At 43.5% G+C, this 71883-nt stretch overlaps 1 protein-coding gene and 2 long non-coding RNA genes across 5 annotated transcripts in view; 1 reads left to right on the top strand and 2 right to left on the bottom strand.

Moving 5' to 3' along the window:
- LOC308589196 overlaps positions 1 to 7522 on the bottom strand; it is a 15833-nt gene extending 8311 nt beyond the window's left edge. For both annotated transcript variants that reach the window (XR_014009150.1, XR_014009151.1), the window contains exon 1: positions 6810 to 7522. This is a non-coding gene — a long non-coding RNA (uncharacterized lncRNA). The remainder of the gene's footprint in view (positions 1 to 6809) is intronic.
- A 20446-nt stretch (positions 7523 to 27968) lies between these two features.
- On the bottom strand, positions 27969 to 33962 carry LOC308588683. Its single transcript, XR_014008870.1, has 3 exons — positions 29679 to 33962; positions 28770 to 29006; positions 27969 to 28401 (listed from the first exon to the last, which is right to left on the bottom strand). It is a non-coding gene; the product is annotated as an uncharacterized lncRNA (long non-coding RNA).
- A 485-nt stretch (positions 33963 to 34447) lies between these two features.
- SIK1 (salt inducible kinase 1) lies at positions 34448 to 49247 on the top strand. Of its 2 annotated transcripts, none has more exons than XM_081197171.1 (14): positions 34448 to 34587; positions 35296 to 35526; positions 36458 to 36574; positions 38770 to 38833; positions 39262 to 39423; positions 39800 to 39924; positions 40050 to 40173; positions 40818 to 41041; positions 41589 to 41738; positions 42292 to 42414; positions 42727 to 42949; positions 44428 to 44703; positions 45109 to 45358; positions 46291 to 49247. In XM_081197171.1, the coding sequence occupies exons 2-14, from the start codon at positions 35374 to 35376 to the stop codon at positions 46694 to 46696; spliced, it is 2397 nt and encodes a 798-aa protein (XP_081053297.1). In that variant the 5' UTR covers positions 34448 to 34587; positions 35296 to 35373; the 3' UTR covers positions 46697 to 49247. The 2 variants fall into 2 exon arrangements, with proteins under 2 accessions (XP_081053297.1, XP_081053298.1); XM_081197172.1 differs by lacking the exon at positions 34448 to 34587 and adding an exon at positions 34689 to 34814.
- The last annotated feature ends 22636 nt before the right edge of the window (positions 49248 to 71883 follow it).

Genomic DNA, 71883 nt, shown 5'->3' on the forward strand with positions numbered 1-71883 from the left:
GAGGCTCATTTATTATACTGCGGGTGTGCTGACTCATGCAATTTAACTAAATGCAAGAAACTCAACATGTAACATGTGTATTACTTGGTGGAAAGCCCTTTACTTTTTATTTTATTTTAAAAACTCTATTTTTAAAAACCTAATTAAAAACTAAAAGGCCTCAAATTGCTTCAGGGCCCAGATCCAAGTCAAACTGGGACCTTTCTGAAGCACTGGATTGGGCCTCAAATCTGATGAGGGCAGGGCACGTGCACAGCACCAGTTTTAACCTTACAACCCTCAACTGCTTAAAAATAAAAGCAAGTGCATGAGGAGCACCAGTAGCACATCTCCTGCATAATGTGCAGTTTGGTCCTCCAACCTCACTAGAATCATTTTGGCTTCTGGCATTACAGTTTTCACACGTGGGAATGCTGGAGCACAGGAACTCAAGAGATGTTCCTGAGTTTAGTACCTGAGTACCTGAGTTTCTGTGTTTAGTAATAGTAAGCTAGATTACATTTGTTGATCTTTAACATCTGAATCCTTAGAAGGCAAATAAACAGGGAAGGAAGTTCTTAAGAGTCTTTCGTTGTTTATCTTTGTCACTTCCGAAAATAACCACATCTTGAGCAAAGACGTGCCTCGCTGGTCATTTCACTCATTGATCAGAAAAGCAACAGACACAAATGGGCCCATGAAAAAATTGATTATGTCTTGCTACTCCAAATGATTCCATCAAAAAATGACATGAAATAATATATTTCTATAAGAGATAATGATGACACCACGATCTTACATGTTCTTTAAAGCTGTGATATCACCACAGGCAGCAGAGAACCTGACATCTTGCACTGCACCTCACAAGGAATCTGAGGCACTCAGCTAGGGATGGAGTGGGTTGTGGAATTCAGAGTTTATCCTTTGCAAACAGGTGCAGAAAGGGTGTGTCGCAGCGGGGGCTGACATCCAGCTACAGTTACAGGCCAAACACTGACATATTACACCAGTTTAAATTTGGAGGGATTCTTTCCTGCCAATTGGGTCCTTCTGGATTTACAGCACTAATTACAGCAAAGGTCCAGTAATAGAATGTTCACCTGGTTACAGTAGAAAATCTAGGTTCAATTTTTTTACTGAGTTTTGGACTTACCCAATAGAAAGCTGCAATTTACAAAGTCAGGTCATTGATTCAGCTAGTTCAATATTGTCCACACTGACTGGCAGCAGTTCTCCATGGTGTAGTGGTCAGAATGCCAGACTAGGACCTGGGAGACCTGGGTTCAAATCCCCACTCAGCCACAAAACTCACTTGCTGACCTTGGGTCAGACTCTACATTTCAGCCTGGCCTACCACAAAATGAAAGAGGGTTGTTTGGATAAAAAGGATAAAAGTCAAATACTGTAAACTGAAGAAATAAGCTTGTGCCCATAGACTCCCATAATTCATAGACACATGCATATGTACCAGGCATACAAGCCATGGATGCAAAACACTGACTTCATATTCATAGTGCCCAGGTAATCAGCTGTCCCTTTCTGAGTTGGAAAAATCTCATCTCTAGGGTCTCTTTTGCTCACCTTACCTGCAGATAATTTGGTCAAACTTTTCTATAGGCAGCTCAACATTTGCGTATCTTTTCTGAGAAAGGATGCCAGAATTTTACATAGCATTCAAAGTATGGGCTGCACATACCATTTGTTTATGCAGGATCTTTAACATATTATTTTTACTAGAAATCTTAGTCCCTCTTCCAGATCATCAGTCTTGTCTCTTTTCCTCCCTTCCTGCTTGTAGGCCCTGGGTGTGGTTTCACTGAGCTCTCCCTTTCCCCAGGAGATATTCATTCAGTTCCAGTCTTTCCTGAGCTCAACCTGTTGCTTATCTACCCCATTTCTTCAGCCATCCCAGCTCTGGACTTGCTGCCTCTAACTCGCCTGCCTCTCTTTGGAGCATCCTTCCCATTTTGCTTCCCCATCCTCTTTGTGCTGTGAGCCCCTGGGGCTCCTCCAAACCATAGATCCTCTCACTTTCCTTACTTAGGCACATGTAAAGGGCACCAGCATTGGAGAAACACAACCACTGCAAGCAGGGTGCTTGTGCTCTCCAGCCCTCTCAGTCCTCTTGCAGATTCAAATGGCTTCAATCCAACAGCTCAACTGGTTAAAACATTGATATAAACAATGATAAAAGCTAGGGTTTATTAAAACAAAGCCATCAGAGAAGCAGATCTTTTATGGAAAGTAGCATGAGAAGAGCATCTGTTCTTGTTCCTGGGTAGACACAGTGAAGACATCAGAAGCAGGTTCTATCATCATCATCTAATTTATATCCCACCTTTTTCAATGACAGCAACTCAACAGGCAGTTCCCAAAAGCCTACTGAAACAAGAAAGTCTTCATTGCTGGCATGATGGCTCATGGTAGGGGTGGGGGAGGGAAACAGAGTCTCTGAGGAAGGAGTCGGGAATCTTTTTCATTCCCAGCTGGGCAGCCTGACAGGGGCCACATACAAGTGGTGGGTAGAGTCTGAAGCAAAAGTGGGCTGGGCAACTAAGAAAAAATTTACCTTTGTACATTAGCTTGGTTTCTACATGCAATCACCTGCCCCTCTCTTTTCTCCAGCCAGCATGATCACAGATTAAGGACATATTCCAGTCAGGCAAAAAGCACTCACGTACTCTCCAACAGTGCTTTTTCCCCCTGGGGGGACGCATACCCCTAAACATTTTGTGAATCTAAGTTTGGCCTCATTGAGGGGCATTATTTCAATATGAGTAGGAAAATGAGAGTACCCCTAAACTTTTTTTTTATAAAAAAAGCACTGCTCTCCAACATTCCTCAGCTGAAAATCGGGACGCTTGTTGCGCCATCTCACAAGTCACCTGGCTTGTGTGGGAGAGCAGTACCAAAAGATGCATGCTGCTGTGACAGTCAGCTGCTCGTCTCCCCTGCCAAAGCTCATACCTGGCAGCTGCTCACTCCCTTCCTCTGCCCACATTGCACCTCAGGCCGCTATTACAGCGGAGCTGGTGGCTTGGGCAGGAGCAGAGAGGGGTTGGCAAGAGCGTCGTGCATGTCCACCACGTCTGCTCCAGTGGGGAACTGCCTCCCCTGCACACTAGGGTTCCGCTTTATGAGGGTTCTGCTTCAAGTGCAAGCACTGGCTCATTGTCCTCCCCAAGCTTGGAAGCGGCGGTGCTGGAGGGGGGAAATGGGATATTCTGGGAGCAAATCATAAGCCAGGATGGCTTCTGTAATTCCAGGAATGTCCTGGGAAAACGGACACTTGAAGGGTATGCACACAAGGATGATGTGAAGCAGGAGCAGTAAGGGTCATGGCCTTGGGAGGGTGTGGCCAGGACCAGATAGGGAGACCCAGAGGGCTGCATTTGGCCCCTGAGCCTGAGGTTCCCCACCTCTGCTCTGTCCCAAAACATGGAGGCCTTTAAAGGTAAACACCAATACCGCGAGTCATGTTTTGACTAGCCCCCCCCCCGTTTTGTTTAATTTAATAGCTAAATATGCTCCCTCTGTGACATTCATGACTTGAAGATGCTTGTTCAGTGGCTTTTGAAGGATGGCAGCAATTGACTAGCCATACCTGTTTGGGTGGGGGCTGTAATAAACAGTTTTGCAACTGGAATGTAACCAGCAACGAACATGCAAAGTTTTGCGGTTTGGTTGTGGGTGTGGGAGGAGAGAGGGACATGTTGTTTGCTTTGGGGTTAATTGGTGCTACTTTCGCTTCGTTGCATTTGCTTCCCTGGGTCCCCAGTTTCAGCTTGTATATTTGCAAATAAGAAAAAAACACCAACAACACATACAGTCAATGGCTCGCACTCTGCCCTTCAAAGGAAACAGATATAAGAACATAAGAAGAGCCAGCTGGGACAAGCCAATGCCCCATCTAGTCCAGCGTCCTGTCCTCACAGTGGCCAACCAGAAGCTTGTGGGACATCCACAAACAGGACCTGAACACAAGAGAACTCTCCCCTCCTGCAGTTTCCAGCAACTGGTTTTTAGAAGTATATCAAGGAGGCAGAGCGTGGCTTCTATCATGGCTAGTAGCCACTGATATACTTGCTGAACTCTACATCCCATTGTACCTGGGAATAATTGGAGTTGGAGTTTCATGAGGACCGCAAGTAAGAATGAGGTAGAAACTGGATGCCCTATGCATTTAAAGGTGAACCTACCTAATTCACACCACCCGAAACAATACGTAAGCCGAAACACATCTGCACCTCAACATTCACACTTCTCTGAATTTTGCAATGCAAAATAACATTTAAAAAGGTGTCCTGTTAGGGACAATTGTGTTGCGAAACTGTCTTAGGCAAAATGACATACTAAAAGGGGTATAGCAGGAGAAACTCACACACTGAAAATCTGATCAATTTAAAAAACAGAATCACAAAGTGATGTGGAAATGTGGAAAACTGAATTTAAGATTGGAAAAACGAGAAGCTGAAACTGCTGGGGCGACTGTAGAGTGAGATACAATATGAATCAAGAGGAAGATCTTAGTGCTTTGATTTTCCACTAACATCCGTGTGGTACAATATCATCAACTCCCCCACACCACGCAGGAAAAGCCTCAGTCCCAAGGAAAGGAAAATTGAATTAAAAGGGAGGCCTTGTAAAAGTCCAACAGTTCAGCTAGCCGTGTGCGTATTCACACACTGCACACCAAATAATGTTGTGCGCTGATTCAAAAACACATCTTTGGTGGTGTATATCTTTCAGAGATTCGGTGTACAATATTTAAGAGGATAAAGGGTGTACTGAGCGAAAGTTCTGACCTTTCAGCAACCTGTTTGGGACCAACAAAGATTCAATTTAGCCATGTATGGTATAAACACCAAGGGGAACGCAAGCAGCAAAATTAGAAAGGAATCTAATCAATAGCCCCAAAGATAAATGCCACTTTAGGCAGCCTTAATCTAAACTGTTGACAGAAGCCTATTCACAGCCAAACGATGAATTCTAAGTGCAGCCCCCCTTCTGGGTGGGATAAGGTGGCACAGCCAAGCCAAAATAATCAGTGTTTTATCTGTCTCCCTCACATTTAACTTCCACTCTCCTAGTCCTCTGGGAGGGCTCATGCTGGAAGCATTAAGAGCAGACTATGCCAAGTACTCCACTAACACATTTTGGAATCAAAGGTTTTACTGGAATCTATTGATTCCAGCAGACTTGTATAAGCCTGTGATATTTTTAGTGAGAAGTCATGCACTTTGCAAATCACTAAAAAAAGTAAAAAAGTTCGGCTATGTGCAAATTGTCACAAGTAGCAAACAAGCTACAGCAGCAGTTCTGGTCACTCTTCCTTGGAAGTAAGATCCACTGAACTTGGTGAGACTTTCTTCTGGGTAGATTTGCACAGGTTTACGCTGGAAAATTACTTCCATAGTTCTTATTAAGCTATTCACAGCAGGGAATTTTCAGGAATTGGAGGCAGCGCTTGCCAAATGAGACTACTGGGGAATGATTACGCTTTGCAGTGTTGCCTTGGAAGGGAAGAAAACAGGCAACAAGATGTGAAGGTTCTTGTTCAACTTTATTGTTTACTTCCTGTTTTGGAACGGAGGGCACCCGTGGACAGTGGCTGATGCTCGGAGCAGAGCCAGGTGAAATAAATGCTCCATTACAAAACCACAGAAACACTGACCAGCCTAGACCACAAAGCTGGACATTCTGAATATTCTGTGGATGCGACTTGTTCATGACCATATCTGAGAAACCAATTGGGGTGTGTGTGTGTGTGGATTGTGAAGACATTTGATTCAGTTAATATTTAAAGGTGAATTTACAAAACTTGCACTTTCTGAAATCATACGCAAATTGCAATGCAACCCTCTTTCACAATTCACACTTCTCTGAATTTGGAATGCAGTTTTCCAGCCTAGTATCATAGAATCATAGAGCTGTAGCGTTCATATGTACAAAAATGCATGGACTAAAGTAAAGTGTGCATATAAATGCACGTGTTTGTGAAAATAGCATAAAAATGAATTATATTAGGGGAAATTGCTTCGCAAAAATGTGTATATTGGGCAAAATTACATGCAAAAATGTGTATATTAAGAGAAATTAACACTTTAATGCTGATAAATTTTTCAAAGGCCTTAAAAAAATAATCAAGCAATCACAAACTGAACTGTGCTGAAGATTGGGAAAAGGAGAGGAAATGAAACTGACATATTCCCCCATCCCTAATGACAAGGGAGGGAATACACAAAGTGCATAAGTGAGAGAACTCCACTCCTGGCTTGAGCATGTTGATCTCAGGGCTGCTTCAAAATTTCCCACTTGAAATGTTTCTTTGCCACGTGGTAGGCAGGCTAACAGGGTATGGTTTGCAAGCAGCTATCTTGTCCATTGTTGTGCCAAGTGAGTGGGAAGTTTTCATATCAGCTGCTTTGATGCTGTGGTGCTGCCTTGGTGTCACGAGTGGACTGCTGATTTTGGCATGTGCTACCATATTGGGACGCGGGTGGCGCTGTGGGTTAAATCACAGAGCCTTGGACTTGCTGATTAGAAGGTTGGCGGTTCGAATCCCCGCGACAGGGTGAGCTCCCGTTGCTCAGTCCCTGCTCCTGCCAACCTAGCAGTTCGAAAGCACGTCAAAGTGCAAGTAGATAAATAGGTACCGCTCCAGCGGGAAGGCAAACAGCGTTTCCGTGCGCTGCTCTGGTTCGCTACAAGCGGCTTAGTCATGCTGGCCACATGACCCGGAAGCTCCCTCAGCCAGTAAAGCGAGATGAGCTCCGCAACCCCAGAGTCGGCCACGACTGGACCTAATGGTCAGGGGTCCCTTTACCTACCCTATTTGGTGGAGCCATGACCACATGGAAGATATTGCGATGATCTTTGCAGGTCTGCGCTCACATCGGAAGTAGTGGCTGGCAGGTGGGAGGAGAGATCTCTTCCATATGGCTATCCAGGCACTACTGCTGTAAAGTGAAAAGTGTGGAACAGGGAATGGACTCACTTTTGCGCCAGAATGTCAAAAGGAGCAAAAGGAGAGCACCATTCTAACCCTCAGTCTTCCAGAGAAAAGGACAGGCCTATATGTGTAGTGGCAGCAATCACTCAGACTTGCCCTGGGTGGGAAAGGAGCTGTGATATATACTCTTTCCACACCCATGGCCAGCTCACCAAATCACTCCACATGTCCTCGAGGCCTTCCTTCCTTATTAGATGAGGCTGCCACATGTTTACAGGTGAGGCTTTGCTATATTCAAGCTACCTGAGAGGTTCACATTACGATTTAAATGTCAACAAAAGGGAGCGGAGCAAAAATAGTTAATCCTTCATGCCTGAGCGCATGACTGCACCAGAGGAATGGGAACATCTGTCCCCTTGCTTTGAGAAACGAAGGTGCTTCAGATTCCGCAGTGAGGTCACTATGGCACAACTGCTCTATTTGTTTATGACAGTGTTCTGTCCCACACCCACATGGGACAGAAGCTCAATACGGCATTTGATGCATTTGATCAAAGGGGAAGTTGCTCAAACTCACTACCGGTTGCACAAGCTCCTCTTTGTTGTAGGTTCTGGGAATAGTCTTGGCATGGCTCTGACGGGTGGGATTGAGGAGCTATACACTTCAAGTTCTCCATTTTTGTCAGCTAGGGAGGCAAAAGAGCAGTTCCCTGGAAGGAAAGAGCTGGCTATTCAGTAACCCCTCAAGGCCAGATAAAAGGGCTGTGTGTGGACAGCTAAGGAAGGAAGGAGACCATCGCTGAAAGAAAAGAGAAATAGCTTTGTAAACAATCATAGGTCGAGTGGAGTGGGATTAATGGCTTCTTGAAAAGGTTGCTTGTTATAAGGTCTGTGTGTGTGGGGGGGGTCTGATAGCAAAGTTGGTATTTAGGGAGAGGTAGCAGGGAGTGGGAAGAGGGCTGGCCTGAGAAAAGGAAGAACAACAGAACTGGCACAGCAGCCACATTCTCATGTGAGTGCAGCATGTGGTCACTTTATTATTAAATCAATCCAGTGCTAATTATCTGCTTGGCATTTATCAAGGAGATGAAACATGCAGAGCTGCTGTGCCAGGAATTGTGCCTTCCCACTATCTAGGACACTGGCAGGCGAGGGAATCACACAGAAGTGTTTTCCTCCTTCCCTCTGAAGTTATCTGACACACCCTTTGTCAGACGTCAGCAAGCTCAGGAGTCAGCAAGAGGGCAGAGAAAGATCACCCAATGTGTGGCACGTAGGATGATTACCAGGAACGAGTGGCAGAGCCCAGCCCAGCGTTTATGGCTCCTCAAAAAGCATCAAACATTGTTAACAAGAATCGTTTTGCAGGGAAGAAAAGTTAGGCTGTCCCAGTAAAGCTTGGCATTTCTGTACAACAATAGTTTTTGAAAGGGAGTCTCCCTTGGGAAGCACTAAGACAGCTTTCCAAGGCCCCCTCCCATTGTGGTGTGCCGAGTGGCATAGCCCCTTTCGACTCAATCTCAGTGGAATTTGCTGCCAAGGAGTGTGGTGGAGGCTCCTTCTTTGGAGGTCTTTAAGCAGAGGCTTGACAACCATATGTCAGGAGTGCTCTGATGGTGTTTCCTGCTTGGCAGGGGGTTGGACTCGATGGCCCTTGTGGTCACTTCCAACTCTATGATTCTATGATTCATCTCTTCCTTATCAGTGTAGCAAAAGCATTTCTGAAGAGCTCATCCCTCTTTTGACTGACTGATAGGGCAGCCATGTATATCCATACCCTTTGAGATCCAAGATCTACAACTCCCACCAACCCTGATCATTGGCCATGCTGAATCCAACAACATCCAGAGGGGTCTCAGATTCTCCATCCCTGAGTTAGTGGTGCTAGGCCTCAGCTGTATTTTATATCAAAATAAAATACAATTCATTTGTGAGAGGTTCTGTCTGTTCTTACCAAAAGCCCAAGAACACTTCTGGGTGTATTATAGCAGAGCCAAGATGGGCAGTTAACTGGGAAGAGAGCCCGTCCCTCTGCTTCTTAACAAAGCTGTAGCTCCAGTGACCAGCTAGGAGCCAGTCATGAACAGTGGCATAGTGTGGGTTACCAGTGCCCGGGGCCACACAGAGGAGGTAGATACGAGGGAGGGAAATGGGTGGAATATGCATGCACATTCAACTGCCTAAAGGTGTCTGCATCACCCAGGAGATTGCAGGTGCAAAGATAAGAAGAGTCATTCTGTTGTCTGGAGAGGTTACTTCTTGTTTCGCATGGAGAAGCCAATGGAGCCCAGCAAACAGAAGCACGCTGTTGTGTTGAGGCAGCTCTGGGTGTTTGAAATTTTGTGCCCAAGGCAGCCACCCCTGTGGCCCTTCCCATGCTACGCTACTGGTCATAAGGGCTTTAGCATAGCTGCTTAGTTAAAAAAAGTTATGTGGGTAGAGAGGTGGAAGGAATGCTCTTTCTCCCACCTCACCCCTCAGCTTCCCTCTGTCCAGGGGCAAAGAGAAGAAGCCACCAAGATGGTGAGTCCAGTAGAATTCTTGCTCTCTGCCCCCTGAGTTAATGGGCCAGTTGTAGTGTTCTTATCAGTAGCCTGAAGCATTACCTGAAATCTCTCTCACAGTGACGCCTCTATGCCAACATTTGGAACTCCACTTCTATGCAGGGTGAATCATTGTTTTGATTTTCATCTGAGATGAGAATGTGATGTACTAACATGATTTCCTGTCCCAAATGTTTTGAATCCTGTCTGAATTGTCAGTTGGGATTCCACCAACTTGGGGGAGCAGGCAAAAACAAATACACAAATAGGTTACAATAAACATGGCCTGAGCAAAGTCTAGTGTTATTTTGAGTAATGGATGTCAGTAATCTGGAACACTGGGACCATGCCCTGTTTTTATTTTGAAATCCTGGCTAAAGCCACAACTCCCCTCACCCACCCATTCAGGAGCCTTACCTGCTAACATGCTCAGTGAATGGTAGTGCTTTGACTGAGGGAGGAAGCCGATATGATTTCTATTTTGAAATATATTAGAATGACAGGACAGATTGCATAGAAGGGAAGAAATGGATAGAGAAAGGAGGAGGTCCGTGGCAAGTGATTCATTTATGAAGTTATACTTAGCAATTCCTTATGCATTTCTAAACTTGACACTACAGTCTGTGGCAAAAAGAATTCTAATTCTATATTGCTCAACCTAATCCTTCTGTGAGATCAGAGGAGCTAAGCCAATTACAGTTGTGGCCTGTCTGCATACCCTACCTCACAGAACCAGATTCTGTTAGGCAATACATTGAAGACTGTGGGTGTTAAATAAGTGTAATAAGAGTCTCTTGCAAATGTTTTGAGTTTCCAAACAATTATCTGATGCTCTCAGTTCAGTGTCCACTACAGTTGTCATAGTGGCTTTGATCCATCCGTAGACTGCGATGGTGGTGAGACATCATTGTACCACCTCTCTGGCTTGTGAAGTGCTGCAAGGGTCTTTCTTATCTTCCATGCTTTTTAACATCTACATAGAAGAACCAGGTGTGGTCATGTAGAAGCTTAGCCTGAGGTGTCACTAGTACGTAAAACCACACACAGCACTCTCATTCTAGGCTGCTTCCATTGCATCCTCAATGTGCCACCCAGCAGAGTTTTTCTGGGTAATGAGGGGTCTGTTACAGTCTGGCCAGAAGAAGGTGGCAGAAGCAACGGCAGCTTGCTGTGACTTGTTTGCAAAGCATTTTGAGAATGCAGCAGATGGATCTCAGAATTTGTCAAGAGCACAGGCTAGTCCCGTTGTGTTGGATGAATTTCAGTTAGTAAGGCTTGAGGATGTGGACAAGGTGCTTGGATTGGTTAGTTAATGCTAAATACATCACTTTTGGTAAATGAGCCACCATAGACCATAGAGGGCTGTGGAAATTTGTGTCCTGGGACAAACGCCGGCTCCCTTGGCTAGTAAAGCAAGATGAGCGCCACAACCCGAGAGTCATCCGTGACTGGACCTAACGGTCAGGGGTACCTTTACCTTTACCCATGTACTATCTGAAACCCAAGGGGCACATTGGTTGCCAGATGTGAAATATGTTGGCATTATTTTCAGCTCTCCTAACCCACTACTATGTGTGTCTGGATTTACTATATCTCAGAAGCTGCAGCTGGTGTCTTCCAGACCATCGGTTGCAAATGGCAATTGGAGCACCTCACACTAATCAACTCCATTGTTTCCCTTGCTGCTTTTGGGTTCAGTATAAACTATGGCTATGTGTTTGTTTGTTTATTAAATCTATAGACCACCCTATGTTGTTGTTGTTTTTTAAAGGAATTCAGGGCAATCTACATAAAAGTTTAAAATTACAAACGCAACACAATCAACAATGCAATAGGATTAAGAGGAGTAAAACTACTCAGTCAGCTAAAATGACCATGATAGGTTTTTTGTCTGGGCAAAAAAACAAGTTGCCAGTGCCAGGCATACCTTCCTTGGGGGGGTATTCTGAAGTCAAGGACAGAAGGCTCTCTCTTTTGTTACATCCATGATGCACCTCCTCTAAAGATGGAACACCCCAATGAGCCCTGAACACCACCTTTAGAGCCCTGTTCTTTGGTTGGCAGGTAACAGAAAAGACAATTTCTTCCTGATTTTATGGAATTCCCACTTTGGGGAGATCTAACAGGCTCCCCCTTTTCATATGTTCACAATGGTTTTGAAAACATTTTCCTTTACAAGCTGACTGGCCTGATGGGAGTTGTAATCCAAAACATCTGGAGAGTGCCATTGAAGGCTGTTTTAACTACAGCAGTACCTCGGGTTAAGTACTTAATTTGTTCCGGAGGTCCGTTCTTAACCTGAAACTGTTCTTAACCTGAAGCACCACTTTAGCTAATGGGGCCTCCTGCTGCCACCACGCCGCCGGAGCACGATTTCTGTTCTCATCCTGAAGCAAAGTTCTTAACCTGAAGCACTATGTCTGGGTTAGCAGAGTCTGTAACCTGAAGCGTATGTAACCTGAAGCGTATGTAACCCGAGGTACCACAGTACTCTTGTGTTATTAACAGAGTTTTCATTGGTAGCTTGAAATCATCATTGATTTTTTTATTGTTTGGAATATTTATACCCCTACCAACTGGGAGACTTTCTCAAGGTGACTTACTAGGGAGGGAGAAAAGTATATATAAGGTCCCTCCAGTCCACAGATTTTCCAACTCCTAAATTTTAGGACAACAAGCAAATTACAGAGGAAAATAACTCCAGAGTGGAAATGGCTGCCAGATTAGTCAGTTGTTCGTTCTTTACCAAGACTTCTCCTTTTCCTGATGTTTCTTACAGCTTCTGGCTCCTGAAAGCAGATGCAAAAGGCTTTTCAGGGAGCACAAGCCTCCTCACATTTCTCATATTCCCCAATTGCCACTTTTAATGCAAAACTGGGGTCAAACAAAAGAAACTGTAATAAATGATTACATAAAATATAAGCATAAAAGGGGATTGCAAGAGCCCAATTCTTATTCTTGTCTAAATCTCTCTCAGCATGTCTCTGACTTCCCAGCTGGGCATGTGGTTCAGTTTTTTCTCAGTAATAAAGCTGAGCCATCTTCCAGAGTGTCTGACTGATTCCTGACTGTGAGGACAATCTTCTTGAGAGCTGAATCCCAAACACATTATAGGGCATCCTTTGAACTTGCAAGTGAGCAGTTGAGATTGGGGCTGCACCAAATGTTTTTACACAAGCATTTTCAGCACAGAAAGGGAGCTTCTGGAGGGTCTGCAAACATGTTCTTCAAAAGACCTCCAAAACTTTATCGATTCTGCACCTTCTCTCTCACCTTCACTGTCCCTTGCAGCAGTTGTCCACACTATTTCCTTCCCCTCAAGGGTGCCATCTTGAATATTTTTTTGGGGTGTGTGTGAGGTAAGACCCACCCTGCATAATTGATTATAAGACGTGGCGCATACCATTTGAATGGCAATGCCTGTGAAATTGACATGAAGGCATGTGACCCCCCACTATGTTTTTTTTTAAAAAAACAAATGCAGATTTGGGAGGAGGTAAGCATAATAAGAGGTACAGTACAAAGGGAGAGACTACTTAACCCTTTCCCCTCTGGACATGTGCTGCTCAATGAATGCCTCAACCCATTTCCCCCTTACAGGGCACAGCATATGAACCTCAAATCTCTTCGGACGGTCTCCCTCAGGAGGTGGTGGGTTCTCCTTCCTTGGAGGTTTTTAAGCAGAGGCTGGATGGCCATCTGTCATGGATGCTTTAGTTGAGATTTCTGCATTGCAGGGGTTGGACTAGATGACCACTGGGATTCCTTCCAACTCTACAATTCTATGATTCTATGGTTTATGGAATTGTGAGGGGGAAGTGGCGTACAATGGCATGCCAGACATATGTAGCTTCAGCCTGAGTCAGGACTTATGCTTTGGGCTCTAGATAGGACTGATCATTCCAGAGATAGCAGTTTTATGCCACAGCAGGACTTGATACTGGTTTTTCTGCCCAGCATAAGGCCAGCAAAGCCAGTGGAATCATGGAAGCTTTCTAGGAAAGAGAGGAAATTACCACTCCCAGCCAAGCAGTCCAGAGCCTACATGAGAATTGGGGAGAGGGATGTACTTCATTAATCTCTGGGCACAGTGTGTTCACCTTCGAATATCTTGTTCTGCACTTAGCAATCTGTACTTTGCGTATCTCATAAAAGTCCATTTATTTCTTACTTTTAAAAATCGAAATGTATGTTTGAGTCATTGTTGCATAAGTCTTTGGATTCATTTGACATTTGGATGAGATACAGCTTGATTTCACAGGTTTGGCTGAAGCTTTCAGAATGTGCGTAAAATCTTTGTGCATGGTAGGTGGCTGGCATTTGGATCATATAGCATGTTTGAATCCTAGCTGTGTACAAACAATAATTGTTTAAGCCTTGCAACACCTTAGCAAGGTAGCTTTTATTCTCCTGCGTAAACCTGAAGGCAGGAGATATTAAGCAACAGGCTTTGGGCCACATTCCAAATCAGAAAGCAGAAGTCGTGATCTTGGATTTTCTGCCCTAATCACTGCATTGCATCTCCTGTTTTCCCCATGAGGTGAACAAGGACTGTGAATATAGAAATGTAAACAAAACAAAATCCTATAGTACTTCAGCCATAGGATCTCAGCTGTGGAACTATGTCCTCAGTTTTCAAGGAAAACCCAACCTGCTGCGTTACTGTTTTCTGTTAAGGAAGCTGACGTTTGGGTGATGAATAGAGCCCTACTGAGCAAAGTGTGGTTTAATTTTTCTTGGGGGATTTGTAATTAGAGCCACCCACCAGCACTTTCCCATGCAAATTGTATTCTTGATTGATTCTTTAAGCAGAGCATTTGAGTTTGTGTTTCCTTAATAGCTGTAAGTTTATGAATAATTTGGCATAATATTGTGATCTCCGGAATGTCAAAGTAAATCTTTCACAGTGTCACTGAGATGGCGGGTGGGTGGGAAGTGCCTTCATTAAGGATCTTCAGCTGCTTTGTGGAGATCTCCTTTGAAGCCATGATCATTTGCTTATCCACCCAATGATATAATGGTTTTTGAAGGTGGGGAAGGTGGGCTTGCTTGCTCATAGGTCAGCATGGCATAAGTTCCTCTAAGTTCCAAGAGCTACCACCAGTGCTTTGCCATTTAATTAGCAAGATTGTCCAAATACATATTGTTCGCGCAGCTGCTGGCTGGAGTTGATGGGAGTTGTAGTCCAACAACTGCTTTGGACCCCAGCCAGCACATTCTGCCTCTCCCTCCCTGCATGCCCTGGGGCTGATGGGAGTTGTTGTTCAAAGCAGCTGGACAGCACCAGTTTGGCAAAGGCTGTCTTAGCAACACATCAACCCACATTGTTCTTCTCTATCATAATCATTCCCAGAGAGCCACTTGGCCCCTTTACAGCAGACCTCCTCCAGATCCCCCCCCCAAAGGAGGGCTTGCTTGCACTTTCACAAGACTAGTTAATGGCATGTTATCCACTGAAAAGTTCAACTTGTGGTGACTTCATGAGGAAATCACCAGGGCATGTTTGAAATGTTTGTGTGAATTGGCTCAGTTATGCTAAATGTGCAGTGAAAATCCTCTATGTGTAGTAACACAGAACTGCCAGACTCTAAGATTAATGTTTATTAGGACTGTGGACATGGGTCCAAGCAAAGGCTGACACAACCTAAATTAGCACTACTTGAGTTCTCTGTTAACCAATCTGCTCTCAAATGCTTGATCTACTGAAGTTGTTCTCATCACTCCTTCCCATTCCCTTCTGCTTACTTGCCCGTGATCCACAACCCAATCCCCTACTTGAGTACTTAGTCTGATGATACCTCTGTGTGCTGTCATATATTTGGATATTGTACAATGGTAGAAATGGCCACTATGCAGAATAAACAGTCATGGCAGCCCCCAGATAGAATTCATCTTTGTTTTTGCGCGTCTATGGAGCTGTAGTTTCTGTCTCTTCCTCACCTGCCTTTCCCCCTATTTCATTGCTGACGTAGACCTAGCCTTTTCATGCTTGCCAATTCTCCCCCAAGTATTTCCTGCTAGAAAAGATGTTCAGATTGGAAAACAGGGGCTGAGGCCAAATAGAAAGTAATGCCTTCAAGGCGAACTAAGGACAATCATTTCCCCAGCTTGTTGAGTCACATGTGCCATATGGAAACTACCTTGAGGATTTTGTGGAAGGAACTCTCTCCCCCCCCCGTCTTTGGCTGGTGTTTTCTAGAGATGTGGAGAGGGCATCTGTTGCTGTCATGAAACCAGGCCTGAAACCTGGAACAAACAACATTTGATATGGGGGAAATTCTAATCACATTGAGGGAGCATTAAATTGGGCTTTTCCCTCAGTGCCATTTGAGGAGTGGGGGACACCAGAAAAAAAAAATTCTGCACTGTATGTGTGTGGGGTGAGACACAGAATGGGCAAAATAAATTTCTCCCCTCCAGTGGTGCCTATGTATAGAATCCTAGGTTCCAGGAACCCATCACTGCAACTCTCCCCGTGTAAAAAGAGTGCATGGGAAAAGGATGCTGAACACTCCCTGCAGTGTGTTACTTTGGTCACATCTTTGCTTTCCATATGCTAGTAGGGAACAAGGAAATGTGGCTGGAGGAATAGACTGAGGGAAGGGAAGGCATGGGAAAGGGGGAAGATTCATCACCTGTAGGAGTGGACTTTGGTACTATGGTGACCTGAGCTATGGTGCCCCCCCATCAGCCTTCACATTGTGCCAGGCTTTGGGAAGGAGATGTAAGGGCTCTGGCAGGGTCCTAGAGCCACACTGAGATCTACAGGTAAAGGGCGGCATACTAATTTAACATATAGCAACAACAATGCCCTCCCAACTCCTTCCTAAAGCTGGGCAAGCACTAAGTAGGCTTTGGGAAAGATGCAGGAGGACTCTAGGACCCTGTCTGGGCCCTGACACCTTGCCCTTTTCTCTAGTCTGAAATGCTGCAACTTTTTCCCAATGGGAATACTTACCAGTATCACGTGTGTTCTCTGAATACTCTTTAGGTTCATTCAGTTCACTGGACTTCTGTTCATTTGGCATCATAACAGAGATCAACACCAGGACGGCAAGGTCCTAGGAAAGAAAGGAAGCTAGTTGCCACACAGAGGAAGGCTTTGAAGAAACAGGTCTTGTTTAGGGAAGCTAGTGTGGAACTTGGGGGGCCTTAAGAGCATAGTTAGATGAGCAAGCCGTGTATTGGGACAGCGTCACCTTTTCTACGAATGTATGCACTAACTCCGTGCTGGATGACGTGGTGCCTGGACAGGAAAGTTTTGAAAGGCATGGGAGGTGAAGGGAATAAGAACTTGCTTGTGGGCTTCCCATAGGCATCTGGCTGGTCACAGAAAAAACAACAAACCAGGATGCTGGACTAGAGGGGCTTTTTGCTCTGATCCACATAGCAGGGCATTTATTATGTTCTTGGGTGTGAACCACTGTTTACAGGGGCAGAGTGATCTTTCAGATTTTAGTGGTGCCTGTGCACGGCCCAAATTCAACTTGCTCCTCACTTCTTGCCTTCTGTTCTGCTCAATTCACTACATCCGAGTTGCAACACTCTGCAGAGCCCCCTCAGCTCAGCACCCAGTGCGGCAGAACCGGTTGCGCTGCCTGAAATCCACCTCTGCTGCTTATCAGGAACGAATGCATATGTCCATCCTCTTTTTGACAAGTTTCCTGTTGCTAGTTTCTTTGGAGAATGCTTAAAATGATATAGAGTGCTACATTATAAAACTCTGGTTATTATAACTATGAGAACACAAGGAGGAGAATATTTCCATGGGCACATGTGTCATTGGTGGTAAGCTGGCCAAGCCCGAACTTGTGGCCTGCTGGATCCCAAATGGAAACAAGTCCTGGGGTATGGTTCATTTACTCTGGAGGGCTTCTGAAGCCTGTCTGGATACAAGGCATGTGCTAGAGCCTCAGCTGCCGCAGCAGCAGAAGTGTCGATCAAGAATTTCAGGCACAGGGACTGAATGTCACCCTTCAGCCACCTCTCTCTGGGCCTCGGGACTCTTTCCAGGCCACACCCCTTCTCCCTACGTCACATCTCTCACTATGGGAGTAGCCAGGATGTTAGGGGGCAGGCTTTTGTTGGGGGGGCAGAACCTCAGTTTTGTACTGATTTTGGGGGGCAGCTGCCCCACTTGGCTATGCCCATGTCTCTCGCCAGCCCTGCCTTATGCCCTCCTTGAGTACTTTCACTTGACTAGGATGTGCCATTGAACTCTGGTTCTGCTTCTTGCTTCCCTGGACGGAAGGTAGAGAGGAGTGTGTGAGTCAATTGACATTTGTTGCTCCATTCACTTGGGCTTCCAGCACTGCCCACCGCTGTTGTGTGGCCCCAGGAAGTTTGAAGGAAATGGCGTGCCCTTGGCCTGGAAAAGATGGCCCACCATCCCTAATTAATTCGGAGGCTTCATTCTGCCATCCCGTCAGAGGGACCAGTGTCACACACACACCAGTTCCTTTCTGTGAGTGAAGGTGGCTCTGAGCATGTGCTGTTTCTGTATTAGCCACAGACCACGAGGTTCCCCTTTCAATCCCTGGGGTACTTGACAGGTTGTAAGGGAACAATCTGTGAACAGCTATGTTTCCCCACCTTCAGCTATGATCTTATGTGTCCCCGATTGACCTTGCTGCAGCATGACGACAAGGTCTGATATTGCTCTCATTTCCAGCAGTGCTTTAGAGTTGCTAGTAGCTAGTTCAGCATGCAGGGGCACAGCTGATTACCAATCCAGGAAGTTCTCGTCATACTGAGCCTGAACAGCTTGTTGCTGTACCATGCCTACGGTGAACGTACACTTCCTTCTTCCATAAATGGCCGCACATGCACTTTATTTCTAACTGGAAAGGGGCTGTTTGGGAAAGGGGAGAGTATAATAAATTAAATAGGGGGGAGATGTGTGGGAAAGAGACCTCTGTCAGTGGGTGTTGTTAACTATGCAGCTGTGTTGAAAATCAGATTCTGCACCACGCAGGTTTGAAAGATGGAATGCCAAAGTTGTTCATTCAGATTTGTAGCCTTCTCTCTCCCAGGGATTCAGGACAGAGATATACCCAGACTCCCAAAGAGCTCATACTTTTAATTCACACTGCATAGGGAAAGAATAGAGGAGACAGTATAGTAGGCAAGGGCAGTTCTGTATATAAATGGGGGAGGAAATGATGCTCTTACATGTAATAATAATGAACTGGTATAGGCATAACCCTGGTTACCAGCTTCTAAAATAGCCTGTTGCTTGGTTTTGTTGCTTCTACAGGCAATTCGCAATTTATGCGGGGGTTACGTTCCAAGGCACCGCACGTTTAAGTGAAATCATGTATATTTGAAACACCATTGAAAAAGCCTGCTAACACCCCCGCCCCACTGTGCCCTGACCCTTTTTAAGATGTTTTCAGGTCACTTCTGGGTTTGGCAGATTGCACACATGCTCAATCGCACACGTATTGGACACGCCTTAAACAGTTGCTGCCGGTATCTATACTTAAGGGCCTTCAACAAGTCTTGTGAGATCAAGCAATGCTATAATAAAATGAGGTCAGCTAGGAATAGATGGTCGAAATAATTCAGATCGTATATTATTAGCCTACAGCTGATACATGGACAGTAAAGCAGTACCCCACAATTATTATTATTTATTACAACTTCTCAAAAAAACAACCCATTTTTTAAAATGGACTCTTGCGGTATGGAGTTTCTGAGACAAATTGGGGAGGGGGGGACACAGTCATTAATGATGAAGGATTGAATTAGCTTCTCCCAGGCTTCAGCAGACTTGGTATCAAATTCAGGCAAAATGTTTCTTCCCCAGTGTGACTTCCCCCACCTCCTTCTCTTTGCCCTACTGTATGAACAAAGCAGGAAAGCAAAAAGCGAGAGATGTGCTTCTTTCCTGCCTCTTCACGCTCAAATTATAGGCAAAGAGGTAGGGAGCCCTTCATGAAATCCTCTCACCCCCATCACACCCCTCCTTTTGAAGCCTGTTAAAAACAGTAGCTTAGCGGCCAAAACAAAGAAATGGGGAGATGTTCCTCTTCTGCTTCCCCAGTAAGTCAAGTCCTGCCTTTTGTCAGGTTTTCCTAACAGCTTAAATTGTAACGCTGTGGCCTTCTGCTGAGGTGGCAAGGGGGAAATTTGTTATAGCCTCATGCTTAGCCAATTTGAGGCTTTCTTTCTTTCTTTCAGCAGAGTCTCCTGGGCTGGTGAGAGAATGGAGAAAAAGACAACTGTTGTAGCATTGCGGGTCCTCCCTCCTTTCCTTAAAGATCTTCATGTGCAAATACATTTTGTTTTTGCCTGAAATCAATTAAGTTGAAGCTTAGCGGTGTTCACTGAGCAGAAAATCTTACCCAGTGGGTGAGCAGTCCATCCTGCCACTCTCACCACAACTACTGCTAAGGAAACCCAGGCGCTCTAAATGTTCTTCTTCAAAGCCTGGGAATCAAGATGCTGCTGAACGGTTTTACAGGTGCCACATATTTATCTGAGGTTAACAACAAAGATGCAGAGATGATGGGTGTCCCAGGAACACTTGTTCACCTGTATAGGAAACCTCTGAAGATACACATCACAAGATCTCAGAGGGTGTATGCAGGATCAAAATGTCCTATTTTGGCCAAAGGTTTATACAAGAGCGGGTGTTTTGAAAAGCTGTATCTGCTGTTTGATAGGTTTAATTTTACAATACTGTGTATCATAGAGGTTGAGTCTTTTAAGATACCATGTACATCTTCACTAATGCTATTAGAATACTGTTTTGTATTATCTGTTGATTACTACACATTGAGAGAGGGCAGACACACCCAGGGAGACAACCTAGTCTTTAAAAGCAACACACGTTCACCCAAAAGTAAACAGCATACTATCAGTATACCCCAGCCAGCTGTAAAAAAGACAAAATAAAAATCTAACTTCTGTCTCCTTTGCTGGCTACTGCTGCTGAACTTGTTCTCCTGGGCAGTAGCTAGTAGCCACCAGTCATCAAAAGCAACCAGTGCTTATCTAAACTACACCTTCTGGCTATCAGTGCTCATTGAGCGAACATCTACAGAATCCTAGAGAAAAAGTCACCTCCACAATTGATGGCCATAAAATACAGGGTCTGTGCATTTAAAGTGAAGTATCCTGTGATGAGGAACAGTTATTAAATGATCCTCCATTGGCCTCTCTCATTCATCAGCCTAAGCAATACAGACCACAAATGAAAACCATGTGCATTGGATAAAGCAGAGGTGGATTTAGGGGAGCACCACCGGTTCAGTCACACTGGGCACAGAGCCTCAGGGGCTCTGCAACTATGATGTAGAACAGAAGGCGAGAGGTGGGGGGACCTGAATTTTGGAGCTGTACAGGGTGCCAGAGAAATTTGAACCCCCCCCCCAAGGTCTGCCACTGCAGACAGGGGCTTACAGAACAAGCACTTTCAAGCACTGCCCTGATTTAAAAAAAATAAATGTAAATGATAAGCATTTTCATCTTAAGAATTACAGAACAAATCCTGCTCCTTGTTCAAATGCGGTGGCTAAGCACTGGCTGTGTGTGCAAAATATCCAAAAGCTGTGAAGGAGAAGCAAACTGGCCTTGCTACTTGAAATGGAAAAGTGGGATTTGAAGTGGACAGGCTGGCATTATTTCTGGCGCAGGAGTGCAGCAATTATCTCAGCTCCATCCCCTAATGAATGGCACAGCAGCTGCAGAGGCTTGAGGTTTCCGCAGAGAGGCCAAGACGGAAGCCACTTGAAGCATGGAAGCCGCCAGAATATCCTGAAAGCCGTATTTCATGCATTTGGATTTGTGGCAGTTCTGTCCTGTGGGCTCAAAGCAGGTAAAACACTTTATGGATTTATTTATAACTTTTGTATGCCACCCCGTAACATAAATGTTCTCTGGATGGCTTACAGTAAATAAGTAAAAAATACAATGCAATTTCGTTCCCAGGTGCATGGTACCTGCAGCCATTGCGGTGAGAGTCCAAGCATAGAAATAGACACAGGACATTGGTATTGGGTTGAAATAGGCCACAACTTTGATTGATTACAGATGTAAGTAGGTTTTGGCCAAGGTATTAGGGATGTATCTGGTATCAATCAACTCATCTGCTGGTTGATAAGTAGGGTTGGGTTGAACCTGACTGGGTGAGGGGATCCATCCCCCTAACATGAACCAGGTGGTACGATCCCACCAGGGCCACCATTGGGAAGGGTGCTATTGACCCCATTGACCTGTGTGTGGATTTTTGGACAAAGACACACATTCCTGGACCCTTTTAACAGGGTACCTGATCACATAAATATCCAACCCAATGCTATGAGATGGGCAAAAGCCTGCAGACCAGCCAACTTGTTTAAAGGAGAAATTCTTCCCTGGCCCCGAATATGGCAACTGAATATACCATAGCAAAGTCCTCACACTGCCTTGCCTGCTTGCCTTTGGGCAGGAAACATACAGACTGGGTGGGTGGTTAATCCCTAAGAGCAAGGACCCCCGGATGTGGCCTTCAATTTGTAGCACCGCAACCCTGCCCCCAATGTCACCGGATTAGCCCATTCAAAGGGGCCTTTGCTGCCAAGGCTACTGTGGCTGGAGAAGGAGGAGGCGCTGAGGGTCCCAGCCACAGCTGCGCATGAAGGAAAAATGGCCCCTGGACTGGGCAGCGGCTGCGCTGAGCAGCAAACACCGCTTCCCCAGAACCACAGGTAAACAGAGACTGCAAAGTAAAATGCGAAATCATTAAAAAAGGAGTGGGGAGCTACACAAAGCCAACAGAATGGAACCTGACACTCCTCCGTATTAAAAACACACATTAAAAAAGAACAATCCTGAGAGGCTCAGGTTAGTTATTTTAAAGGCTTGAGTGAACTCCTGGTACCAGACAAGCTTTCCTGGGGTGCCACATTGGCCTCTGGTTGGGGTGGTGGGAGTTGTAGTCCAGCAAGATCTGGAGGGATCACACTGGCTACCTCTGGTGTAAAGGGTTGTGCTGTTAGGGGATCTGGCTGTGTATGGGGCAATCTGGGCCCTGCAGAATTGTTGTGTAAACATCATTGCAGACACATGCTGTTTAAAGGGCTGCATCCTCTTCTTACACCCACAGGCTGCCTGTTGGCGCTACCATATTGAGGTATGATTAAATGGCATTCAGAAATTCTGCTGAGCTCCTCGTGTTCTGCAGATATAGTTAATCCTCAAGGAATTTGTGAATGGAGTGTGCAAAATACATTTGACCTTTAAGTAAGCACTGATCGTATGTCTTGTTTTATGTTGTTGTTGTTTTAAATCACAATTTTCTACCCTGGTGACTGTAACTGTTACCTTGGCTGATTTTATATAACCCCACTCTTTATTTTCTCCCTCTTCCTGCTTTTTGATTTTTCTGGTGAGTACAATTGAAAATGTCAGTGATGTAGCTCCAGTGTCCTCCAGTAAGAGGAGGATTAGAGTTTTCCTGACAGAGAAGGGCAGGGGCGGGCGGGGATTACAACAGTGCATCTGACGTAAGAGAGGACAGTTTATGATGCATCAGAGAGGATAACAATTATAGGAAAGCAGAAAAAGATGAAAAATGAATGGAATACGTATTGCCAGGGAAAGCCAGCAATGTGTGTTGCAACAGTTCTTTCGGCAACCTCCCTGCTGTTCAGTGTTCTACACACGACTGAGCCCACCCTTATGCATTCCCACAGTGGAAGCAATACACCTGATTTATCAAGCCCCACGAAAGGAAACCGGCTTTAGTAATTCAGTTACTCAGTTCTTAAGGCTTTGTGTTCCTCCCTCTGATGATATGTGGATAAATCTAGTTTTCTCTGCAGGATGTGGCATCGTACAACTGTAAGTTATCAAAAAAATTATTTCAGGGTTTCTTTGTTTTTTTTAAAAAAATATTATGAGCAAGAAGGGCTATGTCAGGGGAATATTTCAGTAAGTGATTTAGCACTCAGTATACAACAGTACTATCTTTTTAATGTCTTATGCATAATGCCAGAAAAGCCTAATTAATATGGAAAAACCCAACACTGGCAGTAATTTTATTGGTACATGATGCACTCATATAAATTAATTAAATGTTGCTTCAATTTGGTGGGATATGTAGATACAAGGGAATAGGAAGAACTAACCAATTTTACACCTTGCCCAGTATTCTCATGGTTTGTACAAATGCTAAATATGTAAGATAAGCATAGCAGTCTCCCTGTAGACTGTATGCGAACTACATCAGCAAGACCACCACCACAGGGGCTTTAAGAACTGTCTAACCAATGCCAAGATTAGGGGACGTCTTGCTACTAACGTCAAAGAGTTGAATCAGACCCTAATTGCCTGCTAAATGACCACAGAGACCAAAACAGGGCAGCTTCAGTCATCACATTTAACTCATGGAAAATCACACTGGTTTGTTGCTGTGACTGACGTCATGCCCTAACAGACTAGGGGGTTCTGTGTCCGTCTCAAAGGTGTTCTGTAAACTTGAAAGCTCGCATACTCCTATTACAGTCTACATTTCTTGCAGCTCAATCCTATCTGTGTCTTCTCAGAAGTAAGCCCCATTGAGTTCAGTAGGTCTTACCCCCAAGTGAGTGTGAACAGAAGTGCAGCCTTATCAACTTCATCTCACACTTTTTCTCCAGCTTAGTTGTGGGTATGTCATGATATTGTTTTGAGTTGGTGGGTGCCAGGGGTAATGAGTTCCAGACACCCATAATTCCTGGATTTAGTAAGTGTTAGAATTTAACCAATGCTTGGAGAACTAAACTGGAAGTCAGCCTCTTAATAGCTGGACTCAGATCTTCAAAAAGATGGGCCATTAGCAGAGAACAAAGGCAGGCATATGGGCTATCAGCAAAGCATAGACTCTGTGCCAGCCAGCAAATGGAGGCAGCCCTTCCTGAACTATGAGATCACTAGTCATAATACAATGCCAGAGTTTTTCTTAGGAGGAAGTTTTCGGGTTTTAGTTGGCTATGGAGTGATCAGGCTTGAAGTACAGCGATATCTTACTTCCCCAGCCACATTCACCTGCACTTTGCAAAAAATTACATGGAAATTTAGAAGTGCGCCCAGCAATTATATGCTTGTGAATATAGCTTTTCTGTCACTTCCAGTTTCAAATTATTGATCATAGTAATTGGCACGCTTTTCAAGGACTTATATGGAAATGGCCACACATGTTTCAAATTTCATGCCATCTACTGACATCTTTTAGTTTTTTCAACACTTTACTTTTCAAGTGTTGTTGCTATCTGTAGTTTAGCACATTACCGGCAAAATATAAGTGGTTTGAGTAGGTGCTATTGATGTTCAGTTGAGCTTCATCTAGGCCCTAGATTCTAGGGAATTGATGAAGGCCACAAGGCCAAGTACACCTACTTGGAAGTAGCCACAAGCAAATATGTACAAGAATTTAGTGTGAAACCTCTACTCCATTCCAGCACTGATGTCATGAATTCTTAACGCCTTGCATCATCCTGGCACAAGCCTCCTCTTTGAAGTTTTCTTTCGTTGCTAGCAGAGTGTTGCTGACAATGCACGTCTTTAGTAATGTATTTGCCAATGTGTAATCTCATTCTTCAAAGCATCTACAGGGGACCACCTACTTATCAAACAAAAATCCAGCTCATTGTCAATCAGCAATTTGTAGAGCAGTGACTCATATCTTTGGCATTTTTGAGGGTTTGAGGGTTTCTAAATTAGCATGATGGTACCTAAACTCTGCATTTCTGTCTTTGGTTAGATGAATTCAAACCTGTAAGCATTTGTGTGAAAATATTTCATCATTCCCTACCTGTAACTAAACAACCTTTAGAATACACCTGAAGGCAGTCCTATAAAGGGAAGTTTTGAATGTTTGATGTCTTATTATGTTTCTGTATATGCTGGAAGCCACCCAGAGTGGCTGGGGCAACCCAGTCAGATGGGCAGGGTATGATGATGATGATGATGATGACATCCTTCGCTAGCAAAACTCCTGTACAGGATTGCGCTATAATTATACTAGTTGAAAACTCAGTCTATTTCTTCTCTTTTTTCTGCTTGGTGGGCAGATAACATTATTACAGATGGATATTGACAAACCCTTTCTCACAAATCTGGGCTTATATACAGGATCAGGGACCATTCTTTCCATGCTTGTGCTTTGAGAATCAGTCCTGGTTGCTGCTCAGTAATTTTTTTACCTTACATTTTTATTTTAACAGTTTTAAAAGTAAATTACCTTGAATGAAAGTGCTTTTGCCATTTGACCTAACATTGCCCTCCTTATTTGTGTCAAGATGCACTTGTCTCTTCCTGCCTTCTCATCTCTTCCTTTCTTCTCATACTAATGTCCTCTTCTTTTTCCTTTGTGCAGGTTTGGTCTCTCTCCCCACCCACCCTATGAGTGGCTTGAAAAATCTGTAACCATTGCAAATACCCAGTGCCTCCCCCATCCATTCCTGTTGCAAAAGGCTGAAACTGGTGTGCATCGCTATACATCAGCCTTAAACTGATCCAGTAATTTTATTTTTTTAAAACAAATGCTAAACACCACACAGAAATGGAGTAAGAGTATGGAAGCAGCCTTGTAATAATAATCCTCGTTGCCTGTAACCACAGAGAGCTGAATATTGGCGAAGGTTTTTTTCCTTGCTATCTCTACCAAGAACTGATGGTGAACAGAGTAAAATAAACAATGATATCAGTTACCTCTTCCTGACCTAAATAAAGATGTTTAGCTATTTAAATCAAATCACGGTTGTTGTGTTTGGGTTTCTGTATTGTTGCACAACCATGCAACACTATATGAAAAACTGTGTAGAAAAAAATGGGTCACTTAGGGGTATGCTTGTTGCGCTGGCGAAATGTTTAGTGCCAGCAGAACTAATATTTGCATGAGAAAATGCTTAAGTAGGTTGCTGGTAACTTTGTTGCACAAACTATTGTGTAATGAGTTTTTGCTAACGCGGCTGTTGCCCTGGATTTCACTGTTGCAGAATATTAAAACTCACCCGTCTGCTAACGCAAGAACCCTTGCGCTAGCAGAGGACATTAGATACAGCCTAATATATATTGTATTTTGTATTTGGCAGTGAATGCTCTGATAGTAAGTGGGGAAGCTGGTACAGAGGCTCAGAAAGTTCCATTGCTCAGAAAACAAAGCAGTTTGTGAACTTCTGTGAAGGGAGGGGAAATTGTTCATTTTAGTCGGGAAAAGATTAGTGGTGCGCTGAATTTTGGCTGCCTTTTCGTTTTCAACACTGAAGTTTCCATTTCATAAGCAGGTGAAGCCACGACTGAAGAAGAAACCACCTCCAATGAACTATCACTTTTCATTAGCATCATTATAAAGCATCTAGAGTTTGGTAGGCACTGTATATATTATTTTTAAAAAACACACAAAAAACCCCACAGACAATAATCTGTACCCAGTGTCTTACAATCTATGAATCCAATAGACACAACACGAAAGGAAGAAGGATGGGGAGGAAAGGGGAAAACAATGAAACTCAGGCACCAATTCTTAAAGTTATATAATTAGTCTCATGGTGACCAGTTTGAATGTAAACAGTTCAGGAAGGGAAGAAGGCAAGTGGCCTCTCCATGGCACTAGAGGAGATGGCTCTGCTGTCCCCCACTGATGCAGCCAGGTGGAATGATGAATTATGGCAGTTACTAATTGGCACGTTTAGTCATCTTGTCCAACACTGCAATTTCCATAAGCTGTTTTTCTTTTTAATTTTGTTTTGGTTACTATTACTCTCACAGTGCTCCACCATTTCCAGCACTGCATTGTCATACTTCAGGAGCAGTGAGGACACCGTTTGTTTTAAAAAGGTATAATCACAGATAATACATTTTTAACATGGGATGCCCACTTAGCATAAGTAAACCTGGAAGGAAATGGTTTTCTCCCAAGACAAGGCAAAATTAAACATGATTCAAAGCTTTCTTCCATCTTCTTGGTGTGAGCTGATTTTGAAATTATTTCTGCAGCATTCATCTTGGATTATTTCCAAATGTAGGGGGATTTTTGTCCTGGGGGTGGGAGTTTGTCATTGTTTCTGTTTTTGCAACTTCCGCCCACCATTTATATGGTGTTCCCATGTGGTTTTTGGCAGGAAATTGGGCTGTGTTATAAAATGCTCGTTTACATTTTAGCAACCTCTTCAGTAAGCATAAAAGGGGGTGGAGTTCTGAAATTTTTGAGGGGAGAGTGAAATTTTTCAAAGCTCTTGTGTAAGGGTATGTGTACCTTTACCACCAGCAGGTCCCGTCCCCCCCACCATTTCATTTACTTTAAATTATGCTGTTGCCTGTTGCAGTAGTGGAACACCTCTTCTCCCAGAAGGCCCCTGGAGCAAGGCTACATCCTGGCCTAGCATCATTCCAGGGGCATTTGGGCAGGGTGTGTGCATTTGAAATAATGGAGGCTGCCAGCTGCTGAGAGATGTTTTCCTGCTGCTGCTATGTAAAACTTAAGGCAGGGTTGGCCCACCCATGAGGCAAAGCGAGGTGACTGGTGCCTCAGGTGGCAAGATCCACAGGGGAAACTAATCCCGATGTAGATCTCTATTTCCCCCCCACCCTCCTGATGCAGACCTTCACTCACCCCTTCTTCCCTCGTGGGGAGGGGAGCAGCATTTTGTGGTTCCATGGAGTGTAAAGAATCCCACATTCCCTTGTTTTGCATGTAAATTGGGTGAACACATGGAAACTAACAAGAGTTCACCACCATCATAGTTTGATCTTCAGGATGGCTGCCAAGAAATAGGAAGAGTGTATTCCGCCCCAACAGTAAGACTCGCTGGTGCCATGACAATTTCTGTGTCAAGGAAGCAGTTGAGCAGGTTGATGAGAAAAATTCTCAATATCTGTTTGAGGAGCACCCACATGTTTTTCCAGTCCGACATAGAAATGCCACAGAAGGCACTGGATGTGCAGTTTCTACAGCAGTCACCTGCTTTCATTGCGGAGCATGAAGAAATCCCACCAACGGAGCTCCCTCCAACCTCCTGTAGCCCAAGCTGTGGGCAATTTGGTGCTTCCTTCTAGTTCATCCAATCCCAGGGTGACCTCTACATTAATGACTGCCGTGTTTGAAGTCATGACATTTGCTCAGATCAGGAATCACCAGTTACTCTAAGAAAGCCCAAACAACTCCCTATGCTTAGGGGCATTTAATTTTTTTTGCAAACTCAAGAGACCAGCTTGTTTCTTCCAGAAAATAAGCTCATACCTCTTGGGCCAGGGGTGGGGTGTATAGTAGTAGACAATGGGACAAATGTGATGAAGACTGCAAAGGATTTGGGGCTTGGACACACTGACCTAGTCTTTAGGTCATTTAGTGGTAATCTCCCATTTGGCTTGATCAACCCAAGTGTCTCATCAAAGTGTTTGGCACAGCTGGCTGTATGTTTATCCAGGAAGGGAGCTGCCTTTCACATCCAATGTGGCCATGCTTGCATTCATTGGGAGCAAAATGGACTGGAGCTTGGGTCACCAACTACAGATGCAAGCACCTTCTTCTCTGTTGCCATGGATCAAGAAGAGGTCTCAGAGGAACTACAGAGGAAGGGTGAAGAAGAGCCAGAGGGAAGACTGGAAACTGATTCAGAAAAAAAGGATGACCACTAGACAGACACAGACAAGCTACTAAGTGTTGAGTTATAATTTCTTTGGCAGTACTGGTTTGGCTGGCAGCAAAAAATACTTGCATTGGAACACACAGAGTAAACTAATTGGTACCTTTCTGACAGAAAAACGAATCCTTAATCATTATTTCCCCAAACCACATAATTATTAAAAACACCATAAATTATGTTGCTATTATGTTGTATTATATTAATTACAGAATGATGATGACAATGTCCCAAGGAGAACTTTTATAAAGGGGAGCTACAAGGAGGCCTCTTGTAGGCATTATCTTTGTAAGTAAACAACACTATATGAACTTTCCCAAAAGCTCCCAAATCAAAATTTTCATTTTGTTTTCTAAATGTGGTCTTGTTACTTTGTAAGTATGAAAATAAGATTTATGCAGAGATAAATATGGTTTGGTTCTGCAGTTTTCTAAAGAATAAAAAGCTTTCCTTGGCATAAATAAAACTCAAAATGAAAAGGAAAGAAACATTGCAATCCTATACATATTTGCTTAGAAGTAGCCCAGCCCCCTCTTCAATAGGACTTACATCTGAGTAAATATAGGAGGGCAGTATGTCAGGTCATGTAACTTACATATAAGTCAGTCACAAGTAAGTCTAGTACTTCAGAGTCTTGAAGACAGTTCTTCCGGGGCCCTAGGGGAGATCTTCAGGTGTCCCTGTCTGTCTATGCCCCAGCTGGAGCACCTGCACATTCTATTACCTATTCTCCTGTGATGGGTGAACTCCTCTGATCCCGCATGCTTGATTTGGAATTGTGAATCCCTTTCATGCTTCTGCTGAACATGCAGAGGTGGGGGAGCAGGGAGACGTGACCAGTGGGGGCAGTCCTCCCCTCCCCGCAATGCATTCAGTCAGCATGCATGTGACCGGCATACACAGGACTGTGAATATGACGAAAGGGGGAGCAAAGGAAGGAGAACTGGGGTAAAGGTCTGGCCTAGAGAAATGATGCCATTTTGGCTGGACATGGGCAAACAAGAGAGGGAGCCAATGTGTATAGAGTTGCAAAGTCTAAAGTCTAGACCATGTTCGGGGAATTCTGACGGCTGTGGCTTTTTATAACATCACAGTGTTGTGACCTACCAACCCTAATGGACAGAAAAGGATAAAGGGCATTGGTTGGGAGGAGGCATGGACTGAGTTTCAGAGATTATATGGAACTGGCCAGCCAGTTATTTGGCTGCAAGAATATTGTGATTATAGAATGGTTCAATCTTTATTTCACTTCATTAATTCCACCAAAAAACCACCCCTATTTGTTTTGAGTCTACGAACTCCCTTTCCTGCAGTTTCATATATTCCTGTTGTAGCAATTCAGCCATTCCCAATCGGAAGTTAATTTGTCCATACAATGTGCAAGCTAAACAGTACATGAACACAAAGCTGCTCCTTTCATTGAACAGGCAAGCACATTTGTGTAAGAACTTTATGCACACACATTGTCAGAATGCATACCCAGGGGTCTGCACAAGGGCAACTTGTGGACTGATTCTATGCTGAACTGGTGAGAGTGATAAAGCATACACTGAGAATACTCTGCAAACTGCAATGTTGGGGGGAAGTCAAGCTGACTCATTCCTACACAGATTTTAAAGTGGTACAGCAGATCTACAAGGCATTTTAAAAACAGAGAGGCAGGGGAAGGAGAATGTCTTAACTTTCAAAACTTCTATCACCAAACTACTTGAAAACATCGTATTAATATTTAACTGGAACTGGCAGACAGAAAAGTGTGGGAACTGCTTTATTAAAAGAATCAATGTTGATGTAAATGGCATTGCAAACATCACAAGGATATCATAAACCCTGGGAGGTTTTAGATGAGAAGAATGGGTGAAACCTGACCTGTGTCAATCAAGCCCTAACATGTGTGCTACCTTGAGACTCATCTAACATGAACCACAGATGTGACAGAGACTGAGGTCTGGATATATCAGAATGTATAACTGGGAACCAAACACCGTCTCCACTCATGACTAGAAGCTGATGCAAAAGGGGAGGGGAAGTGGAAGAAAGTTTGGTGAACAGGCATAGGAGCAAAAAGGGAAGTGATCCCTGAACAGTACAACCATCACCTGTATACACATACCAACCTGAGACTTCCTGTTGCTTGTGCAGTACTAGCACACAAGAGACAAGTACCAGCAGACCCTGGACAACCCTGAGATATGCACAATTGCAAAAAGTTGCAGGGGGTAAACCTCAAGGTCCCACCCCAAGCATAAGAATTCAAAATGGAATACTGTACTGAGAGACTGAGAGTAAACAAACTCTAACTGGGTGGGAGAGGACAGAACAGTGGCTGAATGGAGTGGTTGGAACAGGAGGATGGATCAACACACATATATACACATATGATGTATACATAATAATAATATCGTTGTCTGAATAGGTCCTGGTTCACCCAAGAGCTATTTATTTATGTTGTGAGGATCAGAAAGTGAGAGCTTCCCATAGACCTCAATTGAGCAATGAAATAATTTAATGTAGCTGGAGTTGAGCACAAGTGTGTTCCTCCATATATAACACCACATAAAATTTCCCATTGAAGATTGAGCAAGCTCAGTGGGCACAAAGTGCAAGCTGGTTGCAGGGCGGGGGAAATCAGGGGAAGGTATGGAATTGGGATGCAATGGAAACACTAAACAGCAACATTCCACACTGTAACATTGTGTTGCAAGCCCCACTTGAAAGAATTAATTCTAGAAAGATACAAGGGTCCCCAGGATAAACCTAAGACTCCAATGGGCCTCACTCCTGTGTAATGTGCCATAATAGATCATTTTACCAGTTATGCTGAGCTGCTCAATATCATCCATTCTTGGGTGACAAATCCGTTTATTTTATGACTACAGTAAACTCCTGCCTTATTCCAGGTGTAACTTTGTTTAGGACAGTCTCTTGCCAGGGTTTCAAGGGGATGAAACATAGCCTGTCACAATGTATCTCACCCGTAATCACTTCTAGGGAATTGTTCATTTGCAGCCACTGTGCTTGTACATGTTGTTTTGTTAGGTTTCAAGTGCTTCAGTGAGAACAGTGAGTTTTGTTTCCTAATAATCAGGAGTATTCACCTGTTATTTCACATGAGGTTCTTTGATCACTGTTCAGACACTAACTGATCATCACTGAACAGGTACACCTCATTACCTCCATCACAAAGATAGGTCAAGTAAAGTCCAAGGTCATTGATCAAGTTTGTGTCTAGCAGCCCAAACACTCAAAACTCCCAGATGTCTATTCTGCTAAGGCCATGTCTTGTTTCTGTCACACCTACACTCTTGTCCTTGCAACCTAATTTTAACTTTTGGCTCACTGGAAGACAGCTGTGTAGGAACCATGCAGTGGGTATAAACGATTTTTTAATTTTTATTTCCATGGAGTAAATGTGTACAGAATTCCTACCTAAATTTTACTGCTAAGCAATGAGATATTGACCTCTCCTTCTCTCTGAGAAAAAATATGTCCAGGATATGCTCGTAATGTTGTAGTTGGTTGTTGCTGTTGTTTTAAACACCATAATAATTTTTATATAACATTTATATATCAATTTGTCTCAGTCTCAAAATTTCCCTGATTTTTGTTATGTTCCTTCTGTGTGTTTTTTTTAAATATAGTTGTGATTATGCTAATAATTCAAAGGGAGGGGGGAAACCCCCAAATGAAATGAAAAATGTATAAATTGGCTAGAGCTGCATAGAGGGAGCACATGCCATAAACCATGGAACTGAGTTGACTACATATGTATATATATACATTTACGTATACAGAATTCTCTACCAAGCCACAGCTTCTGCATCACCTCACCCCAAAATGACGTTGCTGATGGCTAAATTTTGGGCCGGGGTGATTCTCCACTCTCATTCGGAGGTTTTGCTGCATTCTTCTCCACTCCGGGCAATTGAAACTAGCCTTTGGACTCCTGGCCTGCTGCCACATTGCACGAGCTCTCGGCCAATTTAAATGGCATTATAGGAGTTGGGGCAAGGTGACCCACGCAAACTGAATCCAGGCAGGACAAACTGTCAAGGTCACGCCGGGGATTTTGCTTGCAGCCCGTTTATTATTTGTGCACGCAGCACATAAAAAATGAAGCACTGGATCTACAAGGCACGTTTAACTGTTTCGGGACAGGGGTGGTTTGTTGTTTTAAATTTGGTGGCCGCCGGTCCCATCTTCGTGGAGTTGTGGGCGTGAGGGATCCTCGACCATCTCTCGCCCGCCGCCGAGGCTCCTTGTTGTCCATCCCGTATCGGGAGATGCGAGGAGGGAAAACACATCTTCTCGGGCGCTTTTAGAAGCCGAGGTCTCTTTGGTCCGATTTTAAGCGCCCCGAGGGTCACTTGACACACGCGGCTTCCAAATCCCTTGACACGTGGTTCCAAAAATCAAAACAAAAAATAAATCGAATATGCCCGAGAGCTCGGACCCTTTGCGAGGGGGGTTCAAGGCCAACTTTTAACAGGCGCCTCCCCCCTCAACCGCCTGGAGAGCCCGGCGACCACCCCCCACAGGCCTCATTCCCCCCCCCCCGGGGGCGGGCGAGGAGCTGAGCCGAGCTGCCCCTGGCTGCCCCAAAGGAGAGGCCATTCCTGCCAGCCTAGCCTCTCAGAGCCGCGGCCAGGTTTAATCCCTGCCTTGGGTGCCGGTGCGTGAAGATGCCTAATCCTATTTCGGTTGCACATGGATGGGGCGACACCGCCCTGCCTGCCCGCCTCGCTTTGCCGCGTCGGCCAAGAGGTTAAATCCGCCCCACTGGCGCCTACGGGGTTAATCGGGGTCTCGGGCGAGGCGGCGCACGTGCGACCGTTAACTGCCAAGCAGCCCCGCTCTCCGGCCGCCATTTGCACACGGTCTCGTACATTCTCACGCAGTAGAGCCCGTAGAGTTCCACGCGCCCAATCTCACACTGGGCTCCGGGGCACAAGGGGTTAACAAAGGAAAGGGAAAAAAGAGAGAGAAAGGGCCTAGGCTGAGTTCCGGCGCTGGACGGGTTAATTGGAGGCGCTGCGGCTCCGACAGGGGGCGACCCCTGCAATGATAACAAACGGTCACGTGGTGCGGTTCGAGCGGGGAGGGCCGTTCCTCCTCTCGCTCCCTCCCTCTCCCTTTCCCTCGGCGCTAACGTCACCCCACCTTCCCGATCTCCAGGGCGACGGGCCCATCTGGGCGCGCGTCAGAGCCGCCCGTCTCTTGGCAACGGCTGGATGTCTCTCTCTCCCTTCTCATTCAGCCTCGCGCTTGATCGCGCGTCGCTCTGGCGTCAAAGTGACGTCAATGGGCCTGTCTCGGTTTTCGGAGGGGGCGGAGGGAGGGCTTCCCGCGTGCTCCTCTGGCCCCGGCACACACAGAGCGCGAGGGCAGCAGGGAGAGCAGCAGCAGCAACAGCCTGGGAGCCTGGCAGGCAGGCAGGCGGGCGCGGAGCAGGAGGCGGCGACGGCGGCAGCAGTCAGCCCGCCAGCCAGCCCGCCTCGCGCAAGGTAGAGTCGGAGAGCGAGGCGCGCGGGGAGACGCTCGCAGCCGGCGCTGCGCTGACTCGGGGCGCAAGTTTTCCGAGGGGAATTTCCCGCGGCGCCTCCGCCTCGTGGCTTTCATGCTCCGTCCTCGGGGGCATTCCTGGGCTCCCCACAGTCTGGGTAGCCTAGTCTCTCTCTCTGCCTCCCGGGACGGCGGCTGCTTTGAGGGAAGCCCTTGCTGCAGCCCCTAGGTAGCTTTTGAGTGGAGCGTTTCTGTATATATGTATATAGTATAGATGACGATCGTCTTGTGAATAGTCCAGGCGAGGTTCCCAAGCTGCAAGACTCGCCAAGCCGCAGGGGATTTGCGCGGCGCTCGTCTTAACGCCCCCCAATTCCCGTCCCATTCATTGTTAGTGGAACTTGAATGGATCGGGCGCAGAAGTTAGTTTTTCAGATGATCCTGGAACGGGTTTCTTCCCTCATCCTAGACAGAACTTGCCCAGCACTTTTCTGCTACTTATTGCTAATTTTTTAAGCTGCAAAAGTACCTTTCGTTGCCTTTATCTTAGGCAAGCTTTGAAAGAGTCAGTTGCGCTTTCTCCAAGTTGAAAAGTCCTCAGGACTAACTTATGAAGTTTGGGGCAATTTGGTAGAACCTCAGTGGGGCAGATTATATATATATAATAATTCACTGAAAAATTCACTGGAACTTTATTTGTCTTCTTGCAGGTGCAGATTCCAGTCTCGGAAGAGGAAGGCTTATGTAGACATTTCTAAATAGCATTTGTCACCCACCAAAATCAAACCATGGTGATCATGTCAGATTATACAACTGTCCCCACCTCAAGCCACAGCCAGCAAAGGCCTCTTCGGGTCGGATTCTATGATATTGAGAGGACCTTGGGAAAAGGCAATTTTGCTGTAGTAAAACTGGCCAGACACAGAGTCACCAAAACGCAGGTGGGTGTGTTGATGTTTGCTGCCTTGATCTGTATAGAAAATCAACTGTAAAGAGCTGGTAGTATTCCTCTGTGGGGCTTTCTGTTTCCACAGATAAGGACTAAACTAGGTACATTAAGAGAAACTCCCTGGAGTAGACTGTATAATAGAATGTAGTTAAAATAGCAGCAGTTCAATTTGCACATTGAAATCACTTCAAAATTAATTTGGAAGTATTGGTGATTAGTGCTCTCTTCACTATTTTTGTTGACATAGTTAAAACAAACTGACGACATGGTGTCTTAGTTGATATTCCTGGGTAGTTGTCAGTTTTTGAAATAAGCTGTGTAGTGCAATTCCAGCTTACATTACCTTTCAGAACTTTAGTGGGATATGTGATTTGGATCAAAACACTGAAAGCTTCGACATTGTTTTATATATATATATATATATATATATATATATATATATATATATATATATCAGTTTAATTATATATGCTGTCTGGACTAGACAATATATTATAAAACACGGAACATCGGGAGTGATTGCCATTTTAGTTAAATTCAGTGACTGGCACTTTGATTCCTAAGTGTAGCAGTCTTTAAGCATAGTTTAAGGGGTAAGTAAGTTGAATTTAGTGACACTTCTAAGTAAACACGTTTACAATTGTGCTGCATTCACTTTTATCTGTTTACAAGTTCTGTTGGTTCCAATGAAATGGATCGTCAGTGAACTAGTCTTATTATTATTATTTGTTGATTGAACTAGTCTTATTATTATTTGTTGATTGAACTAGTCTTATTATTATTGCATTTGTTGATTGCTTTTCCCTAACTTTCTCAAATATAATTCGTTTTTCAAAACATTTTTTTAATTGTACTTGTATGTTGTGCAGTAGTATAAGACCATATTTTACAAGTGTTTTGGGTTTGTTTTCTTGAAACTATAGGTTGCAATAAAAATTATTGACAAAACACGGTTAGATTCAAGCAATTTGGAGAAAATCTATCGAGAGGTTCAGATTATGAAGCTTTTGAACCACCCCCACATTATCAAGCTGTATCAGGTAAGAGATAAGTTCTGATCACTACCTGGCTATTAGACTTATCCTTATGGCTTTGGCTGCTAATGATCTTAAAATGCACATGCTTCCAACAGGAAATGAATTAACATTACTTTTCTAAACAGTGCTGGAACAAAGTGACAAAGTATTTTCTATCTAAATATTTAGCAAGGTTGTTATTTTGTTTTCACAATCAATTCAAACAATTATAAATTGTTCAAATGTGACTGTAAATCATTTGATGTGCTAGGTGTGCTGGGTAGGCATACATAACTAAAATTCCTTGTGCCTTTACACGATGAAAATACTTCTCTGCTTATAGAATTTTCAAAACCATAATCAAACCTCTACTTACAATGCTGATTATTTGAATTACTAGTTGAAATTGGGCTTCGTCTGAGTAAATGTGTTTAGGGTCAGGCTGCCACTTGGAAGTTTTCTTAAAATCTTGGTTTTAGGAACTTCAAAAGCCACAGTGAAATACTATGCAATTTGTTCTAGCTCAGTTGTATTTTCAGCACATGCATTCCTTAAAAAAAGAACAAAAACTGATGTACTCTGCATCTGATGAGCAGAGTTGAATTTACAAATGCTAAATGTCTTATCTAATTAGTATTTGGTGGAAGTTCCTTTTAATCATCTTAAAGAGCACCTTATGGATTTAAGAGGAAGGTGATGAGTGACTTTTTGTCTAAGGAAGAAGAAAACGTTAAACGTGGCTTAAGAATATAGCTGCTCTTAAGTTCAGTGTACAGTAACAATTGCCATAATATAAGATGCCTAGAAAATACATCTTATCTTTGGGAAGATGAGCAAGGATAAGCTTCGCAAAGATGAAAAGCAGAGCCAGTGAGAAACTTGTTTTGGTGGCGGTATTATTTTTAAAGTACACATATACGGCTGCCATATGAACTGCTGTAACACATATTTAGGTCTGTTTGTCATCACTCTACCTACCTGACAGATAATTTTTTATTTCCTTTCTATAAAATAGTCCAGGTCAAAATAATATTTCAGGCATTAAATATTGTTTAAATCCTCTCATTGCTGAATTAGGCTACTTATTTGAACCGGAAAAGTGTTTTTAGAAGCTGTTTTTGTGAGGAGGAGAGGACAGTATTCCTACCTACACGTCTTTTCTGTGTTCATTTTTTGATGCACCCCATTAGTGGAGGAGTCTGAGCTGCAGGAATTAGGTGAAATGCCAGTTTGGGGGTGGAAGGATAGTGTTGACTTAGTTTCAACAGCATTGTCTAATTTTAATCCAACTGGCCTCTTTCCCAGAACATTTTAAATATCTTACTCTTTCCTGTCACTTCTTTCTACATATATATATATATATATTTAAAATTTATATTTTTCATTATGTTTATATGTGGGATGAGAGCGCCTTTCTCTGCCTTTGATAGTCAAACCTCATTGCAGACACTGATGCTGCTTTGTGGTTCTTAATCCTTTTTTGTAAGCCAGAATTTACTGAACCAGAAAGTACAGAGTTGTTTGGGAGAGCTGTCTTTGACGGATGTTTTATATTTATCATTTGATGCTGTAAAGCAGGAGAGACAGTCTCAGGGAGCAACATGTTAATTATTTTTTTAAAAAAAGAATTTGAACCATATTTTAAAAAATGCTTTAGGTCATTTTAAACTTATTTTGCAGGCGGTAATGCCTTTTAGAAGTAAATTGATACTGAAATTGCCATTCACACTTAAGCGTTGATGGATGTTGAGAAATAGCTGTGCACACATAGGAAGCTGTTATGGATAGACAGGCACGTCTAGTAACTTACTGAGTGAATAAACCCACACAATACCAAGTGTGAATGGGGCGCTTGGATAGTTCTTGTTTGCTTTTTGTTCCACCTTCTGAATGTGTCGGTCACCTGCTTCCTAACAGTGAGATCATGAGTCCTGTTAACTGTCCTTAAATAACATGATACGCCTGTGTAGTTAATACACGTTAATGTAATAAATTATGGACATTGAAGGAAGAGGTGGATGCTATTGAAGTATCTCTGTATAGAAACAATATTAGGTTCATGCAGGGAAGCCTGGTCTTTTCGTTTAGCTCTTTTCTGTGGAGCAAATGCATTTGATATTCAAAGTATATTAAATATTTCAAAGGCCTGTATCTTTAATGCATTCTGGGGTTTTTTCTCCCCTCTCTCTCTTTCTCTTCTCCCTCTATACCCTTATTAGGTTATGGAGACAAAAGATATGCTTTACATTGTAACTGAATTTGCAAAAAATGGAGAAATGTTTGGTAAGTTCTTATCAAAGCATAGCAGTAGACACTTCCTTAGTAACTTGAATGTTGGGTGAGGAGCATGCATCTTAGCATTTGGATAAATGTGGGCTTTGTTTATCTGTAGGCTTCTACAGACATAGGATTATATGGGTTACACTCTACTTCAGATAACTGTGCTTTGAACAGACAAGTATTTGTCTGGTCTAGGCTGCAAAGCCAGATATAAATGAATTCCTTAATTAGCTGAAGTCCAATTAATGGATGGGAATTTATTTGTGGGTGTGTTGTTTTATGAGGGTACAGAAGCTGAGGATTTCAATCCTAATGCTTAGATATCCAAAGTAAAGGTCACAACACTGAAGGAGGAAAGTCTAGTTGGGGGTCAAAGGAGAAGTTTGTCCCTGGCGTTTAGTATTTGACCCTTTTGTCATTGTCTTTGGCAGATCACTTGACTTCCCATGGTCACCTGAGTGAGAGTGAAGCACGGAAGAAGTTCTGGCAGATCCTTTCAGCTGTAGAATATTGCCACAGTCATCATATAGTGCACAGAGACCTCAAAACGGAGAACCTGTTGTTAGACGCTAACATGAACATCAAGCTTGCAGGTGAGAATGGTTGCACAGATTATGTCACTAAAAAACTTAGTAGGGCTTCATGAAATCCTTGTATGAACAACTTCTTTGTGTGATGCCGCAATAGACAGAACCTTTGAAATTCTATGTTTTTCAACCTGCTGAATGGATTATATATAATACTTAGCAAAGAAGCATAGGTGCAATTTATTTATTTACTGGATTTATATAAGCTGCTCAGTGACATACTTTCTCTGAACAGCTCACAATAAATAAAAGAGTAAAATCCAATGTTGAAATACAAAAGCAAAACAAATACATAGAGGTCCCTTGCAGTGCCCCTGCTTGCTTTAATTACAAGTGTATTTTTAAAAATATAAAGGAATATTTCATTTATCTTCCTCTACAGACTTTGGGTTTGGAAACTTCTACAAATCTGGAGAGCCTCTCTCTACGTGGTGTGGGAGCCCACCTTATGCAGCCCCTGAAGTCTTTGAAGGAAAGGAATATGAAGGTCCGCATCTTGATATATGGGTAGGTATTGCATTCTGTATTAGATTTCCCGTTGTGTATTAATTTTCCAAGATGGTGATGCTTGACAGACTTCACTGACTGCATTTCAGACATTCATGTATTGCACTGTTTTCCTTTCTTGGCAGAGCCTTGGCGTTGTGCTTTATGTCCTTGTCTGTGGCTCTCTGCCATTTGATGGACCCAATCTGCCATCTTTAAGACAAAGGGTGCTCGAAGGACGATTCCGTATTCCCTACTTCATGTCACAAGGTGTGTTTACCAATCTTTCTGGCATTAGAAATCCACAATTCCTTCCCCGTTTTGTAGTTATTTGTTAGATTTTTAGGTTTTGAACCATATTTTCCAGATAAAAGCTTATGTCTTGCATAATCCTGTTTTTGGTGTTTAGAAGGACACTCTAGATCTATGTTGATAGTGAAATCATATGTTTCCCAGGTAGATTTTATATGACATGTACAAAGGCATATCTGTGAAGAAGAGGATGGCACTCTGGCTGTAGTGGCTTATATTTAATGAAAAGGGGCATATTAAAAATTATTTTAAATTCATTCAGTCATTAAAACTAAGACATTCTGTCAAAGACTGAAATATTGACAGTTTGCTACAGTTCCCCAATAACTTACACCTTGCTCATGCTGTGGAAAAAAGAACATGTTAATTTATAATTGTTTTCAGCATATAGACTCAAAACAGCTTAAACTCTTTTGAGCGGTATGTGATACAATTGCAAAATAACCATGAAGGTAGATTTACCTTAGGTTATCAGACAGTTGTTTGGTGCTCTTTTATGGGTAATAATAAAAAGTAGTGGCCACTAGTTTAGCTTTCAGTGATGCGTCTTGCCTCTTAATATCTATATTCATGTTTCGGTTTTGTGTCTTGTCTTTCAACAGACTGTGAAACGCTGATTCGACGAATGCTGGTTGTGGATCCCACAAAACGAATCACAATTGCCCAAATAAAGCAGCACAAGTGGATGCAAGCAGACCCTTCCCTTCAGCAGCAGCAGTCTTTGTCATTCTCCATGCATAACTACAACTCTAACCTGGGTGACTACAACGAACAAGTCCTTGGGATCATGCATACTCTTGGGATTGATAGGCAGAGAACAGTTGAGGTGAGCCCTTAGCTACATGTTTGGCATCTGAGAAGCCCTTGTCCCTTATAAAATATTGGAATAGACATTGTGCTCTATAGGAAAGGGTAATATGTTTCCCATTCAGATTTCAAATTTTGAAAATGGTGCCCCATGTTGTGGTGGTGCTAAAAAGTAGTGTGTTGCTTGGTAGAATTTCTTCCATGTTATCTGGAAACCAGGCAGGGTGCTTCTCAAATATGGCACTATAGGCACGAGACTGAATTATTAGGCTGCAGACATACCTGGCTGATAAGAGGGAAATATGGGACATGTGAGACTAACTTGAAAGCACACATGACGAAGTTTTTTTGCCTTCTGAGAATGGGCTTGCGTTGCTTCTAATAATACACACATCCCAATCCCTCTATTTTAAATGCATCATTTTGTAGAATCCCTCTTGATTTCGGGGGCTCATTCTTCCTAGTAAACGTGTCTTGACCTTCTGACCTTTAGCGAAGAGGTGGCCCTCCCCTCTTGAACCAAGCAATCTATTAACAGCTGCCTTTCTCTCTCCTGTCTCCTCTAGTCTCTACAAAACAGCAGCTACAATCACTTCGCTGCAATTTATTACCTTCTCCTGGAGCGTCTCAAGGAGTACCGAAGCAATCAGTTGTCAAATCGCCCAGTAAGCAGCCGTCAGCAAAGGCCAAGGAGCTCAGACTTCAGCAACATTGAGGTAAGATGATGCGCTGTCCTTCATAAGGTCACACCAGTTCCTCGCTGTCCTTTTAAGAAGTATATATTCTGCTGCATATTCTGCTTCTGGGGCAGTAGCTTATATTTTGCGTGACCAAGAGTGGCATTTTCCTCATGTTTCTTTTTATGCCTGAGATCAAAGGACATTTTTCAGCAGGGGATAGGAAGCGGGTGGGGAGGAGGTCTCTTGTACCCGGCCTCAGTGTCGACAGGAAACGTGGCTTGCTTCAGGTTTAAAACCAAAATTCTGGAAGCACTCAGGAGGATGTAGAATGAATTATACAAGTGTAAAAACCATAGGCTGCAGGAAATCTCCGTCTGTGAAGCATTAAGCAGACGGGAGCTGCATCCTGTGCAATGTCCAAACCTCTGTATTACTTGGAACTCTGTATGGATATGTATTTATTGAAGAGCAAATTAATTCATCCTTTCATATTGATCCATACCCGTGCAGCCTTTCAAGCTTAATGTATTTGTTCTAGTTACAAGAGTGGTTGGTAATGACTGTTCTCTCAATCCTTCTTTGGCTTCAGTTGCCTCAGGACAGCCTTGCCAGCGAGACCTTGAGATCATCTCTGTTCTACCAGCAGCCCCAGAATCTGATTCAGTCGCCCTTGCAGGCAGAAATGGATTGTGACATAAACAACCCATTACAGGTTGGTGCTGCTAGCATCCTCACTTCGTGTTTGATTGAAGGAAGTGTACATGCCTGTGTGTGTGTGTTTGTGAGTGAGAGAGACCTGAGGGCAAAAATGTCTAGGATGTATTTAAATATCCACCCCATCCATCCTTTTATTTGGAAATAAAATTCATAAAACTGAATAAAAAATCCCTTGAAGGATATCATAGAGGCATAATACACAGGGTACCCAAGCAGCAATGATAATGAAGGGATCGTTGGGGAGAGGAATGTGGGGAAGAACCAAACAAGGGCACTCTATCACTTCCTGTCTTTTTTGACCTTTCAGCCTATGTTCTTTCCTGTGGACCCGAACTTCAACAGTCTTTTTCGGAATCGCTCAATCTCTCCAAACAGCCTCCTGGAAACCACCATCAGTGAGGAAGTCAGGCAGGACAAAGAGCTGGAGGAGGAAATTAAAGCCTTCAACCCCATTCGCCTCCCCATCAACACAAGCCGAAGGCACACGCTGGCTGAAGTGACAACTCATTTTTATCAGTGTTCTCCACCATGTAAGTGTTTGCAAGAAGGGTAGACCGCAGGATATACATAGAGGGTAGAAGAGTGTTTCCTTTTTGTGCTTTAAACAACATGTTGACAGACATCACAGTTTTTTTGTACCTCTGTTTAGTGCATTTATTCACAGTAGGCTATTTAAAACATTTGGATTTGGAGCCGAACAGCCAAGTAACTCTCACAGGCCTATTCCAGAATGGGGCTTTTCCTTCCAGTGCACAATAAACATGTAATGGTTATTGGAAATCTGAACGACATTTACCCAAGCATGATCATCTTTGTAGAGAAAATTTCCTTTTTTAAGCATTGTAGCTGCAGTGTTTGTCAACGTTTTGTCAAAATATGAGCCCCATAGTTGGAAGATGGTGGTATGAGCACCATTGAGAATATACAATAGCTCATTAGCAGAGCATCTGCTTGCATGCAGAAGGTCCCAGGTTCAATCCTGGAAGTCTCCAAGTAGAGCTGGGAGAGACCCTGGAGAGCAGCTGCCAGTCATTGTAAACAATGCTACTTGACTCTGTTTAAGGCCATTTCCTATTATTTTTCTTGAGACTAGCAAAACAGGCTCTTTCCCTAGCCATGCCCTCTTAAAACCTTTTAATTCCCTCTCTCTTCGTTCTCTGCTGCTCCCCAAAATGATAGAGGACGTCATGTAACCATTTAATTTAAAAGTGCAAGTCTGAACATCAGACCATAGTTTTTGTTAACTGTTTTATTTACTTTTTTATTCTTCCCTCTTCCCATTCCCTCCCCGCCCTAGTTTCTTTGGAAATTGTGTGTTTTCACTCTTCGGTACCTATCTTCAGTGGGTATGGGGTGTGTTTTTGAAGCTTAGTGAACAGTTTGCATCTCTCGCTGCATTCCATGGCATTATTTGGAAGCAGGATATTTTGCCTCTGACACGGAGTTCTAGCCAGCTATGCTAGCTTCTTGGCTGGTGGGTTGATGTTGCTTTCCAGGGAGGAGAGGGAAGAGATGGCAGGGAGGTCAGTGCAGTGCAAGCACACTGGCGGGTTAACCTCCCCAGCACATCCTTCTCCCTCCTGGTAAGCTACAGAACCTGCCATGATTTGTGTGCTACCTTTACTAAACACACACCACACAAACCCACAATAGTGTCAACACTATTCCCGTAACTTCATCCTGTCCCCTGGGAAAGGCCATCTAAGCCCTAAAACCAAGATAATTATTGCAGCTGCACTTGATAGAGCAAGGATCCCCTATTGTATTATTACTCGCTTTAGCAATAAAATCACCCTATAAGACTACATTGCTGCTATAACTGGGATGGCACGCCTGCCACGTACAAAGCCTTGTGAGTTTTATACTTGTTTGCATTGTGGTCTGAGGCTTCGGTTAATGGTAGATTTTCTTTGGGTGGGGAGATTAATCTTATTTCCAACACTCTTCTTTAACTTCCTGTATCCATTTTGCAGGCGGTCTCTTCCAACCCATCTGCTTCTTTTTGTAGGTATAGTCATTTCCTCTTCCGCAAGCCCTACGGAAGGAACCAGTTCTGACAGCTGCCTCACTTCATCAGCAAATGATGGCTCTGTGGCTCTGAGCAACTGTTTGGAAGATCAGATGATGCTTGGTCACCCAGCGACAGCCAGAGTTACATCATCGTTTCCGACTTCCCATTCGGACACACCAGTATTGCAGGCTCAGGGCTGTCTGGGTGGTGCTTCTCTGTTGCCGGTCAGCTTCCAGGAGGGAAGGAGGGCATCTGATACCTCACTAACTCAAGGTAATTATTTCCTTGCTATGTAAGCAATACCAGCCCATAAACACACACAGTAGATACATCAAGTAGTTGCTTTTTGTAGTTCTGTAATCAATATGCCAGCCTCCTGCTTTCATCATAAGATTAGCACAGACCATCTGCACACATTTTATTTGCCCATCCCATGAAATAACCTGAAAATGCAACAGTGCAGTTTATAAGATATGCAAGTTGGGAAAAGAGGAGCTGCTTGGCAGATTAAATTGGGATCTATTTGTCTTCTGTGGCTCTTGTACGAGGTTCCTGATTGGTGGGGAAATGAGCTGCAGCAGGTCTGTAGTAGGTGCAAGTAATGTGTGTGTCCAAAGACAATGTCAACCTGTCATGCTGGTAGATTTATAACTCTCCTTCTTCTTCTTTGCTTTATAGGCTTGAAGGCATTTAGACAGCAGCTACGGAAGAATGCCAGAGCCAAAGGTTTTCTGGGACTGAATAAAATCAAAGGGCTTGCTCGCCAGGTGTGCCAGTCCTCATCTGCTCGGGTAGCACGGAACGGCACGAGTCCTTTCCAGCATTCTCAGCAGAGTGCCTGCGTATACAGCAGCGGAGGAAATGGTGGCAGCGGCGTAAGCAGTAGAGAGAGCAGGAACCTCCTTGAAGAGGTGCTTCAGCAGCAGAGGTGAGAGAGGCTGTTGTACACTGGCTATTGTAACAGTAGCTTAGTATATCACGACCTTGCCTTCACATTGAAAACAGATGAGCTGTTTATTTTCCACATCACTTTTGGGACAGGGTGTGTGATCTGATGCTAGCATTGCTAGCTCCACTTAAAGCATCAGTTTGCGATATAGGGTGCTCAGGTTTAACCATAAATGGGCTGCGTCTGACTAAGTCATTCTTGGAGTTGACCCATTTAAATCAGTGGGCTTAAGTTAGCCGGGGCTAACTGAAGCCCATTGGTTTCAATAGGTTTATTATTATTATTGGGGGTGGGAGGAATTCCAGTTGTTGTCATAAGATTCGTTCTTAGTATTTTCAGGCATGGAAGGATACTTTTTAGCATCTTACATTGCTTCTGCATCACACAGAGTTCTGCACAGACATCCAAACTATGTGCATGGTGGGGATGCAAATTACACCAGCCCTACCCCGGGTCATCCTCTTCTGTGCAGGGGCTGTGTAGAGCCTAGTATCCACATAAGCTCAGTCCACACTGAACTGTGCCTCTTGATTTTCAGATCTCCGGGTGGTGTGGGTAGGATCTGTTCATGCTGGGTTGTACACACATAGCTAAACTTGTGAACAGCATTTTGGGTGAGGCAAGCACACCACGGAGGATGGGATAGGCTAAGCTGGCAAGATCCCCATTTCCCACCACACACATAGAGATGGAATGTCTGTGTAGGGTTGCAGCCCACAAGGGAGACTCTGTACCAGTGGCTTAGTCATGCAGAAGAATGTCCCCCCCCCCCCAAATCTGGTGTCACGACTTGCAAAGACAAATGCTTCTAATGCCAAGGTGTGAGGGACAGAGGCTGTAATGTGAGAACAACCCCAAGGAAGCATATTAAAAATGGATAACTTCTTCACTCTCTTCTTTCTTGTATCCAGAATGCTCCAGTTACAACATCACCAGCCAGCCTGTCACCAACCTTCTCAGGTGTCCCAGTCGCACACCATCCTCATGCCTGACACTACAGGAAGCAAAGCATCCAGTTCCTTCCCCCTGTCCGAACTGCAGAGCGAGAACTCATTAGAGTTTGCCTTCCGCAACACCCAGTTTCTCCAGCCTCACCTGTTTGGAGTCAGTGTTTCTCCAGTAACTTCAGCTGCTCACCTCCTAGACACCCACCTGCACATCAGTAGCAATGTCTCCCCCATCGCCTCCATGTTTTCTCAGCAGAATGGCTTTGCTGTGCAATCTCCGAGCTATGATGCAGTTACTTTGCAGCATGGGGACTTTGAAATGGAGGACCTTACATCCACCCAGATGGGGAAGTTCGTCTTAGTCAAATAAGATTCCCCGCCCCCCTTCCTGCTCTCCAGTTCTCGTGGTTCACACATCTTTCTTTTGGAAGAGTGTGCTGCTCTCGCTACGATCTGCAGATGGGTGATTTTTATTATTTTTTGCAACAGTAAAAACTCAGAAGCAATAACCTGTTTGAAATATGTGAAGAGGCCATTTGGCTTAGTAAAGCCCCGAACTTTATAGAACTAAAAGAAAAAAGCAATACTTGCGTCTTTTGGCTTCAACTGTACTTGCACTGAACAAATGTAACCAGAAACTGAAAGGAGAAAAAAAAACTCTTTTGTTTTTGGAAGTAAAGAATGACAGGGAAGTGGGGGTGGGGTGGGGAGGGCACAGGAGAACACTTTTCTGGTACTGTATTAAAGTCAGGCCAATACAGCTCTGCTGTTATGCAAGACTTTGACGGCTGTCAATGGTTGTGGTGTAGCAGGGGAAGGCTTTTCAAAGAAGGGACCAGAGCCACCCTATTCACAATATTTGTTTATGAATTTGTGAAGACGATAATTACCTCTTTTCTTAAAGACGACAAGCAAGAAAAAACCGCCACCCACAAACATAAACACAGATGCTTTTGTGTCACATTAATCGTTGATAGGGGAATAATGACAAAATTATTACGCATTATTTGTTTTTATACTCTTGTTAAAGGAACCAATACCTCTCTTTACTTTATATTCTCCCTTACTCAAAGGTTTATACCTTAAGAGGAAACTGTGAACTTTTCTGCTTAGTCTCTCACTTGTAGCAGCTAAGGGTAGTTTGTATTCATTAGAAGCAATTAATTTGTCCTCTGGCGGTTCTGTTACCAGACTACAAATTGTGTTCCTACCTTTCTCTCTTCCGGTGGTGGTGAGGTTCAACAGTAGGAAAATGTCTGTGCATCAATGAGGAGATGCCCATGGAATACCGCAGAGGTGATGGGAGCAGAATTGCTAAGAGGTGCTGGTGTGGGAAGGCTTTCTTTTTAAATTCTTCTTTTACCTCCCCTCTGCCACCCCTTGAAAAGCACTATCAAATGCTTTGAGGTTGCCTGTGGGATGTCTCTCAGTGCTGCACACAATCAATGCCGCTGCTAATGAGGTTTTTATGCATTTCGTTATCAGGGTCCAAACTGAACTGTCTCATTGGGGAAACGTGCAATATTCAAAAGGTTGTGACAATTATACTGACAGTCAAAAGGAAATAGGATAGCACAACTTGATACTCTTCGTAAACAGTCGTTTTTTGAACAAACTAGTTTAAGTGAGATGAACAGCACAACTTCTGGGTTTTGTTGTTTTGTATACTAATAGACGAGAGGGTTGTTGTTTTTATTTTAGGCATTTTTATTTGCGGTTTTAATATCCTCTATGTGTGTGTGTGCGCGTGCACACATATAGGACTCGGAAGACAATATACACTACTTGGCTTTTGAAATAAGCTTTTTGGAGTTCCCTGGCATTTGCTTCCTCTGACCAGAGAATGACTTTTGTTGATACCAGTGGAAGCCTGGCAATGGATGTCAGAGGGAGCGGGGAGACCACAGCAGGTCTTCCTTTGACCTAATAGATAGTTGGCGGGGGAAAGAGGGTGGAAGATCAGTTGTCAGTAGCAGGTGAGCAAGCTTACCATTCAAATGTCTGAAAACAGCTTCATTCTGTCTAACACTTTTAAGGACCCATCTCTAAATGTAACACAGGGGTGCCTTCAAGTTACTACTACTGCTTCTTGCAACCTGCAGTGTTATATATGTAAAAAAAGAAAAATAAAAAAGCTATTTTTTTAAATAAATAAGCCAAAGACTGTCTGTCTGTGGTGGTAGTGAGGAGGGAGATAAAGTTGTATAGATCTATCTGTGGCTTTTCAACCTCTTTATCTGTGTACAGTATCTATATTGACGTGTCTTCAGTTTGCTGCTGCTGCTGCTTTGTGTTCTGGAATCTCCAAGGTGAAGGGAAATAACTCCATACAACCTTCTCTCTGACTGGTGCCTTTCGGCAGAGAAAATACCAGACTCATGCTAACTTGCAAAGCGGTTTGGTGTGTGGTTTGTAGGAGTGGCTACAAGGAGTGGGAGCAAGATCCGTCACAAAGCAGCAACGTTGCCTTCATTTTCGTAAAACGGTAGCAACATGTTATTTTATGAACTGCATTCCCCACCCCACCCATTTCTGTCTTTTTACTTTATTTTCTACCATAGATCAAGAGGCCACAAAAACAACTTTTTGTTCTAAGCAATGACAAGCACTTTACTTCTTGAGCCCCCCCCTCCCCAATTGCTATAGAAAATGCTTTGAAACTATTCTGAAGTAGAAAAAGGTCATTTTCAACATTTCAGGGTTTGTGTCTCCTTTCCCCCCTTGTAGTGTTCTTGACAGTACTGTTTTGCAGACTGCAATGCAATAGATTATTTAAATACACTATGTGATTGGTTTAATTAAGATGTATAGTTTTATTTTTTATCATGACGAGATCATTTTGTTTCTTATGTTAAAGAGATGTACACCAAAATGATTAGTTGTGTTTTATTTAATATTTAAATAAACAGTTGTTGAAATAATTTACGATCTGCCTTGCAATCCTTTTTTTTAAAAAAAGTGTGGCTTTTTAAAAAAGATACATCTATTTGGGTTTCCCTTACAGCTGATCTTTTTGTAAAGTCTTTTATTTCCATGAAAAACAGAAGGGCTCCTCAGATGTTTTCCACCCCCACACAAATACTACGGTGTTTCCTGATCTGGTGTCCTCCAGAGTGTTTTGGATCACAGCATCCAAAACGCTGTGCTAGCTGAGGCTGATGGGAATTGTAGTCCAAAACATCTGAAAGGCGCTAGGTTGGGAAAGGCTGGTATACGGAATACATGGAAAAGGAAACAGAACCATGTTCTCTGGTCCTGTCCCCAGTCTCCACACAGTCATTGGAACGTATGCAAGGTATTTCTTTTTGTGTACAGTTCTATCCTCTTGAGCGCAAGCAACTAAAATTCATCCAGCACTAACAAATTATTATGGCTTAACATTTTATGGATTTTGGGGATCTTTATAGGGTTGCTAACTTTTGATATTAAAAATACTCATTTGCTGCTCTCCTAGGACCTTACGTGGAACTGGTTTTATCAAGAACAGCTAGAAGGTTAGGGGAGAAATTTGCAGAAACATAATAAGTCGAGATGACAATTATATAAAGTCTCTGTGTATGTGAAACTCAGTATAACAAAACACACCAGGTGATGCACTGGATCAAGTATAGTAATCAGTCTCTCTCTTCCTCCTACTATTGTATATAGTTAGCATTAAAGTCCAAATAAAAGGAATTATGATGTAGAAATGTCATAAAATTATATTCGGTATGGATTTCTAAAAATGGGGCAATAACTCTCACCTAATAAATTCCATAGGAAGGCCGCATATATGCCAAATGACTTGTGATTAAATCAGCTTGTTAACACACAAGAAATCCACAGCCAATATATGTAGAAGTACAAATTAAGTATTGTAACTTCACTCAGACCAAACACGAAAGAAGCATATTGTCGAGGAGGAATTGTTTTAAAGTTCTGCCTTTCTCACTGGCTCTCCCCTGCCCTGAATAATGGAACATCATAAGATTGTCAAAAGTCTTGGGATCTTTTGGAAATGTTGCAAATCATCCTCTTGGCTGGCCTTTGAAGCTAAGGATTAAGGTAGCAAAATGAAGGAAGTATCAGTGAACTTAAAAAAAATATCTGTTCACATATATGGAAATTCTTGAGCTGTCTCTGTAGTTTACTGGCATTTTAATCCCAGATACTGGTTACTTCCCTGAATGCAGTTTTGCTCGTAAGACCTGTCAAATAATGGCTGGTTGGCAAACCTAGATTTACCCAAGCGAATACTGTTGCCCTTGTTGTAGGGTGATGTAAGTAGGGCAGCTTCAGCTTCCTCCTTGGCCTGCCACTAACATCCCATCAGCCACTAAATGCAGTGTACAGGACTTGGGCAATAATTATAATTATTACTTTGTGTGGCATTGCTAGAGGCAGGGCTGTAGTGCCAGCATGGCATAAACACCACTTTCTGCACTGGGGAGTGGGGGGGGGGGGAGGTGTGTTCAGAAAGAGATTTCTGTCTCTTCTTGGGGACTAATCACGGTTTGGCAGAAGAGTGTTGGCCGGGGGGGGGGGGGGGGGAGAGCGTTTGTCTTTTACTTTCAGCAATTGTCAAACAGGAGATGCTGGCAATCTCTGTGCATGTCATCTGTTTTTGCATATGAATTTGGACAAGATCTTCCAAAGCATCTAGATTTTCCACATGCTTATCCCTCTTACATTGCATAAGCAGAAATAAATTGCCTGTGAATGCATACTTTTGGCTCAATAATTCCTTTGGCTACATACCATTAGGGAACTGGGGCTGACACCAACTGTGAACTTAACTCTTAGTATCCCTGCTCATAATGAACAGCTGCAAATGTAGCTTTTAAATCTGGGGCGTAGAGTGTTGTGGTTTTGCACACGTTTGTTTCGAGAGGCACAGAAGGCTTCTGAGGTTGGAACCTGATCATGGGACTTGTTCTCCCTTCTCCCAGGCTGTTTGATTGGTGACCTTGAAGCGTTTCCTTCTTCCTCTATAGCCTGGAATACTGCTCTGTTCCACAGATAATCTCTCTCTGTAGGGAAGTACTGCATTGCTCATCCCACTTCTCCAAGTTGTGGAAAGTCCCATGGGTTCAGTGTTTACTCACTTTGGAAGGAAGTTGCTGGAGGCTTATTGGCCTCTTTTAATGGTTCTGTTTGCTTATAAATAAATGGGCTGAGCACAGGGAGAGCTGCAGTGTAAAAACCCCAACAGACAGCCCAAGTTCACTGCTGTCATGTCAGATTTCTAGAGAGGCACCCGACACCCTATGGTGCTTACAGAGAGCCCAAAGTCATCTCTCTCTCTCTCTCTCTCTCTCCCTCCCTCCCTCCCTCCCTCCCTCTCTCTCTCTCTCTCTCTCTCTCTCTCTCTCTCTCTCTCTCTCTCTCTCTCTCTTTCTGTTGCCCTCAAACTGTGGACCCCCAGACATCATCATTTATTAAAGGACAGGTGGATACCTGTTGTCTTTGTCCATGTAGTTTTCTTGGCAGGGATACTGGAGTGGCTTGCCGGTTCCTGCTCCAGGTGGATCACGTTTGGTCAAAACTCTCCACTATGACCTGTCCACCTTGGGTGGCCCTGCACAGCATACCTCATAGCTTCTCTGAGTTATTCAAGCCCCTTGGCCACCTCATGAGAAGAGAAGACTCACTGGAAAAGACCCTGATGTTGGGAAAGATGGAGGGCACAAGGAGAAAGGGACAACAGAGTTTGAGATGGTTGGACAGTGTTCTTGAAGCTACCAGCATGAGTTTGACCAAACTGCGGGAGGCAGTGGAAGACAGGAGTGCCTGGCGCGCTCTGGTCCATGGGGTCATGAAGAGTCGGACACGACGAAATGACTAAACAACAACAACAAGGTGGATACCAGCTTTTTGCCTGCTTTTAGGTATTCCCTCCCATGTCTGTGGAGTACTATTCCAGTTGGAATATATTCAGCCCCTGTAATGGAAGGGTGTCCCCCACTGCAGCACCAATCCTGTAAGGATCCCGTTCTGGTCCTCTCTGCTGCTGCCACCCACTTAGTGTCACTTTGGGCAAGAGGCATGGGATCCGCTATTTCCTCACAGTGATCTCTGTGGGATTAAAGAAACAGCAAACCAAACACTGGCTTGGCAATTTCAGTCCATATTCCCACCTGCTCTCCCAGGTACTTGAGCAATGAGTAGCCTAGCCCAGACAGTCTAAGCGACATGAAAGACAACCAGCCCTTGAGTGTGCCTAGAAATCAGTACAGTGGTACCTCGGATTAAGTACTTAATTTGTTCCAGAGGTCTGTACTTAACCTGAAACTTTTCTTAACCTGAAGCACCATTTTAGCTAATGAGGCCTCCTGCTGCCACCGCACCGCCGGAGCACAATTTCTGTTCTCATCCTGAAGCAAAGTTCTTAACCTGAAGCAATATTTCTGGGTTAGCGGAGTCTGTAACCTGAAGCGTATGTAACCCGAGGTACCACTGTATAGCCCAGGAATCCAATCCAGCAGTTTATTCAAAAGGAGTATATCACTTGCAGGTTGAAGGATCAAGATGGACAAAGGATTGTTTGGCCCAGGGTGTTGATTGACAGGTGGCCAGGTAAATGCCCAGGGTCTTGGGGATGAAGCAAGCAGGGGAAGAATGGCAGGAGGTGGGTGGGGGCTAACAAAAGTGTGAGACAGAAGCCTTGGTGTGCATTGGGAGTCACAGCCTTCTCATCTATGCATGATGAAAACCTGGGTAATCTCAAAGCAATGAGGTGGGTAGAGTGTAAGTGTACCACAGCCCCAACAAGGACACCCCTTAAAGTAATAATAATACAAATAAAAATGTGCACCCAAGCTCCTTAAAGGTAAAGGTAAAGGGACCCCTGACCATTAGGTTCAGTCATGACCGACTCTGGGGTTGCGGCGCTCATCTTGCTTTATTGGCCAAGGGAGCCAGCGTACAGCTTCTGGGTCATGTGGCCAGCATGACTAAGCCGCTTCTGGCGAACCAGAGCAGCACACGGAAACGCCGTTTACCTTCCCGCCGGAGTGGTACCTATTTATCTACTTGCACTTTGACGTGCTTTCGAACTGCTAGGTTGGCAGGAGCAGGGACCGAGCAACAGGAGCTCACCCCGTCGTGGGGATTCGAACCGCCGACCTTCTGATCAGCAAGTCCTAGGCTCTGTGGTTTAACCCACAGCGCCACCCACGTCCCACCCCAAGCCCCTTATTTATCATTATTATCCAACTTTCCAAAATTTTAACACTTCTTGAGATGGTTTGACCCCTTTCTGTTTTAACAATACAAATTCCACAAATATTTTCCGTATTTCCTAGGAAGTTTTCCCAATAAAGGGAATACTGAGCATGGAAGGTACTGCCATTGAGCAAGAGGGTTACAATACTTATTGCTTTTGGATTTCCCTGAGCTTCTCTGTCCCCTTTTTAATTTGTGGTTTTCTCTTTTGAAAAGGATACAGTTCTCTTTTTGAAAGAACTTACTAAATTATAGTGCTGATGCAGAAGGCTGTGTGTGTGTGTGTGTGTGTGTGTGTGTGTGTGTACGCAAAGACTTCAGATGATTTGGCTGAGAGAGGCGAGGAGATTATAATGAGCCAGGCTCTGGCATGGGAGAGCAAACAGACGTAATAATGCTGTGAACTTGTTTTCCAGCAACAGCTAATTTGGAATCAGCAACCTGCACAAAGAACATTAACACTGCTGACTCATGAAGAAATTCAAAATTATTTTTGTTGGCTAAGTCTCTACCCTTGTCCCATGCACAACATTTCTATGAGCTCGCTAGCCAGATCATGGGTTGTTTATTATTTTACCCCACTTCCAAATCATATCTGGCTGAATTAGACTGAAGTACCCTCATGTGAGTGTCCCTACACAGGCAATGGAACTAGATCTTTAGCTTCACCCTACTTGTGATGGTTCAGTTCAGCAAACAATAAACCTGGCGTTATGCACTTTAATTTCCAAACCAAAAAGGGTTTGTCTGCTTGCAAATTGCACCTCTGATGCTGTAAAGTCCAGTCTGAGTTGCATGTGCTTGTGATTAAAATCATAGAAGGTAGCCTGAGGGTTGTCAAGTCCAACCCCTTGCAGTGCAGGAATCTCAACTAGATCATACAAGACAGTTCTCTGCTCAATTATTACCATGCCCAATGTTTGCTGGTCTGTGTAGACATGCTAATAATTGGGCAGAGGTTGCTTGCTGAAATCTGTTCCCAACCTTTTAATTAGGTTTTTAAAAGTGTCCTTTTTAAACACACACACACATGGAAATGCTTCCTATTCAATCGTACCTTTTAATAAGATATATCTACTGTCCTGATCTTTTGTTGTTACTTTACAATAGAGGTTATATGACCAATTTTAGTTTGGTACCAGCTGAGGCCTAGTATACAGATTCTTTAAATGCAATTCTCCAAAAGTTTCTCCTGTGTTTCCTATGTATGTGCTTCTTGCATCCAAAGGATATCTACTCTGGGAGTTTTTTCATGCACAAGTTGTTTTGCACTTAAGGAAGAAATGTTATCTACGCTTGCCAGAATTAATTAACTGAAAGAAAACACACACACACCACATAGCACAACAATTTATTATCTCAATAATTCGCTACTATCAACTTTGTATTTATTGCTTCAGCTTTCTCTTCAACTGGGTAATGTTTTAGATATCACGTTTCCCTTTGTTCAGGATTAGATTGCCTCATTGGAATACTTTGGTGAAATTCTTCTTTGGCCTTCCTGTTCTTCAAACATCCCCAACAACCCGCAACACACAATTTTCAATAGTTTGTTTGCCGCTGCTGATTTCTTGATTAGTTCTCTGGTTTTCTTTATCTATACACTTTACAAAGTTTAAATTCTCAGTGATTATCACTATGTTTTTGTGATTATGAACCACAAATAATTTTGGTAGGAAACCCCACTGGCATTTTATTCTTTGGCAGTTCTCTTGTCATGATTCTAACCCCCATATCTTAATAGTGCTGGGTGCTTGTCAAAACACTTGTGTTTTAGCTCTGACTAGCATTATCCATTGACTTTAATAGATATAGTGTGGAATAGTTACTTACTTTAAAATATAATAATTTTATTTTACACATCTCTAGGTCTCTAAAGCTGGGCTGTTATATTAGAATTTAACCTTTCCACAGATTACAAAAAAATGAATAATCAAACAGCCTCAGTCCAGTATATCTGAAGGAGCGTCTCCACCCCCATCGTTCTACCCAGACACTGAGGTCCAGCACCGAGGGCCTTCTGGCAGTTCCCTCACTGCGAGAAGCCAAGTTACAGGGAACAGTGGCGTAGCGTGGGTTGTCAGCACCCGGGGCAAGGCAAGTAATTTGTGCCCCCTAACCCGTGGATTTGTGCCCCCTAACCCGTGGATTTGCGCCCCCTAACCCGTGGATTTGCGCCCCCTAACCCTAACCCCCAGATGTTGCGCCTGGCGCGGCCGGCCCCCCCTGCACCCCCCACGCTACGCCACTGACAGGGAACCAGGCAGAGGGCCTTCTCGGTAGTGGCGCCCTCCCTGTGGAATGCCCTCCCACCAGATGTCAAAGAGAACAACAACTACCAGACTTTTAGAAGACATCTGAAGGCAGCCCTGTTTAGGGAAGCTTTTAATGTTTGATGTATTACAGTATTTTAATTTTTTTTGGAAGCCGCCCAGAGTGGCTGGGGAAGCCCAGCCAGATGGGCGGGGTATAAATAATAAATTATTATTATTATTATTATTATTATTATTATTATTATTATTATTATTATTATTATTATTTACCCTCCACAAAGGATTTCCCTCCACTCTTTACTCATATGTTAAAGGTAAAGGACCCCTGGATGGTTAAGTCCAGTTAAAGGCGACTATGGGGTTGTGACCCTCATGTTGCTTTCAGGCGGAGGGAGCCGGCATTTGTCCACAGACAGCTTTCCAGGTCATGTGGCCAGCATAACTCAACCACTTCTGGTGCAACGGAATACCGTGACGGAAACCAGAGTGCACGGAAATGCCATTTACCTTCCTGCTGCAGTGGTACCTATTTATCAACTTGCACTGGTATGCTTTCAAACCGCTAGGTTGGCAAGAGCTGGGACAGAGCAATGGGAGCTCACCCCATTGCACAGATTCAAATCACTGACCTTCTGATCGGCAAGCCCAAGAGGCTCAGTGGTTTAGTGCCACTCTCCTATGTAGAATGTGCCATCTATTCTGGTCCTTGTAGCCCCACCTGAGAAGGCTGCTTATCCTGCAGCGGGTTGGTGGATATTGGTTGAAAGAGACCTGATTTTGCTCCTGCAAAGCTCTCTTCCCTCTGGCTACATCCCCTTCCTCACAACTAAAACACAAATTAATTTCAGGTATTCATTTCTATCTAATATTGGGTATTGTTTCCCTTCAGTACTACCTTTGTGCCTGCCTCGTCCCCCGGAACATCCATTAACCAGTTCATAAGCATTCAGTGTCTGCATTCATAATTTCATTGTTTGTTTGAAAAATTGCTGCACATAACATTGTGTGTATTTGTGCATATGTACATGTTTTCCAACTCTTGCTATTCTCATCTGATTTTAGAAGTAGGACGTTATGATTGTTGAGAAAGTATTCAGCCATGCAGGGAAACCCTCTGTGGTAGAAGAAATGACGCGCAGCAAGCCAGCTTGCTTTGTGCAGTGGAATTTTCCTGCATTTCTGCTACATGAATCATTCTGACACTTGTACTGTTTCGTGATCTAGAAAAGTCAGACTTGCTCCCTACCTGTTAATGAGGCTAAAACTTCTAAGCCCCAGCGAGTGGCATTTGAAATGTTCCAACAGGCAACAACTAAATAACGAATTAAATAAAAGGGGGAAGAATCAGAACAGCCAGCAGAGTTTCCCTCTGTGCCGAACATTTCTCTAGTTGTTAAAATAAGGCTGCCACTTTCCAGACCACACTCATGCAGTGGCTAAGAGTGTGGTCTGGAAAGTCCCCAGTTCATAGGCTGCTCCAGTCATAAGTGATCTTGAGCCAGTTTACAGATGGATACATTTGTCAATTTTGGCAGCACTAGATTTAGGGTGGTGCGGGTGGTTCCACTGTACAAAGTACTGAGCCGTAGGGGTGCAAAACTGAGAAGACCCATAATTGAGAAGATCCATTTTGGGGTGCCAAATTTTGGCCTCGCACAGGGCTCCATGTTATGAAAGATAACAAAGTCTGCCCCTGGTTTTTTGTTTCTCTCCATTTGTTTGTTTGTTTTGCAAAATTTAGTTCTCCTCAATTCTGTGAGCAAATTGTGTGTGTCTATATATGTTTAATCTCATGGAAATTTGTCAGCATTTTAGTGTAAATTTCTTCTAATATGTCACTTTCTGCATGCAGTTTTGACCAATATATACATTCTGCAACGAGCTTACCCTAACATTTTGGCATGTTATTTTGACAAATGTAGCATTTTTCGAACATTTCCACCCAATACATACATTTTTGTAAATTTTGTTTGACTGGAAAGTTATTAACACAAAATTCAGAGAATGAAGCTTTGAACAGGGGGAGCTAAACATTTATCAGTTACTACCTTCTGCCTTGTTCAAGCCGCTGTTGAAAGACTCAGCTGTTTGAAATTGGCAACCCCAGAAACAGGTTCAGTGTTTTTTAAGTTTTCCAAGTAGCGTTGCTATTCAGCGATGGAGAATCACTGAGGTAACATTTGTCCAAACAAAGTAACGTACTTTCAGCACTCTTGCTACCATCTTATGGAAATGAAATACATCTACCAGGATGCTTTCCCTTGGCTTTTCACGACATGAGACTCACAGCATGATTCAAAATAAAATAATGAGAAGTCTCGCATAGCAACAAGAAGTGACAGCAGATTTGTTTAGGGCGTGCCTTATAATGAGGCTATGGGAACAGAAAAGTAATAAGGAAACACTGATGGTATCAGAAACACGCTGGATCAGATGATAGCTTCATATCTCTATAGCTACCAGCATACCCAGTTAAGTAAATACAAGCGTGTGTTTCTTTTTTAAATCCTCTGGAGAAAAATACACATGTATAAACAGAACGAGAATTTTTTACTTTGTAGGTATCACATAATCCCAAGTGAAGTTTTATAATTCATCTTGGCCACTTAATTAACAGCCTTTCATTACATCTTAATTAAATGTGCATATCTAAGAAGCTTTGTGCAGCTTTTCACAGAATTGCTACATTTTTCCACCTTCATGCCTGGCAGATGGAATTTGCTGAGCTGCTTCAAACGTGCTTATCCATTTATTTCCCGTTCAACCCTAGTGCTGAGATTTTCCCGTAGATCCTAAAGTGGGGTGGGGTGGGCTGGGGCATTAACAAGAAACATCCACCCATGTGGTTTATTTCTGGAAACCACAGCACAGTAGTAGTACCTGGCAACTTTGGCTATTATGAGTTGATAGTTGAGTGAATAAGGCATTAGAGATTGAGACTCCCAATTACATGAGGCAACTGTCTGCAACCGGCCTCCTCCCATGTAGTTGCTCCTTTGAGGAATGTATGAGCATTGAGTGGGTGCTAAGACAGTGGCGTAGCGTGGGTTGTCAGCACCCGGGGCAAGGCAAGTAATTTGCGCCCCCTAACCCATGGATTTGCGCCCCCTAACCCGTGGATTTGCGCCCCCTAACCCTAACCCCCAGATGTTGCGCCCGGTGCGGCCGGGCCTCCCCTGCACCCCCCACGCTATGCCACTGTGCTAAGAATATCAATAATCTTAAAAAAGTAGTGTTGTAATAGTAGCTTGATGTGGTTTATGAAAGTCATTGAATAGGTGTAAAAAGCATAAGCTTTGGAGAAACTTTTCTTCTAAGCCCTCTTTCAAGCTCAGTGTTCGTTGGTGAAGATATGCCCCTAGTTGCTTTAGCTTTGGTTGTGCTGTTAACTCATTGCTAGTTTACCATAGAGTCAAAACACTGACCTAGGACCTGGTGTGGAAGCAGTCCTTCCAGTTTCCTTCACTTCTGCTCTAAGTCAGTGGATTTCTAGCAGTCTGCAGAAATTCTACCTCCTTTAGAATCTGCTTAAAACAATGAAAGAAGCAGAAAGCCAGGGATGTTTAATGAGTGTAGAGAGCCAAGACGAGGAAGAACTTTGATTCAGTTCCCATCTAAAGGCAAATTTGCATAGTCTGCATTTTCCAAAACAATATGCTAACTGAAACACAACTATCCTTTGAAATTCATACTTCTTCAAATTTTGCAATACAGTTCTTCAGTTTAGCATTGTGCACAGACATGTATACAGTGGTATCTCGGGTTAAGTACTTAATTCATTCCGGAGGTCCGTTCTTAACCTGAAACTGTTCTTAACCTGAAGCACTACTTTAGCTAATGGGGCCTCCTGCTGCTGCCACATGATTTCTGTTCTCATCCTGAAACAAAGTTCTTAACTGGAGGTACTATTTCTGAGTTAGTGGAGTCCGTAACCTGAAGTGTATGTAACCTGAAGTGTATGTAACCCGAGTACCACTGCATAATGAAGTGTGTATATAAATGCACACATTATTGAAAATATCATACTAAAATGAATTAGGAAAATCACACCGCAAAAAAAAAATGTTAGGCAAAATTGAGCACAGTTGAGGTGGGCGAGGCAGTGCCCCTTTCCCCTAATGGACTAGCCTCCACTGACCCTTCTCCTGAGCATGTTACAACAGCCCAAGAGAAATTTAACAAGTGAAGCTTTCCCTGGGACAGAGGCAGAATGCTAGGAAATTCAACTCTTCCTCCAGGAATCTGCTTTAATGAGCTCAAAAAGTCTTATAGGGGACCTGGAAATGCTTCACTTAGCTGTGGCTTTCCCACTGGACTTATGGAAAGATCTTGTTCTCATTGCACATTTTCCCCAGTGTGAGTGACAACTGCATCTGCAAACACCCACACCCCCAAACAGGGCAATGTGTGAATAATCTGTTAATAAACGCCTTGTAACCGTTTTTACGCACATCCTTTTGTTCACTGGTTTAAGCTCATTGAAAGCTGTCATGCTGCCTGATAGCCTCAGCTGTTGCATAACCATCAAGGTGTGGAACGAGTTTCCCTCAGGAGCTGGTGGGGCATGTACACATTCCGCCCTGATCTCTTCACTGACGCAGCCTGGAGCTGAGCCAGAACGTTGGCCCTTCTAGATCACAAGTGGGCAGCCTGTGGTCCTCCAGTTGTTGTGGGGCTACAGCTCCCATCATCCCTGACCACTAGGCATGCTGGCTGGGGCTGATGGGTTGGAGTCCAATAGCACATGGGGGGGGCGCACAGATTCTCAATCCCATTCATCATCACAACAGTAATAAGGCAATCCTGGGTATGGTATTTTGTATTTGCATTATTCTGCCCGCTGAATGAGTGACAGCTGCCAGTTACATAATACAATGGAGGTATGTGTCAGTGGGCTGTTGAACATTTCCTGCAATACATATGCTCACAGAAATACTCTGTGTAGGCTGCCGTCAGATGCTACTTCTTTAATATCACCCAACACTTTTCAAGATATGTCCTAATATATTTCTAGCCAATTTAAGTGAAATAATGAAAAATCCAGTGTCTCTGTAGTCTCTGTGAAGCTTTCTCAGAAGCTTGTGCTAATCTGCAGCAATCAGACAATCTTATATAGTCGAAATGCTTTTGTGAAGGTCCCCCCCCCCCCCGCCCTGAGACTTTTGTCTTACTTCTTCTCTTCCTTATGATGGTGCGTGAAGATTAGCAGCAAGATTAGCAGCCAGTAGTGCCATCATGGGAAACTTCAATCAGATACACCATTCATTTGAAGTAATTAGCATGCTGGTTTGGGAAATGGAGGTGAAAGTCAAAATTTTCCAAGTTGATATTTCTGAAGGAAGTATTTAAAAAAATAATTAAACATTAAAACTGCAACTTACTTTCAAAATGTTTTGCATCAAGCCAAGAAAGAGAAGGTGGAGAATTTTATTTATTAGATTTTTATACCACCCTTCATAATAAGATCTCAGGGCGGATCACAGAATAAAATACAGGATGAAAACAAGGAAATAAGTAAAACATCTGATCATCATGCACATACCTGCTTCAAAAAATGAAGCTTGGGGAGATGTCTCTGAGAGATTCATTACATGAGAAATCCATCTTGCAGCATTTGGAAAATCAAGAAATGCTTCAGGGCAGCTGACCATTGGCCATGCTGGTTGGGCAGATGAAAGCTGGAGTCCAACAACAACCAGAAGATGACAGGTTTCCTATTCCTGCCTTAAGGCAATACCTGGACAGGCTTGATGAAGGAAGGACTGTAGCCCCGTGGTGGCCTGTCTGATCTGCATGCAGAAGGTCCTGGGTAGGAACTCCAGGTAGGACTAAGAGAGGTCCCTGCCTGGAACTCTGGAGACAATAAAGAGCTGGGTGGACCATTGCTTTGACTTGGTGCAAGACAACTTCCAGTGTTCCTAACAGCTCTGCGTATTCAGATGATGCCTCTCAATGGAGAAAGTTGCTAGCAGGTTGCTTTTTGAAGCAGAGACCACTTGGGAATGCGAGGAGGTATTTATGGAGGTAACCCAGTCAGGAGTTAGATTTAAAAGGGAGATGGAGGCAGAAGCAGAGGGCAGAGCTGAGCTTTGAGCTTTGCGATCTAAACACATTGAGGATGCAGGTGGGTGCACAAAGTTTACGGGGAGATTAGATGGTGTTGGCTATGTACTGAGCATCAATGCTGATTTGTCTGTGGGTAGGTTATATTATGTTGCACCATAGTGCAATTCATATATATATATATATATATATATATATATATATATATATATATCATGGCTCTATGTACAATTGTTGTAGAGTGCTCTGATTTTTTCATGAGTAGCAGCACATTTTTTAAAAATATAAATAAATTATTTTAAAGGCTAAGAATTATTACTCAGAATAGGCAAATACTGAATACCAAGTTACCACCTCTTCAGTTGGGTCAACTTTTCTCCTGCAATCTTAGCTTCCATTTCAACTCCTACAAAATGTCCTATTTTGGAATCCACCCTTTCCCAATGACTCCCTTTGTGAATTTATTGCTGTGGGATTGGAAATCTGGTCATCTGTTTTAACACACAACCCAGAGCAGTTTGCAACACCTGCAGCATTACATAATATCTTTCCAAGCTTCTGATCTGTATTTTGTAACAAGATTTCTGCCCTATGGAAGATGCAAGCTCAGAAACAGGGAGCCAGAGTGGTATAGGGTAGTCTATGTGAGTGTTTTTAGAGGAGGCTTTGTGACTTTCTGGTCTGTACTGGTCTGTTAGGTTCTTCCAGTGCAATCCAGCTGCAAATGTCAGAAGGAACAATCATAGCTTTAATCCTTTGAAAAACAAAATCACATACACACAAAGCAACAGTGACTGATAATTGACAGCGTTAACCTATACTCTGTTTAAATAAAGTCTTTCATGCTTTCTGGTCCAGTCAACCCCAAACCTGTTTACTTGCAGTTATGACATTACTGAGAACAAGTACCCATGTGATTACCCCATGCACAACCTTTGTGCATTTACATTCCAAAATGAGAGCATTTTCTAACCAGTGTCTACCATATGATAAAGAAATATTTGGTGGGCATGACTGCTTGAACTTGAAAGCTGCAGGCTTTGGAAGTCAGCCCCATTCGACAACAAGACTTGCATCTGAGAAGCTGAGTATATTTTATACTAGTATGGCAGCCAGAGGTCACAGAAGTACCTACATCATCCATGGGACCTGAGTTCAAATCCCTACTCAAGCTTCAAAGCTCACCAGTCCTGAGAGATCCTGCATTGGCTCCCAGTACATTTCCGAGCACAATTCAAAGTGTTGGTGCTGACCTTTAAAGCCCTAAACGGCCTCGGTCCAGTATACCTGAAGGAATGTCTCCAACCCCATTGTTCAGCCCGGACACTGAGATCCAGCACCTAGGGCCTTCTGGCGGTTCCCTCATTGCGAGAAGTGAGGTTACAGGGAACCAGGCAGAGGGCCTTCTTGGTAGTGGCACCTGGCCTGTGGAACGCCCTCCCATCAGATGTCAAGGAAATAAGCAGCTATCCTATTTTTAAAAGACAGCCCTGTTTAGGGAAGTTTTTAATATTTAATGCTGTATTGTTTTTAACACGCGATTGGGAGTCGCCCAGAGTGGCTGGGGAAACGCAGCCAGATGGGCGTGGTATAAATAATAAATCATCATCATCATCATCATGTAACCTTGGACCAGTCACACACTGCCAGTCTATCTACCTCATCAGGTTGCTGTGAGGGGAATTGTGGGGTGGGGTGGGGTGGGGTGGGGCATGTATGTCATCCTGAGCTCCTTGGAGGAAGGGTGGAATAAAAATGTAATAAAATAAGCATAAAGGCTCCTGTTAGGGCAGCATTGTCATGCACATCTTGTTCCCTGCCACACAGACACAAAGGCAGAGGTTGCCAATGTGCTCTCCACCAGTCATCATCCCCAGCCAACATGGCTAATGGTCAGAGATGTCAGGAGCACCACATTGGGTACTCCAGTACTAAAAACACAGGTAGAATTCTCACCTTCTGTTCTGACCCAATGATGGTCCCTGCTTCTTTGAAAGGTGCACCTGCAAAATATCATGCTACATCCCCTTCCTCAACATCATTGGATGGGTAGTGACCAAAGAGATAGCAGGTGCCCTTTTGGTCTGTTCCAAACTTGGGTCTCCAACTGTTTTTGGATTACGATTCCCACCATCCCAGACCACTGGTTTGGCTGGTAGTGCAAAAACAGCTGGAGACCCAAGAATGGGAAAACCTGATTTCTGTTCAAATTCAGCGTCTATGCAAATACCTCTTTTTCAGGCATAAAGGGACCCTTGACCATTAAGTCCACTCGCAGATGACTCTGGGGTTGTGGCGCTCATCTCGCTTTACTGGCCGAGGGAGCCAGCGTACAGCTTCCGGGTCATGTGGCCAGCATGACTAAGCCGCTTCAGGTGAACCAGAGCAGCGCACAGAAATGCCATTTACCTTCCCACTGGAGCGGTACCTAATTATCTACTTGCATTTTGACGTGGTTTCGAACTGCTAGGTTGGCAGGTCATCCCCAAATGCAGAGGAAGACAGGGCTCCTGGATATGCAGTAGTTATCTGGAAGCTGAAATTTTTGCAGATCTGACACGTTCGCTATGCCTTGCTTCAGAACTGGCCAAATGAATTGGTTCAAGATTTTAACACAGGGATGGGAACCCTGTGGCCATCTGTATTTTGCAGCACTGCAACCCCTATCATCCCTGACCATTGGCCACTCTGCCTGAGGCTGATGGGTGTTGGAGTCCAACAACAACTGGAAGGTCACAGGTTCCCCAGCCTGCTTTAATGGAAGCTGACAGGTCCAGTTGACTCCTCCTTTCCTTCACAAGCATATCTGATCAGCAGCTAGTTTGTAAGCCACATGGAAGCCACGTAGAAAAGCCTAACTGGTTTAGAAATGTAATAAAAAGGCCTTTTCTCAACACCACAGACTTTTCTCTTCCGTCCCTTCACCAGATGATGTGTTTTTGAAGGCATACTAGCATTTTACTTCAATCTGCAAGAAACATTTTTAAGTTGCTGGCTTGAATTTAAAAGAAGAAGAAGAAGAGAGGACTGGGTTGAGTCAATGCACCCACTACAAAGGAATAAAGGAAGAAATCTTGCCCTTAGCCTGACCTTCTCTGAACTGATGATTCAGCCTCTGTTACAGCTCAGAAGATTCTGGTATGCATAAAGAAGCACATTGTATGTCAAGGTAATTTCCATCTTCAGAGTAATCCAGAGCAGGAGGTGTTTCCATTTTAGAGGACTATTTAGCACAGCAAGCATCCGAGCCTAAAATAACTTTAAACCATTTTAATTCTGATGTATGCGTATAGATCATAGGCAATGTTGAAGTTGCTTCAAATATCTCCTAGGCTTGTGAACTTCCATGCAGGGAGATCAATCCATGAAATATAAATGAACAATCAAGCAAGATGGTCACACAAGTATCTGTATTTCTGTATGAAAATGTCCTGGGAAGTGGCAGTTGAAATGGTTTGTTGGTGCATGGACAGAGCAGTGCATGTATACACAGCAAAACAGATGTACCGAGTTTGCCCTTTTCCCTATTGATGTATTCCTGGTTTGGTGTCCCATGGTGTCTATCTAGGCTAGCATAACAGGTCACGACAATTAAAAATATCTATAAAATTAAGTTGCTCTAATTCACAAGTTGTTTGTTTTCTCCCATTTGGCATTGTGGCTGCATTCCAGCTGGTTCTTATCTATGTTTTTGATTGCATAACGTACTTACTCAATTTCTATCAAGTGCGGCTACACAGGCTCTTTGAAGTTACCCTTATTCCACAAAGCACAGCTGCGTTTAAACAGGTCAAAAGCAATTTCAGGAGCAGTGGCGTCAGAAGGGAGGAATTTCCTAACTCGAGGAGCAGTATCAAAGTTGGGCATTGCTGTGGGAAAATTCTGGTGGTTCTGATACCACCACTTCCAAGTTAGACACATTGTCTGGGAGCTTCAGGGTTCTCTTTCCTCACTTCTTTCCCATGCTCTCCGCTCACAATCCCCTTCCAGTCCCACAGAATTGGCACCAGGCAATGTCTTGCTTTTGCCAAGGAACTCTATATGATCATCCGCCCCTAGACACGCTGTTCTTTAAGGCTTATGTAACAATTGTGCATGTTAAAACAGTGTATTCAGCTCCAGGAGCATCACAGAGTCTTTCAAAACGAATCTTGAGTACGTGGAAATAGGCCACGGTGAGTGATGAGAACAATATTCTGAATCACTGTGATGAAGCTGACCCCATCCAGTTCTTTACTTAGATGTAGGGTGCTTCCAGTTGGGGGTTTTAATGCCATAAATGAGTCAATAAGATACCACTTTTCTCTATGTATGAGTGACATGCAACCAATTACATAATTTAGTCTTTGACATTTCGTAGGTAAGCCCAGTGCTTTTTTCCATAAAAATTTTTTTAGGAGTACTCTCATTTTGACTCAAGAAAACCACCATTTTATAGTTCAAATTGGGAAAAATAAATGCAGTAAATGGACAAAAGCACAAAGATTCACAAAATGTTTAGGGGTATGCATACCCCTGCGTCCCTCCAGAAAAAAACAATCACTGGGTAAGCCCCTGCTTTCCACCCACATGGATGAGCAGTTCTTGATGGGATGTTTCTGGCCCCTCCCTTTAATGCCTATTCCACACCCTCCACCACCTTTTCCCATTCTGGGCATGTACGCTGCATCTGTGTATGCACACCTTTTAAGTTCCTACTGAAAGTGTAGAAGAGTCAACATATCCATTCCTAGTTATGTTCCTCAATGGGCAAAATGAAGGGTTGTGCTTTGTGTATGGGTAGGGTGAAGGGACAACATTCATTCATTTCAATTGGTAGTTTGTTTGTTTGTTTGTTTGTTTGTTTGTTTGTTTAAAAATACAGAGGTCTTCCTCAAGTTTGATTGGCAACTATACCAAAAGAATGCCAACAATACCAAAAAGGGGACTTGTGGGAGACTTGCGTATTATTAAGTGCCAATATATGTACTGCAGTTTTGGCCTCTATGTGATCCCCCACATGTGTTCAAAGAAGAGCTCTTCTGAACTGGGTTGTTGAAATTTCCATATGCCTTCAGCATGCAGAAATTGGTGGAAATAGGCACACTCGTATTTTTTTGGCTGCCAGAAACAAAATGGTTAGGTTGGACATGGATGAGGAGCAGACACAAGCAGGGGAGTGGCAAATGGGACCACCCACTGAAATTTCAACCCACATATGACAAACCAGTCACCCCAAATGAGCTTCCATGCCAACAACAACTGTGGGTGTATAATGGGTTGTTTTTACTTAATGGATTTTCTGGCTTTGGGCTCATCTACACTTCCGTGATTTCTTCCGCTTGTCCCATGACTTCTAGGCATGGGTATGAGAGGTTTTTCTTTTTGGCCCTCTGCTTTCCTTGGGGAAAACCTGTTGTTTACTGCTAAATCAGAACAAACACCAATCCACAGAAGACCCGATTGATATTTGTTCTGATTCAGCAGTAAAGAGCAGGCTTTCCTGGGGAAAGCAGCAGGACCCAAGAAAAATCTCCCTGGATCCATGCTGAGTGTCGATGAACCCTAAAATGTACCCCCCCCCAAAGCATGGGTAGGCATTTTGATGACAATGATGTCAGGGGGACAGTGCAAAACACTGTGTGCATGAACAGTAACAATTCCACAATAAACCACCAACTGGAAGCAGCTTTAGAAAAGAATATAGGGACCTGCAGCCAATAAGTATCTAAGTGTTTAGTTCCAGTCAATGTGTGAATTGTCTACCTCCTTAGTGTCACCAGTCAACACTGGTTAACAATCCTACAGTCTTGCCTGTTCACTGACAACAGCGCATAAGCTCACACACTGTGAACAGGAGGGCCTGGGAGTCTGTTGCATGTAACAACCTCCATAGAAATACATAAATAAAATACATAAATTATGATTGCAAAAACTGGTGATGGCTATTTTTAACTCTGCATTTTTATGTGATATTTGGATGGCTGGGGATTGTTTAATTAGCATATGCAATTGTTAGTGAGCAGCATTGTCAGACATTCTGTCATTTCTGGGGCTTTCTTCTGCATGCTTTCATATGGAAAAGAATTGCAATTAGAGTATAACATCACATTTTAAAATGTTGTGATGGTACACAGGTTGGGGTGTTGTTGTTGTTTTGGCATCTCCCCCCTCAGAACAAACTGTCATAACCAAAACGTAATGACTGCTGGTCCCTTTTTTTGATAATAAAATATCTGTTTCTGTTGACTTCTGTCTTCCGTACCTGTTCATTAAGCCTTACCCGTAGCCATGGGCTCTCAGTTTTCCTTTGGGTCACATCCACACCATACATTTAAAAGACATTCATACCACTTTAATGGTTATGGCTTCCCCCAAAGAATCCTGGGAGCTGTAGTTTACCCCCCCCAGCTGCAAGTCCCAGCACCCTGAACAAACTACAGTTCCCAGGATTCTTAGAGGGAAATCATATGCTTTAAATATGCTTTCCTGTCCCCAGAAACATGGGAGCCAGTGGGCCCAGCACCACAAGCTTGCAAGGGAATGGGGAGGGAGGTGTTAATCTGGCACTGGAAACAGAACCCTGGACATAATTGCTGAAATAGCAAGAGAACTGACCTTAAAGTAGCCAATGCTGCCAAGAGCTGGACAGGATGGGTACTTTATCATCACCTGCACGATAGGGCCTGCAAATTCTTATGGTGGGCCTCTGGAAGCAGAGGAATACAGAAAGGTTCCTTCTGTCGAATCAGATCCATTTCACTCAATATTGTCTAAGCTGATTGATAGTGACTCTCCAGGGCTTCAACCAGAAATTTTTTCCTAGTGATGCCAAGGATTAAGCTCTAAGATTTTTGCATGCAAGCCATGTGCTCTCCCATTGAGCTATGGCATACCTGTCAGCTGGCCTGCTTTGAGCAGGACATCTCGAATGACAGAAGCTATCCTAGCTTCTGATTGGCTCCCAGGATGTCCCGTTTTAGCTCCTGCACTCTTCTTGATAGACTGGTGGAGGGTCTGCTCCTGGAAGCACGTGCAAGGTCTGGTTCCTAGGAGCCTAGCTAGGAAGAGGGAGGGCTTGTGCTGCCCAGCAAGCACTCCACTCCACTCCTGGCTTCTGTTAGGGTTCATCGCCTTCTTTGTTCCTGGCATTTGGTGCTTGTAAACAGGAAACTGCAAGGACGGCAGGTGGAATCAGATTCTTTATGGATCCTTCCTGGACAACATTATATTAAATCTTCAGTTAAAGATATCTGCGTTGCATGGTGATGAGATATTAGAAGTACAGTGGTACCTTGGTTCTCAAATGCCTTGGTACTCAAACAACTTGGAACCCAAACACTGCAAACCCGGAAGTAAGTGTTCCGGTTTGTGAACTTATTTTGGAAGCCAAATGTGCTCCGTTTTGAGTGTTACGCTTCCGATTGGAGTGCCACACTTCTGTTTTGAATGTTATGCTTCTGATTTGAGTGTTACATTTCCAATTTGAGTGCCACACTTCCGTTTTGAGTGTTATGCTGAGGTCTGTCTGTTTTTGCTACTTATTTTGCGTTTTTGTGGCTCTTTTGTGTATGTGTGAGTGTGTGGAACCCAGTTCAGCTACTAATTGAATGATTGTGTGACTGCAGTACATTGTTTATTGCTTTCATTTTATGGATCAGTGGTCTCATTAGATAGTAAAATCCATGTTAAATTGCTGTTTTAGGGGTTGTTTTTAAAAGTCTGGAATGGATTAATCCATTTTGCATTACTTTCTATGAGAAAGCGTGCCTTGGTTTTGGAACGCTTTGGTTTTGGAACAGTCTTCCGGAACGAATTAAGTTTGAGAACTAAGGTACCACTGTATGGTTACTTGAGATGATTTTCAGTTTCAGGTTGTATGTGGTAAGCATCATCTCCCTCTGTCTCCCTCACTCAGTCTCTCTCAAGAGTTCAGGGTCCAATGCCATTCCTTATTTCCTGGATCTCTGCAACCTCTTGTTGTGCCTATTAACCAGGACATTTGTATGTTGCAGTGCCTTGCATTAGCATGATCCTGATTGGTGCTTCTGGGTGCTACTGTAATGCAAATAACAATAATTAACTCCAGGGTTGAGAAAGGATTAGCCTAGCCCAATCAAAGTGTGAAGCAAAAGTGGAAGAGACGGAACATTCACTGGAGGATAGGATTAAAATGCAGAATGGATTCTGGCAAAATGATGAATCAGAGAAATTGTGTGACATGCATTAAAACAACAACAACAACAACCCAGAGATCAAATGCAAAATGAGCTGACAGCAAAAGGGAAGGAATGACTGGGGTCATAGGAGCACAATGGGAAATGGATAGTTGGCCAGGCAGCTGTGCGCTGGAGAGGGGGGCACATTTTGTCTGAGTTGGTGATGTTCTGTGGCAGCAAAAGGCACAGGCCATCCTAGGCTGTATTAATAGAACGTCTCATGTCAGATAGATGAGGAATCTTTCTAGCTCTGGTTATATGCATATAATCCGTTAAAAGAAATGAACATAAATAACATTCAGAACCGAAGAAAAAATAGAATGAAAATTAATGCAAAGATCTGGAACAAGATACCTCCAAGTAGGTGAATTTCAAAGAGGTAAAATGATGGTTGAGATCTGCTTTCCACATTCATCCTACCAGTGCTCCAGCAAGTTGCAGCTTTGAGTAAACTGTTAAGTGGCAAGAACGTTTGTCGCATGCTTCCATTCACAAGCCGGACACCTAGAAACTGCTCAGCACTCCCAAACCTGAATTCTGAGCATATGCGTAGAAGGGGTCCCATACTGATTCAGACCATTGGGTCCATCTAGCTCACTAATGTCTATACTCACTGATTGGCAGTGGTTCTCCTGAGATTCAGGCAAGGGACATTCCTATCCTGGAATTAAGACCCATTGCATTCAATGGGATTTACTTCCTAGTAGGCATCTATAGGATTGCTTTGTAAGGCTGCAATCCTATGCACATGTGCCAAGGAGTAAGCCTCATAGATTCATTAGGGCTTGTTGTTGTTGTTTAGTCGTTTAGTCGTGTCCGACTCTTCGTGACCCCATGGACCAGAGCACACCAGGCACTTCTGTCTTCCACTGCCTCCCGCAGCTTGGTCAAACTCATGTTGGTAGCTTTGAGAACACTGCCCTTCCATCTCATCCTGTTGTCCCCTTCTCCTTGTGCCCTCAATCTTTCCCAACATCAGGGTCTTTTCTAGGGAGTCTTCTCTTCTCATGAGGTGGCCAAAGTATTGGAGCCTCAGCTTCATGATCTGTCCTTCCAGTGAGCACTCAGGGCTGTTTCCATTAGGGCTTACTTCTATGTATATATGCATAAGTTTGCATTTACTCAGAAAAATTCTACAAAATTTATGAGGACGAATAAGTTACTGGACACATTTCCTTAGTTTCTTTATCTTCCTCTCTGCTTTTGGCATACCATGATTGAAACAAACTGAACCACTGTGTAAGAAACACTGAGATAAAGACAACCCTGACTTGATTCTGGATTAATTTACCAAATCCCCCAAATTCTATTCAAAGCTTGTCATCTTAGGTGGCAAAGCCTGACTTTATCATTTATCCCTTAAAATCAGGTTGATCTCATAAGTATATACTGAAGATATGAGCATTGATCTTGATCCTGTTCAGTTCCATCCATTTTCATCAGAGTTAATAATCCAGTAGCAGAGCACAGGAGTGGCCGGAAAGCTTGCCTCTTTCCCTAGACTTTTAGCAATATCTTACCACTAGCACAGCTGCGATGTGTTTTAGGGCTGTTTTAAAATTTAAATTTTATTTTATTATTGTGGCAGACTCCCTCTGGGGAAAGTGCTGGTCGTAAGTCTGAAGCAATAAATAATAGCTATATATTATTTGCCATTATCTTCTGCATGGAATGTAGGATGAATTATTGTTTGGGGGCTCTTCTCATGATTGGGCTGGAAATAAGGAACCAGCGAATTTGTTCTTCTTTCCACTTTAGAATCACATAATTGTAGAGTTGGAAGGGACCATGAGGGTCGTCTAGCCCAACCCCCTGCAATG

The sequence above is a fragment of the Podarcis bocagei genome, assembly GCF_964188305.1.
Source record: "Podarcis bocagei genome assembly, chromosome: 6".
NCBI lineage: Eukaryota > Metazoa > Chordata > Lepidosauria > Squamata > Lacertidae > Podarcis > Podarcis bocagei.

Bases quoted from the DNA above. Each gene is read 5' to 3' on its own strand.
- SIK1 (XM_081197171.1), top strand. From the start codon at position 35,374: ATGGTGATCATGTCAGATTATACAACTGTCCCCACCTCAAGCCACAGC. The intron at 36,575-38,769 runs GTAAGAGATAAG...TACCCTTATTAG, and splicing joins ACATTATCAAGCTGTATCAG to GTTATGGAGACAAAAGATAT. The intron at 42,950-44,427 runs GTAAGTGTTTGC...TTCTTTTTGTAG, and splicing joins TTATCAGTGTTCTCCACCAT to GTATAGTCATTTCCTCTTCC.